Source organism: Prionailurus viverrinus, chromosome D1 (genome assembly GCF_022837055.1).
Source record: "Prionailurus viverrinus isolate Anna chromosome D1, UM_Priviv_1.0, whole genome shotgun sequence".
NCBI lineage: Eukaryota > Metazoa > Chordata > Mammalia > Carnivora > Felidae > Prionailurus > Prionailurus viverrinus.
The window spans coordinates 92644521-92716609 of record NC_062570.1 but is presented as its reverse complement, the minus strand read 5'-3'; the positions used below and the strand labels follow the sequence as shown (position 1 = coordinate 92716609).

At 36.6% G+C, this 72089-nt stretch overlaps 2 pseudogenes; both read right to left on the bottom strand.

Annotated features, from left to right (window-relative positions):
* Positions 1-33708: 33708 nt before the first annotated feature.
* LOC125146536 (developmental pluripotency-associated protein 4-like) lies at positions 33709-59453 on the bottom strand (annotated as a pseudogene).
* Positions 59454-61671: 2218 nt separating this feature from the next.
* On the bottom strand, positions 61672-66606 carry LOC125146535 (profilin-1-like; annotated as a pseudogene).
* Between the last annotated feature and the right edge of the window lie 5483 nt (positions 66607-72089).

Below are 72089 nucleotides of genomic sequence, written 5' to 3'. Positions count from 1 at the left end.
TTTCATATTATAGAATATTTTTTAAAAGATATTTTGGTCTTTTTCAAATATATGCTACAATACATTAATGTTGTATTCAATATATTTGTGCTTAATTTATTTCCTTATTTGGAATTGCTTTCCTTAGGATAAGCAAGTCCTTTAGTGTCTCTGCTTAGTTTAATTCATCTGGAAAAGGTAAAATTTGGACAAGATGACTTCTAAGATCACTTTTTTGCTACTGTATTCAAATTACTGTTTTCTAAGAAGTAGGGGGAGAAGATGGAGGTTGGAAAGTAAAAAATATTTAGAGTAGTTTAGAAATATATATTTAGTCAGGACATGGTTATTTGATCATTATGCATCCTTTTAAGAGATATCTAGGAGAGTAGGTGATGGGCATTGAAGACAGCATCTTTTGGGAGGAACACTGGGTGTTGTATGGAAACCAATTTGACAATAAATTTCATATATTAAAAAAAGAGTTATCTAGGAGAAAACGCTGCTAGGTGATAGAATGCTAGGAGGACATAGTGATTTTGATGATGTCCTAAAGACTTTTTACTCTGAGTTAAATTAGGAATTTCATGTTCATTTTAGCACACTAGATTGTAAAATAAAATTACCATTTATTTCTCAAATATTGCCTGCTGAAGTGTCAGGAAGTCTGAAAATCTGACCTGAGATATGGCCCTCAACTTCAAGTAAAGAATTCTTTTGAGGTCCATAATAGATATATATTTTTTAATTCTCAAAAATAGGAAATTTGGGATTCTTGTCAACTTGAGATTCTTGCCTTGTCTTTGTCTTCTATAAGTCATACACAATTTGACACTCCAGATGTTTCTCCCAAAGGGAAGTAAAATATGGTGGTACAGTCTTCACGGCTCTATGTTTTCTCCCTGGAGCTCTTTGTGTTGGTATTTAATACTGACTTAACAAGTCTTAGCATAGCTTTCATGGGTCCTTTGTCCAAAGTGGCGAGATAGTGGTTACTTTGTCACTGAGTCTTGGAAACAAAGCTTTATACTGATATTTTAAGGTGTGTTACTTCAAAACAACCCAGCATTATCACAAGAATGAATCTAGGCTTGAATCTCGTGAAAGCTCCCTAAACTCCTTAGAGGAAAAATATGGTATGGACATATCATTAGGTAAATAGTAAATGTTGCTGAGGTGAATTGAAATGCTTCATTTGCTTTTAGGCCACTGCAATTATGAATAGACTAGGGATCTATAGTTTGAGGAAAATAAAAGATTATGGATCTATGGCTTGAAAAAAAAGATTAAGAAGTCCCATTCTTGTTTTACACATAGAAAGAATCAGTAAACAGTTCACGGAGGTGACAAATTATTTACCCAACAGAAGGGGAAGCAATGAATGAGTCTCTTCTCCACCTTAAGTGATATGACAAATCCTTTTATTTAGGAATGAACTGCACTTTTAGGGATATAAAACCTCTCTGCTTGTCTCATTTTATAGTTGTAATTTATTTTTAGTAATTACACATGTTAAGCAATGAAACTATAGTGCCCAGAAATCTCTGACACTAAAAGGATTAATTTGAAACTTAGTTTAATGCTGTAATGCTAGCAGGCTTGCAGACCTGTTCCTTGGTCTGGTTCTGTTAGCTTGTTATTTTTCCTGTGGCAGCTCATGGGTCATCTCATTCTTGTGAAGGATGCAGTACAATTTTCAAATGAACTCTTCCATTTCTTCAACTTGTACAAATTTTGTTGGGGTGTGTGTGTGTGTGTGTGTGTGTGTAAGAGAGAGACAGAGAGATAGAGATAGAGACAGAGACAGAGACAGAGAGGAGAGATGGAGGGAAAGCAAACCTCAGGGATCAATATCTAAATGGTTGGCAGTGAGATCCAGCTTCTACTGAGTTTCTCTACAAATGGTGCAATATTCAATATTAGAATTTCACATAGCACTGCCTTCTTCTTAACACAAATAAGTTACAGTTAACTTTACAGATTGGAGCAACTGTAACTTCATTTAAAATTGTTATGAAGTCACACTTTTATTTGGGCTGTTGGGAATTCAAGGCAAGAAATAAATGGCGCAGAAAAAATATATTAATTTCCTGGGGCCGCCATAACAAAGTACTACAAATGAGGTGCCGTAAGTGAGAGAAATTTATTGCCTCCCACTTCTGGAGGCCAGAAGCCTAGGATGAATGCATCTCTAGATTTGCTGCTGATGCTACCAAGGGTTGTGAGGGAGACTGTTCCAGTCCTCTCTCAAGATTCTGGTGGCTTGCTGGCAATGTTGGCAGTCTTTGCCTTATAGATTTCTGATTTCCTCTTTAAAAAACATTCTCCCTGTACATGTGTTTGTCTCCATATTTCCCTCTTTATGAGGACATTTGCCTCATTGGATCAGAAACCCATGTGACTCCAGTATGACCTCGTCTTAACAAAGTACGTCTGCAAACACTCTACTTCCAAAAAAAGGTCAGGTTCTTAAGTACTGGGGGAATACAATTCAGCCTATAATGGAAGTATTCTCCCTGATTTTAGGCATCTTGTTTTTTGAAGCTCCAGTGTGGGTAAACCTCAAAAAGATACAGGAATAGAAAACGTCAATGGTACGATAGGAGATGTCTATGGGAAGTGACCATTAACATTTTTAAAGACTATTTTTAGAGAAAGTTTAGATTTCAAGAAAAATGAAGAGGAAGGTATAGAGACCTCCCCTATGCCCTTTTCCCCCAGACCTACATAATCTTTCCCATTATAAACATCTCCAACAGAGGTATATTTGTTACTGTTAATGAACCTACAAAGAGTCATCGCTATCACCCATTGTCCATGGTTTACTTCACAGTTCATCCTTGACTTCTACATTCTGTGGGTTTGTACATTGTACAATGACATGTATCCACTATTACAATATAATACAGACTATTTTCACTGCTCTAAAAATCCTCTGTGCTCCACTTGTTCATCCCTCTCACACCTCGCTCACTGGCACTTACTAACCTTTTTACTGTTTCCATAGTTTTGCCTTTTCCAGAATGCTGTATAGTTGGAATCATATAGTATGTAGTCTTTTCAGATGGGATTCTTTCACTTAGCAATATGCATTTAGGTTTCCTTCATGTCTTTTCATGTCTTGAGAGCACATTTCTTTTTAGTGCTGAATAACATCCTGTTGTCTGGATGTACCACAGTTTATTGGCCCATTCACCTACTGAAGGACATCTTGATTGATTCCAAGTTTGGGCAACTATGAATAAATATCCACATGCAGGTTTTTATATGGATATAAGTTTTTCAACTCCTTTGAGTAAATCCAACTAGTGTAATTGCTACATCATATCGTAAATGTGTGTTCAGTTTCATAAAAAACTGCCAAACTGTCTTTCAAAGTGGGCGCCGTTTTTATTCTCACCAGCAATGAATGAGTGCTCTTGTTACCAGCATTTGGTGTTGGCAACATTCCAGATTTTGGAACATTGTAATTAGTATGCAGTGCTATTTCATTGTTGTTTTAATTTGCATTTTCCTGATGACATATGATTTGGAGCACCTTTTCATAGGGTTGATTGTCGTCTATATATCTTCATGGTGACATGCCTATTAAGGTCGTTGGCCCATATTTACATCATATTTTTAACTTTCTTATTGAGTTTTAAGGGTTGTTAGCATATTTTTGGGTAACACTCTATAGGGGCCTGGGGAAGGCTGCCCCAACATGGGCCACTTTGGCATAAAGATTATTTTGAGTTAAAAGTGATCAAAACCCAAGAAGATGTAGGAAAAGCTCTCTGCCTCCACCCACAGCTGCCTAAATTTGTATTAGAAAAGAAAGCCTGTATCAAGAAGAGAACTATGAACAGAGGCTACCCTTTATTTACCTAAGGAACTTACCTGGATAATAGGACAACCTTTGTTTTTCCAAATATCTCCTTTCATCTTCTTGCTCCCTTTAGTGTCCTCAGGACCTGACCTCTCCCCTTAGCTCATGTAAGATTCATGTTGCTTCACTGTCTTTGGAATCTCATGTCTATGTGGATTCCCTGTACATAGGCCTATTAAATTTGATTTTCTACTGTTACTCTGTCTCATATCAATTTGATTCTAAACACAGCTAGAAGGACCATAGAGCAGAGGAAGATCCTCCTACCCCAAAACTCCCTTATCAGATATAGCTTTTGCAAATATTTTCTCCAAGTCTGTGGCTTGTCTTCCCAGTCCCTTGACATTGTCTTTTGCAGAGCGGTCTTTAATTTTAATAAGCCCAAGGTCGCCTTAATTTTCTGTTATGTTATCTCGTAGAAACATTTAGTTTGCATTTTACATTTAAATCTATAATTCATTTTGAGTTAATTTTTGTGGAGGTTTAACGGCAGTGTCTAGTTTCCTTTTTCTTTACATGTGAAAATGTTCAGTTTTCGAGCACCATTTGCTGAAAACACAAACGTCTCTCCACTATAATTCCTGTGCTCCTTTATCAAAGATTACTTGACCATATTTATATGAGTATTTTTCTAATATGTTCCATTATCTATTTTTCTTTTTTCTTTCTCCCCCTTTTTTTTTTGACAATGCCACATTGTCTTAATTATTGTAGCTTTATAGCCAGTCTTGCAGTTGAGTAGCGTCAATTTCTGACTACTTCGTCTCCCTCAATATTGTGTTGCCTTGTAGCAGGATTCTTGCATAGAAACATGGGACACCTAGGCTCTTCTTTCCAGGAAGCAGCTTTATTCGTGCCGGCACAGACTGAGTGAGCTAAGACCTCAAAAAGGATGAGCCCCGAGTGCAGTGGGGCATAGCCTTTTACGCAGTTTCTACTTCTGTGTCTCCCATATATGGTGACACATATACAGTCTGATTGGATACAGTCCAAGTCATAGAGTCATGTCAGAGTTATGCATATGTATATAAGAGTTGATTGGGCCACATTGCACATTACCTTCCTTTGTTCTGAGAAGGCCTCCACCACATTATTTAGGAAGGGGCTCTACTACAGCCTATTCTGGGTCTTTTGACTTTCCATATAAATTTTAGAACCAGTTTGTCTATATCCACAAAATAACTTGCTGTTATTTTGATTGAGATTTCACTGAAACTATAGAACAAGTTGGGAAGAATTGGCATCTTGACAATATAGAGTATTCCTATTCATGAAACTCACCATTTATTTATTCTTCTTTGATTTTATTCATCAAAGTTTTGTAGTATTCCTCATATAGGTCTTGTATATATTTTGTTAGATTTATATCTATATTTTTCATGTTATTTGGATGTTATGTAAATTATAATGTGTTTTTAATTTCAAATTCCATTTGTTCATTGCTGGTATATGGTAAAGTGATTGCCTTTTGTAAATTAACCTTGTGTTCTGCAACCTTTTTAGTATCATGGAATGTTGCAGAGTTGGCATATAATCTTCCCTCAGCCCTACAGGTAATATTTGAAATTCAGGACAGGTATGCTATTACAAAGCTCATTTATAAAATCAATTAATATAAACCAATTTAATTCAGGACTGGCATTGGAAACATTCTCCTTACTTTGATGCTATCATTCCTGATCTTTTATGGGTTTATATGTGTGCGCATGTGTGTGTAGTTTTTGATGGCTTAGTTCTTTTTTTTTTTTTCTTTGCATTTACATGGCTTTGATTGTAGCACACTTTCTCAATGTTCAGTCTTTTATTTTTAATCTTCTGAGACCAGTCACCAAATCACACATCTTCTTTCCTCTGAAAACCTAGATTCTTATTTAGTGAAATGCCCCAAAGAAAGGAAAACTTTATTTATTTCTGTACTTTTTTTTTCTCATTTTAACTCTATTTATGAAACTGCTTTCTGGATTTCTCTGGTTCTACTCCTTTAGCCATAGTTTCATGTAACAGTTCTCAGTTTCTTAGACCTTATCATGATTTGAAACCCTTAAATTTTTACGGCATACTTGAGAAGATAATGGCTAAAGAATGATCATAGCATTCATTTGGTGGGTCTTCATCATTGTGTCTTTCTTTGAACTTGACCTCTTTACTTCTCTGCTTATGGCTATAGGATCCAAGTTTTCCCACATTCCATATATATATATATTTATTTATTTTTGTTGTTGTTTTGTTTTGTTTTAGTTTCATCCCTCTTGTTCTAATTTACCTCTAGCTCTGACATGGCCATTTTATCTTAATACTCCACCTGACGAAGATTAGCATAATAATAAATGCTCTTTATTGTAATAAAAAAAAAACTTACCATTAAGTGAAACTTGCATTTACATGAAGGAATTTTCCTAAGCAACCTTCAGATTTTTTTTTCTCTGTGGCATTTTCTGCAATGCATTACCAGAATTTTCCTTTTAGGGTGCTTATTGTAGAATTACAATATATTTCATTTTGCCATGTAACTGAAAACCATACTGCTATAGCCCTTGTCAACATTGCTATAGGATACAATACACCACCATCAATTTCATTAACTGAGTTGTCTGGAGGGCTCAGTTTATAATGTTTCACTAGTGAACAGATAGAAGAAATCCTAAGAAACACAAGTAAATAATCTGAGTTAGACAGTTTGCCCCAAATTACTCTCACTTATTATGTACATGCAACTGTCCTTCTAAAAAACATGAAATTAAATATTTTGAATTGTTACTTTAAAAAATCTCACTTTGCTATTGTAAATACTGATAAAGTTTCTAGCAAAGTAAGATATTTCTTTGTTAGTTTTTATATCCCCTAGATAGATTAAAATCTAATAGCCACATAGCACAACAGACTTGTTTCTTATGCCATCACTTGTATTGTCATCTACGTCTCTCTCTGGGCTTAGAAGAGTTAAAATGTTTGAGTTCTAGAACTGGGAGATTTTTTAGAGGTCACTTCTAGGGATGATTCCCTCAGTATTTGGTAAACTTTAGTTTAGCCTCTTAAAATATGTCTATAAATTCCCCTGGGCCCTACTCTATGACTTTTTCAGACTAAGTAAGGAAGGTGGTAGGTTTGCCTTGAGTATTCATTTTTTTTCTGCATATTTAAAGTTCTATTCTTTCTCTTCTTCTCAAATATAAACTAGCTATTTCAATTGTGTGTCAAATTGTCACTTATCATATCTTCAATTCAATTCCATTTTATATCTCTTCCCTGGTCTGTAAAATTATTGCTTGCAGCACCATTTGTATCTGGAAAGTTACTTCTACAGACATAAAAGTGAGCACAATTTAGTTATTTGATTTGTGGTAGGGAGAAGGTGAGTAGTCAACTTTGAAATTTACACCCCCTAGTATTCCTAGAGTTGTTCACATCTGTTATTTGATTTGTAAAGATATGACCTTTGGTATTAAAAAATACATGAAATAAGAACAATCTGCATAGTTTTAAAGTTTGTTTTCCAAGGTTGAGTTGATCTTACCTATTTTTAAGGAGCCTGAAAAAACTAACTTCCAATTTAATTTAGATGAAAATATTTTATTTCAATGACCATTCATCATCTAAGCATCCAGTTCCCCTTTTCCAAATAAACATTGCATGTATCTTCTATAAAACATTTCATTCATTTCTTCCAGTCTTTCATTGACTTAAATTCCATTTCTGTGTTTTTGTAAATATTATTTTCCATCACCCACTATATGCCTAAACTTTAGGAAACAGCTTTTGTCCCTTTTTTGTTTTCATAATTTAGTTTGTTGGAAACTTTCATGGGTCTTGAGATGTCATGGCTATTTTTGAATTGTAGCCCCAAATATTCATTTAATTTCAACCCATATTCCTTCAACCCAGAAGTGTTGCAGGATTGCTGAGCATAATAATCAAGAAAGAATTTGAAATGTTTTATGGTGTAGCTTAGTAGGTTTATTTAGGTAGCACAGGGACAGGACCTGTGGGCTGAAAAGGCTATACTTTTGCTGTATGAAGCTGGTGGTTATAGCTTAGTGCTCAAGCAGGAGGCACAGGCAGGGAGTATTAAATAATAAATGTTTCTTTGAATTTCTGCTCATAAACCTACTTTCACAAGGATTGTCTGGATTAGCATTCAGTTTGATACTAGATATGGGTGATGGGTGAGATGTGCAGAAAGTCATGAAACCTTTAAGAATATAGCACCCAGAGCATATTTGATCCTATTGAAACTATGCAGGCTATGGGTTAGCCTTCTGGGCTACAGGTGAACAGTTTTCTGCTTCTGTTCCTCATCAGAAGTAGAAGTAGAAGTAGAAAATATTATAGCTATTAGGTACACTATGTGCTTCTTTTTCATCTTTTTCTTACGGTGATGATATCTAGAATGAATATCATGGACAGGAAAAAAAAAGGGAGGGAAGGAGGAATAAAAACAAGTTTGCCCTGAATAAGTACAGTTAGGTGCATTAATTTATTGCTGTATTAAGTACTTTCTTAATTAAATTCTAGAATGCTCTTTTTTTTTGAAGAAAATTATCTAAATCTAAGTGACAAGAACATTAGTCAGAAGCAAATGTGAAACAGTTTCTATTGGCAGGGATTCAGGAAATGGATGCCAATGTTTCTTAACCTTGATTGTAATAAAAAAAAAGATAAACAATCGTTTACACAAAAATTTTAACAGAAGGAGTAGCATATTGTATGTAGCCAATCCTTATGGCATAAGTTAGAATTATTTGCCAAAATCATAAACTTTGAAAGTCAAGCCTTTAGATAACAAGATATTCTTTGTGTGCTCTCTGTCATATAAGGCAGACCGCTTAATATAATATGGCCTACTATGATCACAAAATGAAAAGATACCCTGAAGCTAAGTATAAGAATAAATGATGACTAGAAATGTTAGGTAAAAAATTAAGAGTTTTAGAATTTAAATTTTTTTAAAATTCAATCGTACCCATATAATATCATCAAAGCACAGAAAAGAGGAAAACAGAAGAAAAATACCTTGGTTCCACATTTCACAGATAACCACTGTTATCATTTTGGGAGTTTTTGTTTTGTTTTGCTCGTGTGTGTGTGTGTGTGTGTGTGTGTGTGTGTGTGTGTGTGTGTTTGGTTTTTGTTTTTTTGCTTTTGGAGAGAGAGCGAGCAAAAGTGCACGAGTCAGGGAGAGAGGCAAAGGGGGAGAGAGAATCTTAAACAGGCTCCATGTTTGGCTTGGGGCCCAACAAGGGACTCCATCCCATCACTCTGGGATTACAACCTGAGCTGAAATCCAGTTGGACACTCAAGGAACTGAGTCATCCAGGCACCCCTAGTTTTTTTTTTATTATTGTTTCATTATACTCTGTATAAAATTCTACATCCTATTTTATATTTTAAAACACTAAAGCAAATTTTACTCTTTAAAAATGATGGATTTGGTATAAACTAGGATGGAGTATGCTTCTATATGAGAATGTACCTCACTGTTCTCTTGTTGGATACATAGGAAGTTTCCATTCTTTATTAATTGTAAATTACCTTCCCAAATATTTTTTCTAGATCTAGACTATTCTATCAGAATAGTGTTTATGTAATGAAATTAATAGCTCAAATCTCTAAGTTAAGTAATGTTAAATTGTCTTCCCAAGTAGTTATACTACTTTACCTTCCCACTGTGATGCAAAACATATCAACACTGAATATTTTTGTTTTTATCTTTGATAATTTATAAAACAGAAATTGCATGACTATTTTATTTTGGTATATGTTTTATTGTGGTAAAATTGATCATATTCCACTTTTTTTCTCTTTTTAATCAATGGTTATTGCTTTTTTGACATTCATTGGTCTCAAACTTTTTCTTATAATTTCCCTCATTACTTTTTTTATGTTTTTCCTTTTCTTATTTTTATTATAAAGGATTCTGAACATATAGAAAATATATAGTATGACACCCACCACTTGACATTGTGAAATTTTAATGTTTTATCATATTTACTTTGTGTTTTTTGTTCAACAAAAACATTTCTAAACTAAAGCACACTTCAGAATACATGGTTCTAAAAGATATACATAAAATATTCCATCCAAAAAATACAATACACATTTTTTTCCAAGTACACATAGAAGAATCCCCAGGTTAAATCACATAAAAAGAGACATAACAAATATCACAAATTTAAGAAAACTAAAATCATACCAAGTATATTTTCCAGCCATAATGATGCAAAACCTTGGTGCAAAACCAAGGGTCAACAATAAAGCAAAGCTGAAAAATGTGCAATGTAAATATTAAATATTTAATATGTACATTTAAACAACACATTACTGCACACGCAATGGGCCAGATAAGAAACCAAACTGCAAATCAAAGTATGTGTCAAAAAAAAAAAAAGAGAAAACACAATATTCTAAAATCTACGGGATATAGCAAAAGGAGATGTTAGAGTAAAATTTATGGTATCAATGCTTGTATTAAGAAAACAAATTCAAATAAACAACTTAAAAAACTAGAAAAAGAAAGAACTAGAAAAAAAAGACTTAGCTGAAATTTAATAGAAGATGAATATAGCAAAGAAAAATCAGCAATAAATAAAACAGAAACCAGAATAAGCAATAAAATAACATTGAAAGTAATGACCAGTTTTTCCAAAAACAAAACAAAACAAAATTGGTAATGCTTTAACTACATTAATTAAGAAAAGAGAGAAGACTCAAAACCAAAATGGAAGAGAAAAAAATACAACAGCTAACCACAGAAATACATAGTGTGATAATAGATTACTATAAACTATTATATACTAAAAAAATCAGATAATTTATGGTGAAAAAACACACAAGTAATTCCTAAAAAACACACAAGTTACCATGATTCAACCATTAATCTTGAATACAAGAAACAAGAAATCTTAGACCAATAACAAGAATCAAAGTTGAATGAGGAATCAAAAATCTCCCAGCACAAAAAAGCCCAACACTATATGAACCATAAAATTACAATAGTTTCATTGATGAATTCTACCAAACATTTAAAAATATATATGGGGTGCCTGGGTGGTTCAGTCAGGTAAGGGTCAGACCCTTGATCTCAGCTCAGGTCATGATCTCAAGGTTTGTGAGTTGAAGCCTCACGGCAGGCTGCGGGCTGTTAGCACGGAGTCTGCTTAAGATTCTGTCTCTCCTTCTCTCTGCCCCTTACCTGCTTGCTTGTGCTCTGTCTCTCTCTCTCAAATAAATAAAAAACTCAAAAAAGTTTTTAGGGGTGCCTGGGTGCTCAGTGGCTTGGGTGTCCCACCTCTGCTCAGGTCATGATCTCACAGCATGTGAGTTCTAGCCCCACATTGGGAATTGTGCTGACAGCTCAGAGCCTGGAGCCTGTTTCAGATTCTGTGTCTCCCTCTCTCTCTCTCTCTGCCCCTCCCCTGCTCATGCTCTGTCTCGTCTCAAAAATAAATATTGAAAAAAATTAAAACAGTTTTAAAAATAAATAATGACAATCTTAAAATGTTATAAATAATGGGCTAGAGAGAACATATTCAAAATCATTCCATGAGGCCAGTACCACCATGATACCAGAGCAGGATAAAAACAATACAAGAACAAAGTCAACAACAACAGCAACAAAAACGAAAGTCTACTTTGTCCCCTATAAGTATTGCTACTCCGACTTTCTTTTGACATCAATTTGTGTCATAAATTCTTCTCTTACCACTCATATTCAGTCTGCAGGTGTCTTTAAGTCTAAAATGAGTCTCTCATGGCACCTGAGGTCATGATCTCCCGGCCCGTTTGTTTGAGCCAGGTGTTGGGCTCTGTGCTGACGGCTCAGAGCCTGGAGCCTGCTTTGGCAGAGAGGATTCCCTCTCTCTCTGCTGGCACTCTGTCTCTCTCAAAAAATAAATATGCTTTAATTTTTTTCAATGAGTCTCTCATAGGAAGCGTATAGATGGGCTTTTAGATTTTTTTTTGTCCATTTTGACACCGTATGTCTTTTTATTGGAGTTTTTAGTCCATTTACTATCAGAGTAATTATTGATAGATCTGTATTTAGTGCCATTATATTACTTGTTTTGTTGTTTCTGGATATTTTTTCTGATCCTTTCTTGTGTTTGTCACTTTTGGTCTCTCCTTTGCACTCAAAGAGTCTCCTTAGACTCCTATTTCTTGCAGGGTGGGTTAGTATTCACGAACTCCTTTAGTTTTTGCTTGTGTGGAAAACTCTTTATCTCTCCTATTCTGAATGATAACCTTTCTGGATAGAGTATTCTTGGCTGCAGATTTTCCCCATTCAGTACTTTGAATATATTATGCCATTCTCTTCTGGCTTGCCAAGATTCTGTTGAGAATCTCCATCTAGCTTTATGATCTTCCCTTGTGAGTTAAGGGTTGCTTTTGTCTTACTGCATTTAAGATTTTTTCATTATCACTGTATTTTGCAAATTCAATTAAAATATGTCTTGGTGTTTGCGTGCTTTTCTTGATTTTGATAGGAGTTCTCTGTGCCTCCTGGATCTGGATGTCTGTTTCCTTCTCCAGACTAGGAAAGTTTTCTGCTATTATTTATGGAAATAAATTTTCTGCCCCCTTTTCTTTCTGTTTTTCAAATGTTATTATGTTTGATGGAGTCATTGAGTTTCCTAAGTCTATTCTGCATATTTCTTCTTTCTCTCTTTTGTTCAGCTTCATTATTTTCCATTACTTCATCTTCTCTGTCACTTATCCATTCCTTTGTTTCTTCCAGGCTTGTGTTCACTGTATCAAGCCTGTTTGGAATCTCATTTATTGCACCCTTCATCTCTAATTCTTTTTTAACTCTTTTATCTCTGTGGTAAGGGTCTCTCTGAAGTCTTCTATTCTTTTCTCAAGCCCAGTGAGATTGATTGGTGCTTTAAATTCTCCATCAGGAATGTTACGTATATCTGTTTTGCTTAGATCTCTGGCTTTGGCCTTATCTTGTTCTTTCATGTGGGATAAATTCCTCTGTTTTGGCATTTTGTCTAACTCTCTGTCTTATGTGTTGGAAAAGCCAGTTAATTTTTCTGCTCCTCTCCTTATGAAGAACAGGTCTTGTAGTGCCAAGGGCCTGGTGCTTCAGGGAGTATCTCTGGTATGTGCTGCGTGCATTCTGCTGTTGTGTTTTGGCTGCTCTGTCCTTCAGGCCAGCCATCTGCAGAAGCCCTCTTTGCCTGACGTGGGCAGTGTTTGGTCCCTGGACTGAACGTGGTAAGTTTTAACTAGGTGTGCTCCGGTCTCATTGTGAAATGAGACCTGACACCAACTCTACCAGAACAGAGGCCCTGCAGAATTCTCCGGTTGGGTGATGTGGTGTGGGCAGGGGCCTGTGCTCGTCTTCTGGGAGAGGGGCCCGGCCATGCTGTGACTGAGGCAAACTTGACCAAGAAGGGCAGTCCCACAGGGCACAGGTTGGTGGGTCTTGGTGTAAGCTAGTTAGTCGGCCAGTGTTGATACTGCGCTGCCTCCCGCTGGTAGCACTGTGTTTATGCTGAGGGGTAGAGGAGGGAAATGGAACTGGCCAACTCACCTGCTCCTGGAGAGGCATCTCTATGAATGTTGCCTACCAGGGTCACTCTCCGAGAAGAGCAAATAATCTCCCCGCTGTATGTTACAGACATTTTACAGATCCCTCTTTCCATGCTCTCTGTCCCTGGGTTGTTTGCCTGCCTTCTCTCTAGGAGCAGCACAATATCCTCTGGGCTTTCTTCCAGCCAAGCCCCACTGAATTTTGAAACTACATGCTTTAAGCCCCACTGGTTATAAGAACTCACAAAATTCAGCCCCTCTCATTTTCTAAGCCAATAGTTTTGAGGATGTTTTCCTTGTGTGTTCCCCTGTGAGCTCCTCTCTCTCTTGACCTTTGTGACCACAGCCCCATCCCCTTCATAGTACTCATGATCCATTTCTCCCCTAAGCCATGTCTCTGCACTTCCTACCTCCTTCAACATGGCTTCTTTTTTCCCTTAAGTTGTGAAGTTTATTCTGTCAGTCTTCAGGCTCATTTCTGGGGTATTTAGGATGATTTGATAGTTACCTAGTTCTGTTCATGGGACCAGACACACTTAGGGTCCTCTTACTCTGCCGCCATATTTGATGCCTCCCGTCCCTCATTAATTTTAAATGTAAGCCAGTTTCCTCTAGAAATTTCATAATTACTCAAATATTTCTACATTTCAAAGATTTTTTTTTAGTTTTGTGACTTATCTCAATCTATTTAGAATTGATTTTTAATAGGACACAATGTCACTTTTAAAATAACCATTTATTGAAAAACTGTCTTCCCTATATATATGATATATTTAAAGCATATCACCTTAAATTATTTTATACAGTATGATTTGTTTCAAATATATTCATTTCATTCCTATTATTCTATGTAAGTATTTCTTTTAAATTACCTACTTTTTAAAATTTTGATGTTAGAGCTCCTCTATCTTACATCCCTACCTCTTGTCAAAATTAGATTTCTTTCATTTCCTTTTCTTAGCTATTATGTAATATCCATACTGTTAGTGAATATGGATAAATTTTATTCTTAATTTTTTCGTGTTTCTCCCACAACCATCCCCCAGGTATAAGGACATTTTACATGAAAATCATATTAGAATTTCATAATTAGTTGAAATGTATCCTGGCATTTTGCAGTCTTCTCACTCACGAACATTTATAATTTTTATTTTATTTCTTTTGCATGCTACCAAGAAAATAATAGAGTAATAAAAATAACATTTAATGCCCTATTGTTCTTTTATGGTTGCATAGTTGTCCATATAATTTATTCAACTATATTCCATTTGATTATCATTGATTACATTTTCATTTCTTTTTAAATGTCAAGTTTTACAAAACGTAAGTATAATCTTTATTATAATACACATATATTTCTCATACATCCTTACACTTTTTTAAAATGTCATTATTCTGAAAATATTCTTAGGAAAAAAAGAGGGTTGTTCAGTCAAAGAATATGGATATTTAAACAATTCTAATTTGTACTTTTCCACACGGGAACTTCACCAATCCGTATCTCCGGCAAGATATGAAAGTACCCATTTTCCTACACTTCCAGACATTGGTATTTTCACTTTTTTGCTAAAGTACTCAGTGAAAAGTTACTTTTTGTTGACCTTCTATATTTCCTTTCTTTGTAGTCACTCAATAAATATTTATTGATTGACTGCCACTTGCTACTTATTGATAATTTATACAGGGATGTTGAATAAATGGATGTGATTTTCTTAGAGCTTACATTTAGTTGAGGAAGACAAATAATGTATAATTAAACATGTAAGTAAGATGATTTTAGTTAGGAAAAAAAAAAGCATTGTAAAGAAAATACCCTTGATGAGACTGAGGGAGGGTGAGCCTTAGACAATGGTCAGGGACTGAAGAGGTGACTTTGATCCTACTATTAGAAGAGCCAGACAAGCTGCCCCAAGTCAGAGAAAGAGCATAAACAAAGGCACTGCTAAAAACTAGATTTTCATAACAGACTATTCACTCAAATTCCAATGCAGAGACTTACTAACTAGAGGTTTTTATTAGTGATTGCAAGCTGGGTCTCTGGAATCAGTTGGTTACAGATTTAATCTTAACCTCTATTCTTCAATTTCCTTATTGTCTAAATGGGAGTAATGTTATATATCTGAGTCATTATACAAATTAGACATGAAATATATTAAATGTTTAGTTAACAGTCTGTTTCATTCAGTAACTATTATTATTGTGTTATTGTTGTTGTTGTTATGTAGAGAAAACAGACACAAATGATTTTGATTGAGGACTTATAGATAAAAGTTATGAAATGGATTGACATCACATTCTACATCATAATAACTGCACGACCAACTTAACTTGTTAAGCTCCAGTTTAGTCCATTTACAAAACAGATAAAATAAATTTCATCTTATCTTCCTTTATCCCTGGAGCCTCACTTGGTACCCAGTTCCTTCCTATTCTAAGATTCAGCCTTTCTTGAATGAGCACATCAATTAATTCATAAATTACTCATTCAGTTCTTATGCTTTGCCAGAAGATGCTCTGCTTAGCATCCTTAATCCTTGTTTATACCCTACTGCTAGAATATTCCCCTTCCTTCCTTTTAACAGTGTCCTATCCATAACCAGAATTTCTGCCTGCTGGCAATGTCAGGATAGTCTATGTTGCCAGAAACTTGTCTTCTATTCAAGCTCTATTTCTAGACCTATCCATTTGCCCACCAACCTACCATATTAACCCCTATGAAGACAAAATATAATAGGTAAATATGTTATCCACTGCAACTACTGAGAAAATGACATTGAAATGGATTTTGTTTTTTCTTTGTAGATCTAGAAGTTATACATAATATGAGTTTTATATCACTATTTTTTAAAATATGTACTTTAAAAAATTTTTTATTTATTTTTGAGAGACAGAATGAGCAGGGAAAGGGCAGAGAGAGAGGGAGACAAAGGATCTGAAGCAGGCTCCAGGCTCTGAGCTGACAGCATAGAGCCCAATGCGGAGCTCGAACTCACGAACCATGAGATCATGACCTGAGCCAAAGTCGACGCTTAACCGATGGAGCCACCCAGGTGCCCCTAAAATATGTACTTTTGAAAAAACTTTTTAAAAATAACAAACTACAATGAAATTATGAGAGATTGTATAAAGAAAAGTACTTTAGCTGCCATAAGTCTTATTTGTAAGATTACTCTATGAAATTACATGTCTGCAATTACTATTTCATTTTTTCCTACATGAAAGACTTTCAGGAAAAGCATTAATTATTTGAGGCAATTTAATAACAATAACAGAATGTGATGGTAAAAAGTCACATGTTGATTGCTGAAAGGGATTTTATTCCAGTAAAGGAAGTAGAATAGGATATAAGCCTATCAATTGAAATATCACCCATAGAGCAAATGAGGCTAATTGCCACAGCCACAGCTGGCTTTATTTTCTACTGACAATGCAGTAATCAACAAGTGACAGACAAGAGAAACCTGTGACACTAGAATACTAAACCATCCCAATAAAATATAAAAACAACATTTGACTGACAGTTATTGTTATATTTAACGTAACATTATCTTTTCTCCCAGGGGAAATCAACCACATTGGTATGAACCTTTCTCCCTGTTCAGTTCTCAGCTTAAACTTTAGAATAAGTAGCTTGGGAAAAGGATGTATCCCAGAAGTTAAAACTGGATGAAACTTGATAAAATTCTAATTAATATAAACAGAGAAAGAGAATAAAAGAGATACACACACACGCACACACACACACCACACACGCACATACACTCACACACAGAGAATAGAAGGAAGAGAAAGAAGAGGAGAGATCCCAAAAGGAGAGGAAGAGTAGGAGAGAGGAGGCGGAAGAGGGGAGAAGGCAGGACACTTAGAACCCCTTTTGACTTCGCCGAATTTATCTGTTTTTTCAAAACTCTCAGTGATCTCTGTTCAGTGTAGATCAACTTTTCCCCAATTTCAAAGGCACAATGACCAACCTTCTTGACACCCACAATGTAATTATGACTTCTGATGGATCCTTATTTAAGTCTAGTTTCCATATGAATGGTAGGTAAACATCGGGCCTTTGACATGTCTTAAGTGTTAGCTCCATCATGTTTGAGGCCCCAAGTCTTGCTTACATTTTATCCCAGTTTCTCTGCAAAGCAGTTATGTTCCAAACTCAGAATCTGGTAATAAATTGTTATTATTGATGTTTTTCTTAAAAGATGGAAATGTACTTATTTCCTCATCATATTCTGGAAGTATTAGCCATCTTGAATCCTAGAAGGGCAAGATGTATTAGAATGGCTCTAATTTTTTTTCTTGAAAATATAAAATTCAACCCTATTCTGAAATTAATAGAGTGCTATTAATTGGATCACTTATGTCAATGCAGAAACTCATTGTTTTTTAAGGGAATAAAAAGAGAAATGGGGCAAAATGGGAAATAAGGCAAAAAGATAAATTTTCCAGTTAAATGCTATTTATGCATAGTTTTGAAAACATGTCTTATGAATAGCTGATACAAAAATATTTTTTTAATGTTGATTTATTTATTTTGAGAGAGAGAAACAGAAAGCGTGAGCAGGGGAGGAGCAGAGAGAGAAGGAGGCACCAAATCCCAAGCAGGTTCCAAACTGTCAGTACAGATCCCCACGTAGGGCTCGAACCCATGAACAGTGAGATCATGACTTGAGCCAAAATCAAGAGTCAGATACTTAACTGAGATTGAGCCACCCAGGTGCCCTAAAAAAAAAGATTTTAAAAACACCCCTGAAGTTGCTACAATGAGAGACACCTCTGCCCAAGGCTCTCTAGTGCATCTGGGGGTGTGCCCAAGGACATTTTAAGGGCATGTAGTTCTATGGCCAAGTTTTGTTCTGGGGCCTCAAGTTAAAATGCCCATACCTGAGTTTCAGCTATTTAGAAATCCACTGCTGGGCAATTTCCTAGTAAGGAAGAGATATACAGATTATTCTGAAAGGCAGGAAAGACTGAAAAGACATTAGTAAAACACCAGCTGGCAGACAAGATAGAGGGGCAAAAAAGGGAAAAGATAGGTGATAGAGACAGATGGAGAAACCAAGATGGAAAAATGGCATTAATACAAGAATGTCAGGGGCACAAATCCTATAATTTATGAGCAGATCCTGTAAGTTAGGTCTGGATGGTATTAAAATGATTACAATGCAGTAAAGATTATATTGCTGAGTAACTGACAGTGAAAGAGAAGCAGGCAGATATTAGCAAATATAGGAAATGTAGATATAAACAGAATGGAGGAAAATTGGTTAAAAATAAAAATAGAATGATGCATAAGCTTTATGTTTCCTCACTAGAACAGCCATATCTAAAACAGTATAAATAAAACCCGAGTCATGAAGATTGTCCTCTATGCAACAGCATTTAGATAAAGAAGTCCTTTCCCATTTAGATAGGCCCACATATTTTCTGTTAGTTAGGATTGGTATTAAATCAGTTGTAAACCTATGAAGGGGTAGCTCTGTTCTGCTTAAAACTTACCTGAATGTATAGGACAGGGTCATTATGAAAACCAATTTCTGAGCCCCCACATTTCAGGGCAGTGCTAAAAATATGGTCCATGTCTGCAAGACACTGACCGTTAAAATATTTACTGAGTTATTACGACAGACCTGACATGGGCTTGGCATAGAGGATTGAATTAGAAAAAGCCGTGGTCTGTGTTCTCATGCGGCAATAGTATAGTGAGTGAGAAAGAAACTAGACAATTCCAGAAATAAGTGTACTTTATACAAATTGCGATAAAATCTGCAGGAATAATACAAAGTATAATGTGAATCTATAGCAAGGGAGTGGTAGGGCTAGATTTGGGGGCCGGAAGGAAGGCTGTCCTGAACTATGTACTTTGATTCAAGACCTAAAGGAGAAGTAGAAGTGGGAGGAGAAATGGTAAGATGATAGGGGTTGGGGTAAGACAAAGCAAAGGTCCATGTAAGGCCTAGAGGTGAAGGTCTTGGAGAATCAGAAAGAAACCAGTAGGTTAGGATTGATGGAGTGGACGGATATAGGGTCTAAGACTGGAGGAATAGGCAGAGCTAGATCGTGAAGGCTTTTGTAAGCCATGTTTCAATAATCGAGGCAATGACATGTGTACAAATTATAACGCAAATTAAAAAGCAATGTTCATAAAGGCACTAGCACCGTGCCCTCAGGAGAGATAATTCTTCCTGATAGTTCATTGAAGGCTTTTTGGGGGAGTTCACATCTGTGCAGGGTCTTGACAGAGGAATGGTATCATAATTGGAAGATTGAGATGGGACAGACAGGTGGAAAAGAACAGTTGTTACAAAAGCACATGGGAAGATATAATGTGAATGATGAATAAAGAAAGGGCATTATTGGTGACACAGTTGAAATTATAGGCTGGAACCAGATCGTGGAGAACAATGCTGGTTACATAATTTTTTTTTTAACTTTATTTTATCCTACTCCGTAAGTAGTGAGAAATCTATCATACTACTTAGAACTTTGTGTTTGAGTTCCAGCTTTGTCACTCACCAGCTGGGCAATTTATCTAACATGTCTGTGCCTACTTTTTCAAACACAACATCTTTGGGATGATGTAAGGCTTGAATAAAGATTCATAAGATGATGTATATAAAGTCTTAGTTCAGTGATTTACATATAAAAGCTTCATGAATGGCGAATATTTTTACTATTAATATTAATAAAATAATTCATGTTGGCATGTAGGATACTTAGTAGAGAGATCTTTGGGCTAGGGACTGAGACCATGAAATTAAGATATGCAGCCTTCTGGGTGGCTCAGTTGGTTATCGACCAACTCTTCATTTAGGCTCAGGTCATGATTCCAGGATCCTGGATGTAGCCCTCCGTTGGGCTCCATGCTGGTTGTGGAGTCTGCTTCTCTCTCTCTCTCTGTCTCTTCCTCCCTCCCTCCCTCCCTCTGACCCTCCCCCTGCTCCCCTGCTCATGCACTCTCTCTCTCTAAAAAGAGAAAAAAAAAAGAAATTAAGATATGTGGCAATAAGAGAATTTGAACTAAGAAGGTCATTTGCAATGGAAGGGATGGCAATGAGGTCATATGGACAAGATGCAGGAAAACAGAATATGGCTATGAACCATTTAACAGAATAAGGGCAGAATGCTGTAAGTCAGAAATGACTGAGATTAGGGGGGTGGGTTAGGCACATGGTGTTTGCCATGAATTGAAATCAGAGCATCAAGAGAAAAAATCTTTCCGGGGAATCAGTTTGTGAGTGTGAATATCATTCTCCGACTAGGGAAATGAGACATGTCTGATAAGAGACAATATATATTACCCATGGCTCAAATCTAATTCACTCATGTATCTCTTTAAGAACTGTCCAACATAAAAACATTCTGGTTGAAATTTACCTCGTGATTTCTTGGAACCTGCTCTTGTAATAGCTTGATACACACTGTAGAACACATATGTACACATACATACACGTACACACACGGATGTGTGAAAGTAGAATGTGGTGTTGTGTCCCTATCTTTTCATTTTTTGTGGAGTACAGTGTATGAAAAAATGTATGAAACATAAAGGTACAGCTTAACAGATTATAAAGAGAATTGCTCAGGTAATCACATCCAGGACAGAGAATATTACTAATATTCAGAAACCTCTCTCCATACCCCTCTACTTCCTCCATATTCTTAGTTTATATTAATTACTTCCTTCCTTTTATTTTTACAATTTTGCCACCTAACTATTCATCCTTAGACCCATTCTTTTAGTCTTGCCTATTTTTAAATCTTATGCAAATGATATCAATGATACTATGAATTCTCTTTTGCCTACCTTATTTTCTTCAAACTGTTTTTATAAGATTTATCTTTTGGACTGCTTATTCTTGTAGCTGTATAAGTATTTCCCTGGATGGATAAAACACTATTTATTTGTTAATTATATTATTCAAGGGCATTTGCATTATTTCTTTTCACAGGATATTTATATTTATAATATTATAATATATTAATATCTGGTTTGAATATTTTTATTTAAGCCTGATAGTGCAAAATGCATTCACTTCTGTAGGGTAACCATATTGTAATAGAGTTGGGAGAGTTTGGCATAAATGTGTTTTTGACTAGACACTGGCAAACTATTTCCCTAAATAATTAGGACAGTCACCCTCCCATTACCACTGGATGCCATGGATGAGTGTTCCTGTTTTTAAATATCATAATCTACCTTTGGCATTATTATTTAATAGGTGTGTAGTGGTATATCATTGTGAGTTTGAACTTTATGAAAATGTGTTGCCTATCTTTATTGATTGCTTGTAGTTTTCTTGGTAAGTGCCTAAGTCTGCTGCCAGTTTTCTACTGGGTTTTCCATTTTCTTCCTAACTGATAAACAAAAAATTATTTATATGTTATTGTTATGATTTCTTATTAGCTACATATGCTGTAAATACCTTCTCCCTGTCTGAACATAAATTTTAATAATTCCATGGTGTCATTTGGAGAGGTAATTCTTTTTTTTAATGTTTATTTACTTATTTATTTATTTTTGAGAGAGAGAGAGAGAGAGAGAGAGCAGAGGAGGGACACAGAGAGAGGGAGATACAGAAGCTGAAGCAGGCTCCAGGCTCTGAGCTGTCAGCACAGAGCCCGATGGGGGACTTGAACTCACGAACTGGGAGATCAAGACCTGAGCCGAAGTCGGACACTTAACCGACTGAGCCACTCAGGCACTCCTTTTTTTTTTTTTTTTTTAATTTTGCTTTAGAGAGAGAGTAGAGACGTAATTCTTAATATTTAATCAAATTTATTAAACTTTTATTTATGGATAATACTTTATTCTCCTGCTTAATAAAGACATTTTCTTATAAAAGCTAATATCTCTATATTTCATATTTAGGTTTACTTACACAGGCATATCATCTGAGATTAGTGATAGAAATATGATTTGGGTTTTCTTTAAAGAATAAGATAACTCTATTCTATTTCTAATTGCTTCAAAATTTATTCCCATTTATTATGTATGTTCATAATTTTTTTTCTTCTTTCTGTTAATGTGGTGATTCTATGCATTCCTTCCCTAATATTAAGTAAAAATATGTGTTCCTGTGATAACCCCGACGTGGACATGATGCATTTTCTGTTATGATGGGGTCCTATTTACTTAGTGGTATTTTTGTTAAGAATTTTGCATCTAATTTTATGAGTGACATTACAGTGTAATTTCTGTTTTCTTGTTTTTGTTGGGTTTGGGATCAAGGTTATGCTAGCTCATAAATGATGGAAGAAGATATATGGTTACTCTCTTTTCTGGGAGAATCTATAAAATCAGTATTATTGACATTATTTATTCCTTAAATATTAGATAGAATTCAACAGTGAAGTGGGGTTTTCACTGAGGCAAAATTTTTAATTACATGTAATTATGAAAATAACTATATTATTCATGTCTATAATATCTACAGAACTACTTGAAAAATGTTTAAGTTTATTTATTTTGAGAGAGAGAAAGAGAGAGAGCATGTGCAAGTGGGCAGGGGAAGTGCAGAGAGAGGAGAGAATCCCAAGCAGACCCTGTGCTGTCAGTGTGGAGCCCAACATGGGGCTCGAACTCACGAACTGTGAGATTACCACCTGAGCTGAAACCAAGAGTCAAGACGTTCAACCAACCGAGCCATCCAGGCACTCCTATAGAACTATTTTTAATATGTGGATTTTTATTGTAGTAAAATATTCTAAAATTGCCATAGTAACCATTTCAAGTATACGATTTAGAGGCATTAATCACATTCTCAATGTTGTGCAGCATTAACGCTATTTATTTCCAAAACTTTTTCATCAATCCAAACAGGAACTCTGTAACCATTAAGCAATAACTTTATATTCTCCCCTCCCCACTAATCCTTGGTAACTTCTAATCTATCTTATGTCTCTATGAATCTCCCATTCTAGATATTTCATATAATAAAAATTATACAATATTTTTCCTTTGTATCTGGCTTCATTCCCTCTCCTACCGTCCCTTTTTTGTCAATGACAATGATTTTTTTTCACTTTTATGTATTTATTTGCACAAATTTGTACAAACCTGATCTCATTCACCAACACCAACCATGCAACAAGGACACATACACAAGATCTTGGAGAAGGCTGTCAGGTACTATGAAGGACAGAAAGGGGTGAACACAGTGGAGTGGGCATTTCATTTCAATTGCAGGGGTTTGAGGAAAGCTCTAGTCCCACACCTGAGAAGTAGAGGTATGAGAGGCAATAAATAGAACCCTGGGCCCAGCCTTCTTTGGTACATGGTGGATCCATTCCTGATTACCTGTCCCTGGCCCATGACCAATAGTCATGAGCCAGAAGCAGGGCAGCGGGTGCAGGCAGACCAGACAGGTAGCCAAAGGTCCTCCTCCAACAGCCCCCAAACAAGCCCTGCAAGACATGAAGACTGGACCAGGTTCTGCAGACCCTCGCTGTCAGTGCTGGAGGGCACTGCCTTTCACCTTGTCTGAACCTTCAGGGAACACAAGGTGCCATCTTGCACCAGGGGCTTCCTCTTGACCACATGCGGGCTCTGGCTGCAGCTCAGAGACTTCCTCTGGCCAGGCTGGTGGCTGGTTGCTGGTGGACTGCCTCTGTATCCCACTAACATTCATCCTCTGTGTCACTGTCCTACAGGCTTTCTGCCCAGTACCTGATGGGTGGCCTGATTTGGGTTTTCTCTAGTTTTATTTTGATGGTCTATGTGTAGATTTCTTTACAGTCACCTTACTTGGCATCATAAAATTTCTTGAAATAGCAGACTGTCTGCATTTTGGTAAATTCTCAGATGCTGCCTCCTGTATTACTTCTGTCTCATTCATATGCTTCTCCACTTCAGAGACTCTAATTAAACATATGCCAGAGTTTCTCCTATATCCTTTTGTTTCTTTTTTCCTTTATAAAATTTTCCAAATTTCTGTCTCTAAATGCTGCATCCAGCTTTGTTTGTTTTGGTCAAATTTCCAATTCATCATTTCTTTTTCACTTTCTATAATCTTCTCTTCAGTATATCCATTGATCCCTTATTTTATTATATTATTATTCACTGCACGAAATTCTATAAAAACTTTTCTTCAATATGCTAAGTCTCTATTGTTTCCAGTACTCTGCCGGAGCTTAGCTTTTATCTTCTTTACTGCATAAATACATATTATCTTCAGTCTGAGCCTGATAATGCCACTATTTGCAATTTCTATGTATCTGCGTTTGTAATTTCTATGTATTTATTTTTTCTCATTTCTGAAGTTTCTTCCATATGTCATCTCACCACCTTTTTTTCTTTGCATGGTTCATTTGATCAGGTGTGCTGTATATTGTCATTGAAAAAGATTTTATAGAAGAAACTTGAGGATTAGGATCATGTTACCTATGATACTATTTTACTCCAGAAAAGGATTCTCATTTACTTTTGCTTGTTATCTGTGGATTTTAGCAATCCTTATTTAACTCAATACAATTGCATGGTTTGAGATTTTCTGCTCTATTCATAGTATTCCAAACTGGCCTTCATTATGTATGAGGGCTAATTTTATTCTGCTCAACTTTGGAGTAGAGCTTTTGGAGATATAGGAAGGAAATGGTTTACCAAAATCTATTTCCTTTATTGGCCTTTGCCTCTACTTGTATTGTTTTAGTTCTGTGAGGTTATATGTTTCAGACTGGATGTTTATGTCCTCCCAAAATTTGTATGTTGAAACCCCAACCCTAATGAGATGGTATTTAGGAGGTGGAGCCTTGGGGAGATAATCAGGTCATGGAGGTAGAGCCTTCATGATTGGGATTCATGACCTTAGAAAAGGACCCTAGAGAGCTTACTTTCCCTATTTTCGTTCTCTGTTATGTGGAACATAGTGAGAAGACAGTTTTCTGTGAGCCAGGAAGTGGGCCCACACCAAACACTGTATCTGACATCACCTTGATCTTGGGCTTGCCAGCCTCCAGAATTGTGAGAAATAAATGGTTACTGTTTAAGCCATCTAGTCTGTGGTAATTTGCATGGCAGCCCAAATGGACTAAGACACTGTCAAAAATAGAGTTCCTCTCCACTGCAGTACCCAGGACAAACATAATTTTAATGCTCTGAATCCTTCTTCTCTCCTTATTTGAAGCTGGCAAATGCTTCACTATCTTGTTAACTCTTTGCTTTATTTTATTAAAAAAGATTTAATTATCTGCTAAAAAGTAATTAGAAGTGTAAGTTCTATGATATTTTTTAATTAATAGCCCTTTGATAAATTTCAAACTCTCAATAATTGTCTTCATAGAAATACCTTTCTTTCTTATCCCTCAGTAAGGCTGACTTCAACATTACCCTCATCATTTTATTTCTAATGCAACCTCTCTCTATATATTTTAGTTGAAAGCTCTTTCCTATTAAATATAAACCCATGTATTTCAAATGCATAAAAATATATAGACATTTGTGGATTTTTTTTCCAGAAAGTAAACCAAAAAATGATATTCTAGGCTTAAGCATTATATAAATATGGGATATTTTAAAGCTATACATTATTGTTTTGTTAATTTTTACATAGTATGATATAGCTTATAATATTCACCTGAAAGAGCAATATTTTATCATGATCAAAATCTTTGTAATCATTTATAATCTTTGCTCCTTCTGTGGTAGGTGCTCTGCTAGGGTCTTTTTACACTGTCTAAAACTCATATTACATAACTGGAATTTAGGGGTTGAGAATTTAGTTCCCTTAACCCTTCAGGTTAGGAAAAGTGCGATCTACAAAGGGCAACCAACGTGCCCCAAGGTGCACACTGTGTTAAAATAATAGGGCAGACTTAAAAAATTATTTCTGCTTGACCCCATTAGAAACTCTATAATTAATGAAATCAAGTTATTAAAGAATAGTTTTAGTTGCTATTGGGTGAAAGGGAGAACGCAAAGTTAAATTGTACTTGAATAATTAAATGTGATTTTTAAAAAAAGAATTGCATTTTGTTGTCTTTCTTAACTAGCAACATGGCTATATTTAAGAAACTTCTAGGGGTGTCTGGGTGGCTCAGTCAGTTAAGCCCCAACTTTGGCTCAGGTCATGATCTCAGAGTGCAAGCCCCGCATCTGGCTCTGTGCTGACAGCACAGAGCCTGGAGCCTGCTTCCGATTCTGTGTCTCCCTCTCTCTTTGCTCCTTCCACACTCATGCTCTGTCTCTGTCTCTCAAAAATAAATAAACATTAAAATAATTTAAAAAAATTCTATTCCACACGTTTTTCTCAAAAATTATAATAGGGTGCACTTCCTGGAAATTATGTTATTTTAAGATTTTGTTTTATAATTATTTGTCAATAGCAATGTTCACTGAAGCAGCATGACACAGACATATCAGTAACAGGACATATGTTTAAGACACATAAAAGTCAGATGAACTTTTTCTTCTTCAAGGTTTAAATCTGAATCCCAATTTTATGTGAATTAGAAAATACTATCACTTAAAAAAATAAGAAAATACTATCACTTTAAAGATCTAAATTAAAACATGGAAAAAGACCAATTATTTGCTTATCAGCTCTGTATTATTTTTGCCCTAAGTTTGTTTACATGAATTATTTCAATGAGATCTCACAGTGGATATGTCATTCATTATATAATCGTATTTTTCCTTTTCCCAATGCAGCTCAGAAATGTTAAAAAAAAAATGCCTTACATCACCACGTGGCTATGAGGGCCAATTTTCCCATCCCCCAACTTCTACCATTGCGTCTTTCAAATATAGACCACAAACCTGTTCAAAAAGAAAAAAAAAATAAAGTTTGTTTATCTAATGTAGCAGCAATTTTTGCTTTCTGCATCCCCTTTCCCACCATTGCAAAACTATTGTTTGTAGCCTGTCAGTCATGATTTTTCTTCACCTCCTATTCAGATCCTTAATATAAGATTTATATAAATTATCAAAGAGGTAGGTTTATTTTCTATGTTTTATATGGAAACGGTTTCTCAAAGAGATGATGTTACTTAGTGAAAGCTAGTAAAAGAAGAATAGAACTGAGGTCTCCAAAGCCCGTTACTTTCCTACCTTATACAGATCAGGGTGAATATCAAGATCAGGCCAATTGATTCTTGATCTGATGTTGAGGCACGCATGATGGATATGGATTATTATGCTCCTCTTGCGTAGGAAGTAGATCTCTTTTATTCAAGATATCATTTCTTGTTGCTAAAAATCCCGAACATACTTTATTACAAAGCTGATGAAATCACATAACTCAAGCGATACCTCTTTCACCTCCGGATAAAATTACCCTCCTAGGTTACCGGTAGCAAAGAATATTTAGCATTTATTCTGCTAGTTCACAGAAGGAATATTTTACCTAAATAACTAAGCAAGCCCACCTTCCTTCAGCATGTCAGACTAATTATGCTTACCAGCTACAGTTTATGAGTGCTTTGTGTGTTTGAATTTCATAAGGGGTCAACCAGGCTTAGACAAAAGTGCAGTCCTGCTGACAAATAGTTTTCTTTGTGCCTTGTACTGAGGATAAAATGCAGAGGTGGATGCAGTCTCCATTCTTTAGGATATCTTACTCTGCTACAGAGATTTTCATTATTTAAAAATTCTAATAAGGATGGTAATAATTTTTATCTTAGAATAAGACTTTGCTTTATTAAACAAATATATAACTATGCTAGAGAACAGAATTTTGTTAATTTGTTAGTTTTATTTCCTGCTATGAACATTAACAATAGCATTAACAAAAGCATATACACAGTAGAATTAATTTTTGATGCTAAATCATATCTCAGAGCAATATAACTGAAAGCATTCTGCCTACCATTGGAGAGACCTAAGTTCTTGCTTCAGCTATGTTGGTAACTGGCTGTGTGATTGTGGAAAGTTATTGGATCTCATTCCACATTCATAAACTAAGGAACATAAAATGGATACTACTTAAAAATTTATTAGGAATTCAAAAGTTAATAATAAAAATCTTTTAAATTGTTATTTAAATATTTATCAACATCTAAAGCCTACCTAATTGCAGTATATTCTCATTGCTATTTCCCCACATAAATTATATTTCTTAGAGGGGAGAATTATGTTTTCTATGGGGTTTGTTGTTGTTCACTGTTATAATGTCTAGCACATTGGTGATTGTAGAATATGAGAATAAGACAGAACTATGTCCTCTTTTTGTATAAAGGAGAAAACTCTGATATCTTCAAAGAAAGACGAAAAGATGTTTGACATAATTTTCTCTGAACTTAATGACTTCATTTTTACAATCAGAAAAAGCTCAAATTCAAATAAGCTTTTTCAGTATAATCGGGCTATTTTTCTGACTAAACAGAAACATCTTAATAAAAGTTTGATTGAAAATTTGCAAAAAAAAATATACAAGTGGTTGCAAGTTTTAGGAGTAATGAAGTTGTTAAACTCTTAATCATTCTTAAAAGATACTTTGCCCTGATTAAAAGGATAGTGTTTCATATCTTCCTAAAAAATATCCAGTATCCAGTATTTGTTGACACAGTGAAATGTGTGTTTTTTTTTATGTGAATGTATAAGCATATATATGGGGTATGGCTATATACACATAGTAAGGTACCAGATGTCTATTTCTGGGTAATGGATAAAATCTAAATCGAGCAACTCTGTAAATATATGACAAAAATAAAAAGAAAATATGGTATTTGGAAGAACAAAAACTCTCCGAGAACACAGAACTGACATATTCAGAATGTTCAGGCACATTAATTTCTTCTGGTACTCTCTATGGTGTGTGGAAGATGAATGTAAGTTTGAATGGAAAATAATATGGTTTATTAAACTGAATATGTTCCTAAGGTTTTTTGCAAAATTGAAATAATGATCTTAAATTATTTTCAAATAATAGATCAATATCAAAATACTGATATTTTGTGGACGGGGGAGGAGGCTACGTACACATAAAATGTATAGTGGAATGGGAGAAATAAGAAAATCTTTATGTGGGAAAAAATGACAGATATTTTAAGAAAAATAGAACTTGTAAAGATATTATCATTAGTAAGTAATTTTATTTTCAAAAGAATCTGAAATTAATCTCATGGACCCACATGAAATTAAATATCAACTTGAATAATAATTTGAGTCAGAATATTAGCAGTAATATTTTAATAGTAATTACTAATGACTTAGGACTTCAGGTTTACTGTGAAAAACTTGCCTTCAAAGGATGGAAAAGGGGACTTATAATTCCCAGTTTATGTGAGAACTTTTTGTTTGAAGAACTGTCCTTATTTTCTTTAAAAAATAGTAGTAGTAGTAGAAAAAGAAGAAGAAGAAGAAGAAGAAGAAGAAGAAGAAGAAGAAATAAAACTAAAACTAAATAGGTTTCTGGTAGCAATGAACTAAGTGGGATAGTAGTACAATTAGCATTAACAACATTTTATAATTTGGTTCACTATAGAAGGTTTTACATAATAACCAAGTGCATCTTACATCCTCCAATGTAATAAGTTCAATGTGAGATTGGATGGATAATCTCCCTATAATGCCTGTGATTTTATTATCAAATTCTGAGTGTTTTATTATTTAAAAAAATGATTTTCATTTGAAATGCTGCATCAAAATCTCTTAAGTTTTAATTTTGCTCTGAAATTATTTTCAATAGAAATTCAACTTTATGATCTATTTTTCCACACTATTTGAACATCTATATCAAGTGGTGAACATTGAATTATTCAGAATCCAGTCTTTCCCTTTATTTGAATGACACCATGAAAATCAGAATGAAAAAAAATTCATATCTCCAAAGTTTGATTTTGTTAAGCCTAATTCAACTGAAAAAACTACATTTCTTTATAATTTGAGAATTATGTTTTCAGAGATCTTATAATGTTGACATGCTACTTTTTTAAGACACAGGATTTTTTTTTAATGTTTTAAATATGTATCTCGTGTGTGTGTGTGTGTGTGTGTGTGTGTGTGTGTGTGTGTGTTTGGGGAGGGGATTAACTTAGTCTCAAAAAAGACATGAGGATTAGAAAAAGAGGAGACTAGAAATACCTAAAACATGCATGTCCATTTCCTTCTAGTCACCAAATATCTTCATCAAAGAGAAGTTGACATGACATGTATATATCTACATGTATTGCATATGTAAATGTGTTTATGTACAGTACATGTATGTGTGTGGAATATGGACATGAATTTGAAGTAAACTGAGAGGTGCACTGTAGCACATGATAAACAAGTCTAAATAAAATGCAGTGCACATTTAGGCATCCTCTGATCTATCACATCATCATCTTTGAAACTCCTGGGTCTCCTCACTTTTTATCTTCTTATACAATTTTAAGATTTATTAGGTCATCGTCTAGACTTTATCAATTCTTTTGTGGGGTAACACACGTGTAAGACTCGATAGTTGAAAATAAATAATGCATTTTCTGTATCATTTGGTAATTTCTGTACATGTCTATGTTAATCAAGAAACTATCATCCCTGAATTAAAGACATCCTGTCTTATTCTATGTATTTCTGACTCAATCAAAATATATTGGTTGAACGTAGGGAAACTTCCGCACACTTGAAGATATGTGAAGCAAATCCCCTAACTTTGCATTTAAAAAAAATAAGAAAATTAAACTTAAAAAAGTTGTGCAATGTTGGAGAAAATCATCAAATGGACATAGTTTTTAGTTGACCTGTGAGCTGGACTTAGGTAATCAGAGGCTCCTTGCCCTTCCCCGGTCCTTAGAATGTGTGCTCCACTTGCTTTCTTTGTGCTAGTAGCTGCCTAAGAACATAGTCTTAGGACAATAATGTGGCGTCGAGACCAGGGGCACAGTATACATGACAGAGCCCACTTAAGGCCTCTGTATTAACTCTTGGGATTTTTTTAATGTTTGCTTATTTTTGAGAGAGTGAGCATGGGAGGGAGAGGGGCAGAGAGAGAGGGAGACATAGGATCCACCGTGGGCTCTGTGCTGACAGCGGAGAGCCCGCTGTGGGGTTTGAACTCACAAACTGTGAGATCATGACCTGAGCCCAAGTCAGACACTTAACAGACTGAGCCACCCAAACAATGCCAAACTTTTGAGGTTTAACACCCACTGAGCCACCCAAACAATGCTAAACTTTTGAGGTTTAACACGTGGGTGTGAAGATTTACATGCCTTACCCTGCCCAACACAAACCTCATGTTAAGTTCCCTTGCTTATTAAACCTGCCACCTATCAACTGGGAGTGGACTCTTTCTTTGGTTTCTCCAAATATATATTTCACTCCCCATATATGGGTCAGTTTCAGATTACATTCAGGAAGCTTCCAAAGTTATGAATCAACAATTGGCAGCCTGCCAGGAGAGGAGAGAAATAGGCCTTGGGAAAGGCAGCTGCGAGGCAATCCCAAGCTGGCCATCCACCTGTGTGTGGGGAGGGTGTGTTATTCGATGTTTGTGGATTGCCAGATGCTCCTGGCAAACTGCAGCTGATTAAAAAAAACTTTTTTTTAATGTGTATTCATTTTGAGAGACAGAGGGAGGTAGAGAGCGAGTGGTGGAGGGGCAGAGAGAGAGGGAGACACAGAATCCAAAGCAAATTCCAGGCTCTGAGCTGTCAGCCCAGAGTCCAAAGGGGGCTCAAACCCACGAACTCTGAGATCACTACCTGAGTTGAAGTCAGACACTTAACTGACTGAGCCACTCAGCTGCCCCAAACTACAGCTGATTTAATGCATTTATTTGAGTAACTGCACAGAGTGCACTGTAGCAAAGAAGGGAAACACATGGTTGTTGTGGTGGCTGGCCTCTACTGTAAGCAGTTTGTCTGGACACCAATGCCCAACCAAAGGCTAAAACTTGGGTTAGAATGTTGGAAGAAGAGCTTAGGTTAGAGAAGGACATGTGGGTGTCCACCACTACTCTGCTAACTTGGGAGGAAGCAGGGAGAACAGGATAATAAATTGGAACCCTTGGCATGCCATTTTGCCACGCTAGGAGGGTGCAAGATACTATTAATTAAGGTCCCAGAGCTTGTGACAAAGCCTGATTGGGATGTGAAGAGGTGGAATCCCGGTAAAGGGAAGATGCAATGGTGATTGACAATGAAATGAAAGGAATGCCCCCATGCCATCCATCCCCCACCCCCCAAAAGGAAAAACAAAACACAGCAAAACACAGCAACCACAACCTCAGCCAGTGGGGCAGCCCCCGGTGCAGGAGACATTCATGATGAGAGAATATACTCCCACGGAGTTTATTGGTATAGCTGCCAAGTTCCAGCAAAAGGCTGGGGCAAGAATCCAGGCATGGTTAGTGCAGTTATGTGATACAGGGACATGGATTTCTCTGGGCATGAGGCAGAGAAAATGTGCAACATCAATGGGTTTAAGGTACCCATTCCCTTATAAATTGTATTATTCCAGCATACAGGGAGGCTTGGCTCAATGAGGGAGATCTTGCTAATCATGTGGGACCCTGTAAATCTATGAAGGAAATACAACAAATTCTTAGGGAATTGAGATTGGTACTGACAATCTACACCCATCATTGAAGGCCCTGACTCGGTCACACTCACTGCAGGAATGAAAGTTGGGATTCTGCAGTCCTGCCCCAACACCTGACATGGAACACTGATACCCACACTGAGCCCAGCTGTGGGACAAGATATTTATGATGTTGGATACTCTATGACTGATCCAGGGGAAACTGACAAATCCAAGGAATGGGAAAAGCTATGGGAAGACTGGAGACAGAAAGGAAGCATAGAAAGCCAAAATTCCCCCCCCCCCCAACTGCTATAAAGAGTCTGATGAAAATAACCTGGAAGCAAATGCAGTTTGACGTCACTGCTGCGGGGACCCCACCTGGACAAACAGACTAACAGACCAAACAGTGTTGGTTGGCCTGTGGAAAGCCTTAAAACCTGAACAACAGTGCAGTCCTGCCCCATTTGCCCCTACCATACCTGATTCCCTACCTATTCCAACAGAGGCTTCAAAGATATGGTTCTGTTCAGAGTGAGTGGAGCCTATGGTACACATATAAGATGCAGGCCAAGACTGTGTTCAAATGAGAACTATTGGAGGTGATTGGAGGCCTCGTAATGAGCTCACTATCAACTGGGCCTCCAGAAATGAACAAAAGGTGATGGTTCTGGTGGATATGGAAGCCAAATGCACTTTAATACATGGTAACCCTCAAAAGTTTTCTTGCCCCCTCAGCACCATCAATGGTTACAGAGGAGAAACAGTTATGGTCAGGAAGACCCTCTTGACACTACAGGTTGGGTATTCTCCCCTGCCCAACCCAAGAAAATGAAGTTTTTATCACTCTAACACCAGAAAACATATTGGGCATTGATATCCTACTAGGTCAAATTCTGGAAGTCTCTATAGGTGAAGTCCACCCCAGGGTTAGAGTAATCACACCAGTGCTGAGGGAAAACACCAGCTGGACACTGGGAAGGTTGCTACCCTCATGACGAATGGTAACTGTCAAACAGTATAAATTGTCTGAGGGACAAAAGAAGACAGGAGAAACTACCAAAAACTGCACCAAATGGGTATTGTTTGCCCTGCGCATAGTGCTTTCAATAGCCCAGTATAAACAATAAAATGTCAGGTGACTTATGGTGGCTGACAGTGGATTACAAAGAATTGAACAAGGTTGTGTCTCTCCCTGCAGATCCATGTGGTGGTGCCTAACATTGCTACCATCTTAGATACTTGGCCATGGTCCTAAGAATATACTAGACTATGCTGGACTGAGTAAATTCCTTTTTCAGGCAAGAGATCTTGCCACTGAGTCACAAGATCAATTTGCCTTCATGTAAGAGAGATAACAATTATCCTTTCAAGTACTTTCCAAGGTTACCTGCACAGCCCCACCAGATGTTATGGGATGGTAACCCAAGACCTGTCCCGTTCTTCCTGCATCAGTAAAATAGGCCCAGTACATTGATGATGTAATGTTTACATCCGATGACCGCCCTCTGCTGCAGGCTTTGCAGGAACATCTGTGAAGAAGATGGACGATGATCCCACAGGAAATTCAAGGCCCAGGCACCACCATAAAGTTTTTGCGAGCTGTGTTGTGTGGTCAGGGGAGACGTGTGTTGTCCTAGAAGCTGTGACTGACAAAGTGCAAGCCTGTCCAACTCCTAAGATGGTAAAAGAGGTTCAAACTTTTGTAGGGATTTTGGAGGACTTTTATTCCCCACTTGATACAGTGCCTCCGTTCCCTATATTACCTGTTAAAGAAAGAGCACACGTGGGGTTGGGGGTTGGACCAGCAAATCACCTTTGAGAAGGCAAAATTACTAGGGAAGCAGATTAAAATTCTAGCCATCACACAAGCAGGGTTACTGCAAGTGTTAAAGCATGACTCCAAAACGGATGATTGGGCACTGGGGCAGACACAACAGAAGGAGAGAGCACTATCAGGATTTTGATCTCAATCTTGGAAGGAAGTAGAAGTTCCATATAGACATATTCCCATAGAGCAAGAGTGCTCCCAGCAGTGTACTCAGCTCCAGGTAGAACCTTTTGTGAAGGAACATTTTCATAGTAAGAACTTCTTCCTTTCAAGGGCTGGGTTGAAAATATGATCAATCCGCCCACTTTTGTCAAGACTCACACTCCCACTTTGACTACGTGGCATGTGTACTTGTGGTAAAGGATTGCCTTGTCCCTAGCCCACTGTCTCTAAAACTACAGGTGCTATTAAGCCCTGAGGAGTATGTAGATGTTCCAGATGCCCCCACCCTCATTCTTGCATTCTTGTGGTGGTCCCTGAGACCTGTAAAATGGGAGTAGGGGAAATACCATCCTCTGCCTGGTATATAGATAGATTGATCTAGTGGAGGCAATCTGTCCACAAGGACTGCAATGGCTATTCAGCCCAACACTGACACCATCTGGGCAGAAACAGGAATGAACCTTAGCAGCCAGTGGGCTGAACTCAGCTGTTTGGCTGGTGATCATGCATGAGCCCTAGCCACTAACTCTTTGCACTGACATTTGGGCTGTTCTAAGGAGATTAACCCTATGACTTGGACAATGGGAAACTGAGGGATGGATGATTATGAATAAGCCCTTATAAGGTCAGGATATGTGGGAAGACATTTGGGATTGCCTGCAAGAGCCTGAGGCAGTTCTCACTGACTCATGAGACATCAGCATGCCCTGGCAATCAGGAAGCTAACACCCTAGCTCAGGGACAAGCCTTAGGAACTGACCCTTCAATAGATACAGCAGATTAGTTGCATAGAGAGAGTGGCCATTGCAGTGCCCAGGTGGGATGGCATATTGCCAAGGATGCTGGATGGCTTCTGAAATACAGTTACTTGGTTAATGCAGTAACAGCATGCCTTATGTGTTCTGAACAATGCCCAAAGAGCTGCCAAAGGAGTCTGGAGCCATCCTTTAGATTTCCCAACCAGTGAAGGATTGGCAAATTGTGGTGGACCCTCTCTGCCAAGAGTTCTAAATATGCCTTAGTTTGTGTGGACACTGAACCTGGTCTAACTCAAGCTTTTCCCTATCACCATGCAAACCAGGTTGCCTCCATTAGAGGATTAGAGAAGCTGAGTATGGTTACCCTCATTGAAGTGATTGGTGGTCACATTTCAAAGATCATGGTATACAAGACTAGGCAAAAGAACATGACATTGAATGGAGGTCACATCTCCCCCATAACGCATAAGCAGCATGGTAGGTAGAAAGGGGAAATAGAATATTAAAGTGGTAGATTTAATTAACAAATAATGCCAGATTGGTTGGATTTAACTAAAGTACTGTCCCAGACTCTAATAGATTTGAATGATCAACAAGTAGGGCCTGTTGCCCCTATGCCAGACTGGGAACTTCTGCTGAGACACCCAATACCCAATAGAAGTTGTAGGAGACAACCATTGCCCTGACTCTCATTGTAAATCAATATGATATAGTGCTGAGAATACCAAAACCAATCATATCAGGGAGAGGAAATTTCTCCTGGAATTTGCAATGAGATGTCCCACTGAGCTGGGTGGGTTACTTCTTACTCCTAGGTGAGGTGCAGCTACCCAATCTCCACTGGGATCCTGTTGTCACATTGCAAGCTGAACCTGTTGAAATCCATGATACTTGGAATGGAACATGCACCATGGAAAGAAGGGAGAAGAAGGGGGGTCCTGGTCCAGAATATTCTTCCATAATTATATCTCCTCACTCCTGACAGTGCTGCCTCCTCCGGCTGACATGAATGGTATGCCCAACCAGGTCAAATTCCTAAAGCCACAACCACATTGACATCTAAGGATCAGTCCACAGGAGCAAGAAGGGAAAGACTCCCCATCCATACAAGTTCCTACTAAATATCTGTCTTTTGACCCTAGATTTTAGCTACTCCTGTGGTGACCATTCACAGAATGGACACCTGATAGAAATACCTTTCCACAGTGGGTCCACCCATATGCCCAGCAAAGAAATCAATCCAACTGTTGGGTATGTGGGCAACTGCTCCTCTCTAGCTCATCAGGATTGCCATGGGGCATATCACCACTCCAGGGAGGGGATGAAAAAGCCCTAAAGAAGTACATTAAGGAAGAAAAAGCTAGGACTAGTACTCTTAATTCATCTGATCCGGAAACCTAGATTGTGGTACACACTATCAATAACACTGGACATGGTATTCTTTTTATGACAATCAAACTACATAGGCGGCTCATCAAACTACTGACTGAAGTCCTAGAAATGCCACCATCAAGAGCTATAAATGGCTGTGCTCAGAATTGGGATGGGTTTATCTGACTTACCCTGGGTTAGGAACATTTAAACACCCAGGCATCCCTATGTTGAGAACAAGACAACAAACATCACTCTAAACAAAACCAACCCAATTGTACTAGAAATATGGAATGGATATCATTGGAATTGTGTAGCCATTCTGTCACATTTAAAGGCAGTTGTTGGTTTGGCAATGACTGGTTGTGCTGCCCAGATATTTATTGGATCATTCCAGATGGAACCCAGTGGTTATGTGACACAGATCTTTAGCTGTGGCTTCCATCTGGGTGATTAGGCTGCTACACCTGGGGTTTTCCCAGGGCACAGGGGAGAATCTGCTTCATGGTAACAATTGCCAACCTTACTTTCTCCAAGGCCAGATGGGCATGCTCTGGTTTCCACTGGTATGATCATTTGACCATCATTTTTGTTCCCTCCATTGGCCTGGAAGATGTTATATCACACATAAAAGCCCTTACTATATTTACACAGTAGGCTTTAAATGACAGCTTGTCCTTACTGAATACTGAAATGCCTCTAAGAGAAATGTTGTCATCCAAAATAGGATGGCCTTCAATATTATCATTGCCTAGCAAGGAGGCACCTGTGCCATTATCCAAATGAATGTTATATGTTCATACTTGATGAGTCTGCTAATAAATGATCTCCATTTAATCACATGAGGACACAAGTGAATGCCCTGTGTGATCTGACCCATAGCCTAGGGGACTTAATAAGTCAATGATTTGGATCATAGGGCTCTTGATAGGAAAAGTTGCCACTGATTTGGGGAATCAATTTCTTAATCTGTGTTTCCTCTTGCATGTACCTATATTGTTGCTGTGGCATCTGCTCCACTGCAGCCAGACAGCTGGCCAAAGGAGCCACCTCCATGCTACCAAAACCTCTTGCTGACTGCTCAGGACACATTGCAAAAGAGGGGGGCATATGAGATCATAAGAACTGCTCATAGGGTTGAAATGTCAGAAAAGATCATGGAGTGGACACGACTGCCAATTGGCCTGTGAGCTAGACGCAGGCCTTTATATTACCCTTACCTCTACCCCTGTCTTTGGAATGTACATTCTGCTTGCCTTCCTGTGCTAAAAGCTGCCCAAGACACAGCCTTGAAGTAGTAATGTGATGTTGAGACCAACAGAATGGTATACCTGACTAAGCTCAGTTAAGGCCTCTGTATAAGCTTTTAAGATTTAGTGGGCAGGTGCAGACATCTACTCTTAAGGCCATCCAAGACAAGTCTGGTATGTAAGTTCTCTTGCTTACTAAACCTGCCACCTAACAAATCTATCTGGAGTGGCCTGCCTCTTTCTTCATTTTCTCCTAGCCCTCAACATACAGGGTCTGGTTTCAGATTATTTCCAGGAAGCTCCTAAGGTTTCAAACTAACACAAGAATACTACAATGACCATTTATGTACTATCATCTATATATTTCTCTCTCTTCTTATTGTCAACATTCACTATTGTTGCTTTCTTTCTCCCTCCTTTTCATCCTTCTCCTCTTTCTCCATAAGTGTGTGCTTGTGAGTGTGTGTGTGTGTACAGACACACATTATTTTTCCTAAGAGGGAGAGCATTAGGGTTATTAGTGAGGCATATATTACCAATGAACAAGTATATTCTCCAAAATAAAATAAAACAATAAACACACTCTGTAATAAAATAATAAAATAAACACAGTCTGTAAAATTAGCATATATGTAATACTTCTACTTAATCTATAACCCAGATTCTAATTTCCCCAGTTCTCTCAATAATACACTATAGCTGTTATTTTTTTTTATGACCCAGGATCTGTAAGCTAGAATCATTTACTTTTACTTGTAATGAATTTAATTCTCTCTTAATCTAAGGTAATTTCTCCAAGAATTTTCTGCCTTTCATGACACTGAAGCCTTGCAAAAGTATACAGTTGATGTTTTAATAACGGCTTTTCCCATAGAAGCATGTTTTTGTGTGTTTCATACAAGGGGGAATGTGTATGTAAATTCAGAATATAAATTAGAATGATAAAGGCTAGTTCTTTCTAGTTTGTGCTCAATTCAGTGGATAACTACTTTAAAAATAATAGCACTGTTTATTTTCCTAAGAAATCTCATTTGTGCTTTGTAATACAATTTACTTAAATGTACAAGGTAATATGAACAGTAATATTTAAAAAGAAAACAGAAAAGCTTATTTCACACTCTTTCTTCACCATTAAAACTTTTCCACAAAAATTAAGCCCGTTGATTCCATCTGAAAAGTAATAAAGGTTTTATTATGAAGCAATTTCACTAACATATCTCAATGCTGAAAGTGATTAGTATGATTTATTATATACCTTCCTTAAATGCAACAAAATATAATTATTGGATTTTCTGTATTTTATTGTGCTTTAGTATGTAAAAATTGGCATGCATTTATCTACCCTGTAATTTCATGGTGTTACAATGTTATTACTCAATAATGACTTAGCAATTACTCTATAATTACCCTATCACTGAATAGTAATTATCACATAATTCAAGGATCAATTTCCAAAGATTGGAAAAATATACAGCAATTTGGGCCACATAAAGTGAGTGTAAACTTACATGTATTTATAAGATTATTGTTTGCATATAAAATAAAACCAATAAACATAATTTAGAATCCTATAACAAGATTGCAAGACAAGTTGAGGATTAAGTTCATGAAAAATAAATAGTAGTGTGCTTATATTAATGGAGCAATTATTCACTCCTCATTAAAAACCTATTAGTAAAACATTGTTGTTATTTATAATAAATAATGTGCACACTTGGAAAACAGTTGGTATTAGAAACTAATAAGTGATAGTTTTTATTAGTGGGAAAACAATAAATGAAATGCCACCAGAGAGGATTCCCTTCATATGTCATTATACAAAAATATTATTCACAAGCATTAATTGTGGTAACAATTTGAATAAAAATCAAAATAAGTATATATAAAATGAAATAATTTGAGTTTCATTGTTTTTGTTTTTTGCTTGCGCTGCATGCTACTGCTGGTAAGTCTTTAAATCAAAATTCTAAAGTAAATAAATTTCATTTAAATCTAATAAAAATGCTACAGATCCCCCAGATTATTAATTCTAGAACATTACACTTTTATTTTTGCTTTTTGCATTAGAAATTTCCTCGTCCTCAACCATCTATAAAGTGTTTCCTATGAGGATTGATGAGTCTTTTGTTCCTGCCACAAAGGACTTTAATATTTTCTTCTTTTTTTTTAAGTTTATTTATTTTGAGAGAGATGGAGAGAGAGAACCAGCAGGGGAGGGGAAGAGAGAGAAAGGGGGACAGAGGATCTGAAGTGGGCTCTGTACTGACAGCACAGAGCCCCATGCAGGGCTTGAACTCACAAACCGTGAGATCATGACCTGAGCCAAAGTCAGACGCTTAACCGACTGAGCCACCCAGGTACCCCTTTCTTCTTTTTATCTTGAAATTCACTGGCAGTGTGAACTTTTGAAAGTATATTAATGGAGTTGTAGCATGGGCAGCAGGTACAAAGAACCAAATGGAATCTTACACAACCTGACCTCAGCAGACTCATTGAACTGTCACCTGTGTGTAGAGTATGAACAAGAACATAGTCCTTGCTTTCAAGACCTTTCCAGTCATTATTCCCTCTCTGGAACCTCCTACCCCTCCATGCATTAAAGATGTTTTCTTAAAAGCCAGATCATCTCTTTTGTTTATGGTCTTATTTTCAGCTAATGTGTTATTATTAAAAAAAACCCTGCTCCCTCGATTAAACTCCTTAACACTGATACCAGCTACTTTTGAATGACAGACTTTGAGACAGACTGTGAGAAGCCTAAAAGCAGGTCTTGTTGACAGAAAATTGGTCTTGTTTACTTCTAGAAAATTGCTTTCAATTCACTTATTAACTTTCAATTTACCTATTTGCACTTTAGTTTCTTGGAAATGTGCTATGGATGTTATCATGTAAATGTACCTGATAGATAGGTGAACAGGTATTCAAGAGTCTCTCAATGAAACAGAAAATCAGTAGAGGGCAAAAACCCAGTGGAACTAGTAAAAGTAGATTGAGAATTGATGAATTCTAAGAATGATAGGGTGATGTGGGCAGTGGCACATCTCCCATGGTACCTTGAAGACCAGAGATGCTTAACTCCAACCAGCAGTGCTACAGTATCTGAGGAAAATTTCAGTTTTCATCTGCATGGAACATCTCATTCATGAGACCCATACTGTTGGAAAACAGCGAGGGCTGCAGTGAGTGGCGAGGGAGGAATGGGGAGGGTGGCATTCCCTCCTAGCACCTCTCCTCTGTCTAGGGACTCAAATCATCCTCTCAGAGCCCCTTGATAATCCCAGGGGGACAGGAGAGTGGGATGACAGTCCTCATTTTACAGATGGGGAAATGCCAATTTTAAGATGCCGAGTTTCTCCAAATTGATCTACAGATTCAATGAAGGAGAAATCATTTTACACCAGAACTATTTACCCACATTAAGAGATCTTATATCTTATGGGGTGCCGGGGTGGCTCAGTCTGTTAAGCGTCCAACTTTGGCTTAGGTCATGATCTCGTGGTTTGTGGGTTTGAGCCCCATGTCAGGCTCTGTGCTGACAGCTCAGAGTCTGGAGCATAATTCTTATTCTGCGTTTCCCTCTCTTTCTACCCCTCCCTGCTCGTGCTCCGTGTGTGTGTATGTGTCCCTCTCAAAAATAAATAAACATTAGAAAAAATTTAAAAAAAGATCTTTTATCTTATGATTTTACCTATTGATGTCATTCACTCAATCACATTATCATTCCACTGTGGCAACCACGCAGTCAATATTGGACATTTAATATATGCATCCTTTTATGATTATCATCTTTTAAAATAGGTGTTTTATTAGGGATCTTTAAATGTCTATTTATTTTGAAAGAGAGAGAGAGACAGAGAGACGAGAGAGAGAGAGAGAGAGAGAGAGAGAGAGAACCAGTGGGGGAGGGGCAGAGAGAGATGGAGAGAGAGAATCCCAAGTAGACACAGGGCTTGGTCTCAAGAACCCAGATCAGGACCTGAGCTGAAATCGAGTCAATTGCTTAATGGGCTGAGCTGCTCCGGCGCCCTGGGGTTGAATTTATACAACTCTCTATCTTCAGTGTCTTGCATTGTGATCTGCACAGAGTTGGTGCTTAATAATCAGAGTCTGAGAGTCTCAGTGAGTTAAGTAGATTAAGATCAGAGTTATCTTTTTCTCTAGCTTTATTGAGGTGTAATTGAAGAAAATTGTAGTAATCTAAAGTATACAATGTGATGATTTGATGATTTGATATGTGTGTACTTGTGAAATGCTTCTCACAATAAGTTAATTAATATCCATCAACTCACCTAATTACTTTTTTTTTTTTTTGGTTAAAATGCTTGAGACCTACTCTTAGCAAATTTAATTTATACAATACAGTATTATTAACTATAGTCACCATGATTGTACATTAGATCCCGAGAGCTTATTTTAACTGGAATTTGTATATCCTTTAACCAACTTCCCCATTTCTCCCACTCCTCAGGCCCTGGTAATCACCATTTTACTATCTGTGTCTAAGAGAGCAACTTTTTTGTTGTTGTTGTTTAGAGTTCTTGTATAAGTGATGCCATGCAGTATTTGTCTTTCTCTGTCTTGCTTGTTCTACTTAGCATAATGCCCTCTGACTTCATCCATGTTATTACAAATGGAAAGATTTCTTTATTTTTTATGGCTGAAGAATATCCCATTGTGTCTATAGCTAAATCTAATTTATATATCACATTTTCTTTATTCATTAAATCTTCAATGAACACTTCGTTATTCCCATATTTTGACTACTGTGAATAATGCTGCAATGAACATGTGAATACAGATATCTTTTCTTTTTTCTTTTTTTTAATGCTTATTTACTTATTTTGAGAGAGAGAGGGAGAGAGAGGGGGAGAGAGAGAATCCCAAGGAGGCTCTGAACTGTCAGCACAAAGCCGGATACAGGGCTCAATCCCATGAATGGTGAGATTATGACTTGAGCTGAAATCCAGAGTCAGACGCTTAATTGACGGAGCTACTGAGGCACCCTCAGATATCTTTTCAAGATACTAATTTTATTTCCTTTGGATATTTAACCCAAAGTGGGATTACATGATTGGATCGTATGTTTACTCTCAGAATGATTTTTTTAGTATATAATGGCAAAAGCACTGGCAACAAATGCTAAAATAAACAAGTGGGATTATATCAAACTAAAAAGCTCCTGCACAGAAAGGAAACAATGAAATGAGAAGGCAATCTATGGAATGGGAGAATATATTTGCAAACCATACATGTGATAAAGGGTTAAAATCCAAAATATATATAGAACTCATACAACTCAATAGGCAAACAAAATAAAACCGAAGCCAAAAATAAATAACAAAACTAAATAGCCCCATTAAAAATGAGTAAAGGGTGGAGTGGACATTTTCCCAAGGAAGATATACAGATGGCCAACAGACACATGAAAACCTTCTAAATGTCACTAGTCATTAGGGCCATGCAAATCCAAAACACAATGAGATATCACCTCACACCTATTAGAAGGCTATTTTAAAAAAGACAAGAGATGCAGGTATCTGTTACTTGAGATACTTGTGAGGTGTGAAGTGTGGAAAAAAGGGAACCTTGTGCACTCTTGGTGGGAATGTAAATTGGTGAGGTCACTATGTAAAACACTCTGGAGGTTCCTCAAAAAATTAAAAGTAGACCTACCATATGATCCATCAATCCCATTTCTGAATATAAATCCAAAGAAAACAAAAATCACTATTTCAGGGAAATCTGTGCTCTCGTGTTCATTGCAGCATTATTCATAATAGTCAAGATATAGAAATCACCTCAGAATTAGATTTTAAAGACCCATTTGTAATGTTTTCAAATAATAAAAATTCTGAAGAATAAATTTAACAGATACTTGCACTAAAAATGACCAAATGAGCAAAATTAAAGAATCATGAAATCCACGTAAAGATATATCATATTCATGTACTGAAAAGCACAACATTGTTAAGATGCCAATTTTCTACAAATTGATCTACAGATTTAATACAAGAAAAATCATTTTCTCCAAAAAATATTTAATAGAAGCTCAAAATCTGCTTTTAAATTGTATGTGAAAAGGGAAGAGCTTATTATATACAAAGCAATCTTAGAAAAGAAGAGCAAACTTTGACTTCAAGATGTACTAAAAAGATACAATAATTAAGAAAGTTTGGTACTGGTATTACCAGTATAATACTTATTATGAGTAAGTAGATACATGAAACATAGGAGCAAGCCATGAAATACACCTAAACTAAAATGGCTATTTGATTTTTGATGAGGGCACCATAACCGTCCAGCAGGGAAAGGAAAAGTTGCTATAAATGATCTTGGAAGAACTGGCTACCTATGAACAAAACCCACACCTCTATTCCTACCTCACATCTGAAACAGCAGCTAACTTCTAATAGATTGTGAGCCTAAATTTGAGAGAAAAAGCATAAATATTATAAAGAAAAAGTCGACTAATTTCTTTGTGATTTGGTAATAAGCAATATTTCTTTAAAGAGGTCACTGAATAGGGTAGCTGCATGGCTCAGTCAGTTAAGTGTCCAACTCTTGATCTCAGTTAAGGTCATGAGCTCATGATTTGTGAGTTCAAGCCATCATTGGGCTCTTCACTGATGACATAGAGCCTGCTTGGCATTCTGCCCCTAATCTGATTGTGTTCTCTCTCTCTTTCTTAAAATAAATAAACTTAAAAAAAAAACAAAAATTAAAATAAAATATATAGAGGTCACTGAAAACAATAAACAGAAAAAAAAATACATCAATCTCCTTAAAACTTAGAAATGTCTCCTCATCAAAAGACATCAATAATAAAATAAAATTATTTGGGGTATATTAAAAATTATTATAATTAAATAATAAAATAAGTGAAAATGTAGTAAAACTTAGGCAAATGATTTGAACAATCAGCTCAAGAAAGAAGGTATAAACATGGACAATAAGCACCTGGAAAAGTGTTCAGTATTATTATTTATGATGGAAATTTAAGTAGAACCATAATGAGATATTGCTACACACCTCTCAGGGTACCTGTCAGATGGACGAAATATAAAAATCTAATAACACCAAAGTGGAACAACTGATACTTTTATCCATTGTTGGTGGACATATTTAAAAAAATACAACTACTTTATAAAAAGTTCAGTCACTTTCATACAGAATTAAAGATATACCTAGCCTATGACTAGAAATTCAAATATTAAGTATTTATCCAAGAGAAATGAAAATATGTATTCACAAAAGAAGACATACAAAAATGATCATTGCAGCAAAAAATTTTAAACACCCTAAATTGGAACTAATAAAGGGTGAGAAAATGGTGGTATATTCACAGAATGAAGCATAACTGACATGATGAAGGTACAGACTACTGATTATATGTAACAACATGGATGAATCTAATCTTTGTTTTTAATGTTTATTTTTGAGAGAGAGAGAGGAGAGAGAGAATCCCAAGCAGGCTCCACATTATCAGTGCAGAGTTGGACATGGGGCTCAAACTCACAAACCTGTGAGATCATGACCTGAACCAAAACCAAGAGTCAGATGCTTAACTGACTGAACACCCAGGTGCTCCTGGATGAATCTAATCTAACTTATCAAAGTGGAACAAACCATACACACAAGAGTGCATATTCTCTTTTTTCCTTATTTTTTTCTGAAGCTCTAGGACAGTCAAATGAAATCTATGGTTAAAAAAGAGAGTGATATGGTTACATTGGGCACAAGATGGTGGGAAGTAACTGGGGAGTAACAATAGAGAACTTTCCTGGATGGTAGTAATGCTGTATCTTGACAGGCATTTTGTTTACATGGGTATATGCATTTCAAAAAACTAAGCAAATACACTAAGATCTGTGCATTTCAATGTATATAAATTTTGCATAGAATTGATAAATAAATACTGAACATTAGGTAACAATAAACATACTGAAGTATTTATGGAAAGTATACAGAAGCCTACAACTTATATTAAAACAAACAAACAAACAAACATTGCCTTTGACTTCATACCATACACGTAAAAATAGAGCATCCACAGAATGGAAGAAAATATTTGGAAAGCATATATCTGATAAAGGATGTACATTTAGAACAAATTGGGGAACTTCTAAAAGTCAACAACAGAAAAACAACAACCAATTTAAAAATGAGCCAAGAATTTGAATAGTCATTTTTTTCAAAGAAAATATACAAGTGGCCAATAAATCCAAGAAAAGATGCTCAAAATCACTAATCATTAAGTAAAAGCAAATTAAAAACACAATGAAATAGCATACACACACACACACACATAAAAAAGCTTGTATGCAAACATTCATGCATCATCATTTGTAATAGGAACATTTGAAACAATGTTAATGTTCATCAATAGTGCATTAATATACACATTTTTAACAGACCTAAAATAGAATAATAGCATTCTGCTCTAAAAATGAACTATTGATTCAAAAAACTACATGGATGAATTTCAAAAGCATTATGTGCAGTGAATGCAACCAAGCAAAAATACGTACATACTATGATTCCATTTATATAAAGTTTCAGGAAATTCAAGCTAATGTATAATGGCAGAAATCAAATAATTGCTTGCCTGTTGACATGAGTGGATGTAGACATAAGTTACAATAGAGCAAAAGAAAAATTGGGGGATGACAGAGTGTTTATTTATTTGATTATTTTCATGGTTTCAAATTTTGTGTGCATTTGTGTGTGTGTGTGTACACATATATAAGTAAAGATTGATAAAATAGCACACTTTTAATATGTATAGCTTATTGTGCTTCAATTATACATAGAAGAGATTTTTTTTAAATTTTTTCAACGTTTATTTATTTTTGGGACAGAGAGAGACAGAGCATGAACGGGGGAGGGGCAGAGAGAGAGGGAGACACAGAATCGGAAACAGGCTCCAGGCTCTGAGCCATCAGCCCAGAGCCCGACGCGGGGCTCGAACTCACGGACCGCGAGTCGGACGCTTAACCGACTGCGCCACCCAGGCGCCCCACAAGAGATATTTTAAAAGACATTGTTAATAAATTAAAAAGGCAAGTCAGATACTGGATGAAATTATTTGTAAAGCATGTATCTCAACTACAAATCATTTCTGGAATATATATATAAACTCTTAAAATGCAATAACAACAACCAAAGAAGACAAACATTCAATAAAAAAATAGGTAAACATTTGAACAGACACTTCTGCAAAAGAGTTGCAAAGCTGAGAAACTAGTCCAGAAAAAGATGCACACCTTAGTTACCGAGGAAATGCAAATGAATTCTCCAATGAGATATCCCAGCACGTATTAAAAAGACTAAACGTAAAAGGACTGACAATGCCAAGGATTAGTGTGGATGTGGAACAAGTAGAACCATCATCTATAACTGATTGAAAATCAGTTTAGCATTTTACTAGAAAGTTAAAAATATGCTTCCCGTCGGACCCATCTATTCTACTCCTTTGTATTTTTCCAAGATGACACATGTCTACGCAAAGGCTTGTATGCAAATATTCATAGCAGCTTTATTCTTAGTAGTAAAAAATGGGAAAAACATCAATCCTCTGGGAACAATAGTAAACATATTTTGGTATAACCATCAATTTATAACTTGGTAAAGAAATTGTGTTTTACTCAGACAATGGAGTAATACTCAACAATAAAAAAGGCTGCAACAATGTGAATGAATCTCAAAAGCTTTATATTAAGTGAAAGAAGCCAGACACAATAGGTTACATATTATATTATCCCATTTATATGAAATCTGAGGAAAGCCTGTACTAATAGAAACCAGATTAGTGGCTTCCTGAAGCTGGGATGTGGGAATGTGGTTGAATTTAAAGGGGAATAATGAAATTTTTTGTAGTTACAGAAATGTTACATATCTTTTGTGGTAGTGGTGATTACTTGACTGTATGTATTTGTAAAATCTATTTAATTATACACTTAAACTGGGGCATCTGGATGACTCAGTCAATTGAGTGTCCGACTTTTGATTTTGGCTTAGGTCATGATCCAGGGTTGTGGGATTGAGCCCCACATCAGGCTCCATGCTGAGAGTGTAGTTTGCTTAAGATTCTCTCTCTCCCTCTGCCCCTCTCCCCAACTCGTGTGCTCTATCTTTCTAAAATAAAAAAATAAATAAACTAAATTTAAAAAAGAAAATAAATTGTACACTTAAAATGTAAAAAAAAAACTTATATAAAGTATAACTCAATATAACTGATCAAAATGAAAACAAAATATTACAAAATAATGAAGTTGAATTGGCACAGCATTGTCATCAGTACATATTTAGAGTTTGCTCCAGGTCTAGCTACATCTTCTTGTCATACTATTCAGAAGAGATTTGGACATCACATTGAATTATTAAATCAATGACCTGTGATGATGGGGCAGAACCAGCAGGAAGTGGCTAGCATGAGGGAGGCCTTCGGAAAACACATAGAACCCAGAAGGTTGAATGTAAGCTCCATGATTATTTAGGAGCCTGCAACATAAGTAAAGTTGTTAGAAGTCCAGGTGTTAAGAGCATACTGGCACATCTCTTATAAATTGGGAAGATTTCCTGAATCGTTCATCCCATGCCACAACGAGGGAAGCAAAAATCCATGGTAGGCACACATAAATTCCCAAGGCATATATATGCCACATGTAGGAATTATGTTCCAGCCCCTATATTAATTGACACTGAAAGAATTTTGCATCGGGGCCAGGCAGAAGTGAAAAGAGTCTTGTCATCCAACCCAGGCGGTCCAATAAGGCTCCCATATGTCTAATCTAACTTGGCACCTGCTTCTCAGAAACACCTAGACTAATAGGGCATGACTCCTCCCTCTCACAGGAAATCTTTGTGCCGGCACTTACTATTGGGTTGGATGAAACGTTGTCGGGTCTATATTTGAGTTGGAGACTCTCCCTGCCCAACTTTGCTTTATTTCCTTTTTCCTTTGCAAGCTCCAGATCTGCACTATAGTCCTCTGCAATCCTCTGACCCACCCAACCCTTTGTATTCCATGGGTTTTACCTCCAAGCAGAGGTTTTGCACTCCTAACTCTGTCTCAGCATCTGCTTACTGGAATATCAGAGCTGCAAAACATGTCCATACCAGATTTATGCATGACTGCTCATAGCAGTTTCTGCCATAATAACTCCAAAATGGAAACAGTCCCATCTCTTTTATTGTTGAAAAGGTAAACAAAAGTAGAATATTGGCATGGTGGAATACCACTCAGTGATGAATTTCATATACACAGTAACGTGGATAAATTTCAAGCATATTATGTTGATTGAAAGAAGCTGACCAAAATGCATACTGTATGATTCCATTTATATGACTTTCGATAAAAGAAAAAAATATAATCTGGGGCACCTGGGTGACTCAGTAGGTTAAGCATAAACCTCTTGGTTTTGGCTCAGGTCATGATCTCACTGTTGGTGAATTTGAGCCCAGTATCAGTCTCTGTGCTGACAGCAGGACCCTGCTTGGGATTCTCTCTATCTCTCCCTCTCTCTGCCCCTACCTGCTCTCACCTTCTCTCACTGTCTCTCTCCCTTTCTCGAAATAAATAAGTTAAAAAAAAATATATATATATAATCCATTGGGCAGATGCTCTGTGGCTGCATGAAACCAGGCATAGAGTAGGGATTAACTGGGAACTTTCTGAAGTAACGGAAATATTTTATCAATTATGGTGATGGATACATGAGTGCTTGTATATTTTAAAAATTCATTAAAACATTCATTTAGAACATTTTATGATATGTAAATCATACTTAAATAACTTCTTTTTTTTTTTTTTTGGTAAAGAGTGTATGTCAAGGCAGTTTGTAGTTCACAATGGCAAATAAAACCATGCATGTATGCATACATATGGTTGACCCTTGAGCAACACAGTCTGGAACTGCATGTATCCACTTTTACGTGGATTTTTATTTTATAAATACAGTACAGTACTATAAATGTTTTTTTATTCCTTATGATTTTAACATTTTCTTTTTTATTGTGAGAATTCAATATACACAAAATATGTGTTAATTGATTGCTTGTGTTATGGGTAAATCTTCTAGTCCACAGTAGGCTCTTATTGGTTAAGGTTTTGGTGGGCTCAAAAGCTGTATGCGGATTTTTGGCTGCGTGGAGGGTGGGTGCTTCTTACGTTGATACGCAAAAGAGAGAAAGTCTTTATCCTCAGAACCTATACTTTCATGACAAATAGAGTTCTAGAGGTGTCATTTAAAGTGGGATGTTTATGGAAAGACACTCTGAGAAGCAAATATTGGAAAAAATACATGACTTTGGCTCAGGTCACGATCTCATCACAGTTTGTGAGTTCGAGTCCCGTATCTGGCTCTCTGCTGTCAGTGCAGAGATCCTCTTTCCCCCTCTCTCTCGGCCCCACCCCCACTAACATTCTCTCTCAAAAATAAACAGTTAAAAATATATATTTTAAAAGGGGGCCCCATCTCTTATTAAAATAGTATTAAATAATATAATTAAATAATATATAAATAAATATAATTAATATATAAAATAAATACAATTAAATAATTAAAATTATTAAATAATTAAACATTATTAAACATATTAAATAAATATGTTATAAAATAAAATATACAAAAATAAAAAAATTTCAAATTCTTGTTCAAAAGATATGAGATTCAAGAAGTCTCTGTTACTGGAAATTATTAGGATTTTTATGGCTTTGGTGATCTAGAATATTAGCTATCAGCAAGCATTTCTAATTACCTCTATATAGGATTAAATGAATACAAATCTCACTATAAAGCTCTACTAATTACTACATAAGCTTCCTTGTTGTATTTGCCACTCAGTTTCTCAAGAACCATTAGCTATCAAATCCAGTGATTAAACAAGAAACATCTAAATAGCCAATATCTCTAACAGGTATTACAGCAGCCTTAAAAACCTGAGGTTTATTGATTTTGCTCAAATATGATGGATATCGGAAGCTTCATTAATTCTCGAAAGGCCAGGGGAAAAAAATGTATTATTGCTTTAGGTACACAAGAGCTGAAAGTGTTCAAATACCAGTGAGCTTCAGAATATATATCAAGATAAAAATCAATGTCTTTCAGGTTAATCTTCATTATACATTTACAGTGGTGAGTGGTTTTCTAAGTGTGCCCCAAACCTTCCAATTCAGACTAAAAAGCGTTACTTTCGGTCTGGTCAACTCTCTCATAAGAGTTAAATTACACAGTGTATTGAATTTAGCTCTGAAATGAGAACACCAAAATTGATTAGAGGGTTGCCTTATCAGGAAAGATTAAAGGGAATACATATTTATAGCTCAGCTGAAGGGGGAATAGGTTAATTTGTACACATATTTGAATAGAGCAAATGTCAAAGTAAAAGAGGAATTATTTATTTTGGTATGAGGTATTAGCTGAGAGTGTTGAGATGAAATATAGAAAAGGGGATATTTGGTGAAATTTGAACTGTAAGATATACACAGTCTTTGTAGGAAAGTAGTAAAACTAGAATGGACTGACTTAGTTCTAAGACATGTGTTAAACTTTACTCGATGAGTGGTGGAAACTGGATGTTTTATGCTTTCATTGCTACTGTTTTTACAACAATTTTGTGTGTATATATGCGTGGAGAGGTGGAGGTCTTTGAATAATCTCTGAGGATCTGTTCATTTTAGACTTTAAGTAAGATGCATCCACCAAAAAAAATAACAAGTAATATATGGATGGTCTATGATATGTCATTTGAATTGTAATAAAACCCCATTAATTAAGCTGTATTAAATACTTCAGTGTAAAGAATTCCAATATTTGGATTCAAATGAATTTCACTCCGCATTCCTTAAAAGAGAAAAAAACAGACAGAAAATAATGACACAACAGCAAACAACAGGAATAATGGCAACAATAGAAAAAATTATTTTAATTCCCTTATGCACAGGAGAGAACTAAGAGTGTAAAGTATGAATTAATTGCACCCTCATTAGACTCAGTTCATGGCCCTACCACAGAATAAGCCACGCTGCACTCTGTGTAAGTCTTGTGTTAAAAACAACTTTTGGGATGGGGTGCCTGGGTGGTGCAGTCAGTTCGGTCTGCCTCTTGATTTTGGCTCAGGTCATGATCTCAGGATCATGAAATCAAGCCCTGCCCTGGGTGTGGAGCATGCTTAAGTTTCTCTGCCTCTCTCTCTCCTCTCCCACTCATGCTCTCTAGAGTGTTCTCTGTAAAAAAATTTTAAAAAATAATAAAAATAGCAAAAATAACTTTTTATATAATGCAGTCTAAATACAACCTAAGGGTTGTATCTGGTACTTGACTGAAGAAAGAGAGATCTCTTTCTATGATGGAAGAATGGAGGATATATTGGTCATTCAGACATGCGTAAGGAATTCGCTAGGGTGATTTTGGTCTATAGAGAATAATACCCTAAGTATTGACTTCACGACTTAAATCCTGTATGAGATGCAACTCCATTCTATTCAAATTAGTTCCTTTGATTATCACACCATTATGCAGACACTTTCATTGACTCTTAGGAAAAGGAAATGAATAAATACAGAACTAATGTAACTTGCCCAAGACCAAATTAGTAATCCAGGAAGTGGCAGAGACCTACCTTATCCAACAAACTGAAACATATCTGATGTTCAAGTCTGTGCTTTCCCCCGCCGCCCCACCCTATGCTCTTATCCACTTTCCTGCAGTTCAACACTGTGATTTTCAAACTATAGTGTGCATCAATATCATCTACAGGCAGTGGTATAAATCACTTCCCAACTCTGGACCCAGCGATGTTACATTTGCATCTTGAAATTGACTGTGGTGGGAGAATTTATACCAGAGAAATAGACAAATACTATAAATCAGGGTCTTTCTTCTTTTCTTAAAGAAAGATTTCTGGGGCCCACCACAAAGTTTCTGACTCAATAGGTCTTAAATTGGTTCCAATAATTTGGATTTCTCAGAATTTTTCAGGTGATGTTGTTGCTGATGATCTGGGACCAAATTTTGAGAACCGCTAATACAATTAATTTTTTAATCCATATATTGGTAGGTTTATTAAAAAGGCCAAATAATATATTAAGGCACTATGAATTCATAAAATAATATTTATCTTGGTTTTTAATTGAATACTGAATGATGTTAATTTAATTTTTCACCACATTTTAGGAGACTACAGACAACGTTAAAAAGTAAAAGGGAAAAATATAAACTTTCATTAATGGTATGGGGAAAAATAAACTATAGCTTTATTAGGTGATTAGGTTGAAATATATATTTTTTATTTTATTAGTTAGGTGATATATACAGTCTCTTTTTTAATGTAATGATTTTTATGAATTTAAATTGGACTAAGCATTTACTTAATACTAGAACAAATTAACCTATATCTTTCTGTAGGCTGGAAAAAAAAAAAAAAGAGCAAGTTAGTACCTGAACTTACACACTATTTGTTAAGAGTTATAAGAGAAATAAAGTTAACATGTAATCTCAGAAGTTTTAATTACATTCTTGAGTTTATCCATAAGCTTATTTGTTTCAATTTTTATTTTCCCAAATTTCAGTGATTCATTCTCATACAATACTCTCTTTAAAAATTTTTTTTAATGTTTATTATTTATCTTAGAGAGAGATACAGAGAGTGACAGGGGGAGGGGCAGAGAGAGAGGGAGACACAGAATCTGAAGCAGGCTCCAGGCTCTGAGCTGTCAACACAGAGCCCATCTCAGGGCTAGAACCCACAAACCGTGAAATCATAACCTGAGCCAAAGTCAGACGCTCAACCAACCGAGCCACGCAGGCTCCCTCCCATACAATATTCTTAAGTATGTCCTTAAAATTATTTATCTCTGAATTATTTATCTCAAAATTTTTTATCTACACCAAAAGTCAAAAGAGGGGAAATCTAGTGGCGTGAAAAATAAAAAAAATAATAATAAAATATAAAATAATTGAGTAAATTTATGAATATATTTAAAGAATTGTAATAATTTATAATGGTCATTAAAATTCTGGGTCAATTAGCGGTGTCTGTGTGGCTCAGTCAGCTAAGCATCTGACTTCGGCTCAGGTCATGACCTCATGGTTTATGGGTTTAAGCCCTGCGTCAGGCTCTGTGCTGACAGCTCAGAGTCTGGGGCCTGCTTTGGATTCTGTCTCTTGCTCTCTTTCTGCCCCTCCCCACTCATGTTCTGTCTCTCAAAAATGAATAAATTCTACAAAACATTTTGAAAAAAAATTCTGTGTCAATTTTTTTGTTTTTACTATCACTCAATCCTTTATGAAATAACAATGTATCGAACACAATTTGGAAGCACCTTAATTTAAGTAACTTTTTTTAAAAAGATTTTTTTATTTTTAATCTCTGCATGCAATGTGAGGCTCAAACGTACAACCCCAAGATCAAGAGTCGCATGCTCCATTGACTGAGCCAGCCAAGAGCTCCTAAATGAGTGACTTTTTAAGAAAACATTTGCAAATTATAAAATTTATAAAATGAAACTTACATTAAATTAAAAATTATACATAGAAACTCTATTGGGCATTGTCAGCTAGGTTAAGATGTACACAGGATGCTTGGTTCTCTAGATAGATAGATCAATAGATAATAGATAATAGATAGACAGGAAGGTAGATGAGAGATGATGATTGATAGATGATAGGTAGGTAGGTAAATGATAGAGATAGATAGATAGATGATAGATAGATAGATAGATGATAGATAGATGATAGATGATAGATAGATAAAAATAGATAAATAGATGACAGATGATAGAGTGATATAAAGATAAAGATAGAGGGGCCTGGGTGGCTCAGTCCTTTGAGTGTCCAACTTCAGATCATGATCTCAGGGTTTGTGAGTTTGAGTTCCACATCAGGCTTGTTACGGTCAGCATGGAGCCTGCTTTGGATCCTCTGTCTCCCTCTCTCTCTGCCCCTCCTCTGCTCACATTCTCTGTCTCAAAAATGAATAAACATTTATTTTTTTAAAAAAAGAGATATAGATGTATAAGTATAGGTATAAACAAAGATATAGATGAAGGCATAAATACAAGTACAGATATAGATACATCTATACCTATATCTATATACTTATACCTACACACACATCACATATATAATATGAGGGGGGGGGTAGGGAGTGTGTGTGTGTGAGAGACAGAGTGTGTATATCTTTAACATCCAAAATATTTAGGAAAAACTTTATTGATCCTGTCTTCTGTGCATTAGGGCTACCACATTGCCAAACTCCAGGGTGGGGACATTGTACTCACAAGCAGTACCCAGGGTACTGGCAAACATGGTGGCCTTGCCATGTATTTTTGAATGAGATGCAATTATTGGAACTGCTCCTAGAAGATCGTTTGTAATTGTTAAAACTGCATGTGTGTCAAATACATTTTCAGTGTTAAATTTAGCTCTGTCATTCTCAGAAGCATAAAATGCTGCACACCATACCCTTGTCACAGATACACGCTTATTGTTACATAATGGATAGACCATATATATCCCTGTGACTACAAGGATTAGATCATCAGGATGTTGGAACTATGGTCTAGGCTCGATTTGCACAGCCATACTGCCTACTTGTTTTCTTCTTGATTAGTAAGTTTTACAGAATTTGTTTTTTAGGGGTTGCTAAGTGAATTGTTCCTTTTAAAAATAGTGCATCTTCAGGGAACTTGATGAAATGTTTCAAGAATTCATGGTAAAATCATATATAATACTTATTTGAGGTTCACCAATAACCTGCACTGAAAGGCATTATAAAACAGTTAAGCTTCTTTTGGTGATAAGAGATAAATAAAATATCTTAGCTCTTGGTTCCAAATGCACAACATGATATGAGCTGGAAAGGAAGGCAGACTCATTGCTTTCTTGCTCCAAATCTCTTCATTACTGGCTGCTGTGAAAGAAGTATGTTTTGAGCAGGCAGAAATTGACAGGAATACATAAGCTGTTTTGGCAAACATATTTGCATTTGGCCTTTTCCAGCTAATGCACCAAGATGATGAAAGCCCCAAATAAATTAACAATCTTTTTTTTTATTTCCCACCTTAAAGTCAATGAAAATATAGGGCAAATTGAAAAAAGATTCAAAAATGAAAAGAAACAATGAGAAAAAGGGATAGCTAGGAGAATGAAAAAAAAAACATTAAAGCAAATTAATTTCCACCTGATATGCTGGAAAAATAATTTAACCCTTGTTTATTCAATGCTTACTATATGTTGGGCATTGAGCTGACAATTCAAATACACAGTTCTTGTTCTAATGAAGCATCTAAGTCACATTAACAAGCACTTATAATGTTATGAATCCTGTATTAATTGTATGAACAAAAACCTAGAGCACATAGAACCCAGTTAGTCCCTACTCTCCTGCTTTGCTGTGTATCTTTCATTGAGCAAGACATTTCTTTCTTTTTTTTTCCTAGTTTTTAATGTTTATTGAGGATTCTTGTCCAAATTTGTCTATATCATGATGATTACAAACTTTCAACTCTACGGCTCCTTCTAGTGCATTTTGGAAGGGGGAAAAAGTCTCATAATCTCAAAATCGATAATAAAACAATGTTGGAAACTGCCATGAAACACAAGACAAGTGAAAAACACTTCTTTTCTTTTTAATCTTTTTTTAAAAATGTTTATTTTTGTGGGAAATAGAGTGTGAGTAGGGGAAGGGCAGAGAGAGAGAGAGAGAGAGAGAGAGAGAATCTGAAGCAGGCTCCAGCCTCTGAGCTGTCAGCACAGAGCCCGAGGCGGTCTTGAAGCCACAAGTCGCGAGATCATGACCTGAGCCGAAGTTGGATGCTGAAGCGACTAAGCCACCCAGGTGCCTCAAAACACATCTTTTCTAAGAGTCACAGAACTATGAATTCAGGAAGTACACAAAAAAGTAAAAATGAAGCCAACTTATCAAATTCTATGCTTTAAATGTATAGCTTTTTGTGTTGATCACATCTCATTTGAGTGGTTTAAAAAAACAAAAGAATCATGCCAAAGAAAATCATTGTTCTGGCTTAATTCTGAGTTAAGAATATTAACAATAATCTGCCCACAAGGCATGTGGTCTGCTATAAACAATAGATGATTTTATATATACATTTAAAAATCAAATACATAATATATTTCTGATTCAGAAGTAATCTTAAACATTTTTAAGTAGCAGAAACATACATAACAGTTACAAGTGGAAATAATACGGGCAAAGTGCCCTGTGTTTTTATCCCAGAGACACAGCACAGCAGTCTCAGGTTCTTAAGAAAACATCAAAAAATGTTGTTTTTTATATTAACAGTATGTTTTTGGGAGTGGGAAAAGAATAACCGCTTTCCCTTTGGTTTAAAATACTCAACAGTTTAAGGGTGTCTGGATGGCTCAATTGGTTAAGCATCTGACTCCTGATTTTGGCTCAGGTTATGGTCTCATGATTCGTCGGATCAAGCCCCACATAGGAGTCCACACTGACAGCTGGGAGCCTGCTTGGGATTTTCTCTCTCCTCTCCCTCTCTCTCTCTCTCTCTCAATAAATGAAGTAAAACATTAACAAAATATTCAACAGCTTGAAGTCAGGAAACTGAGAAGGTAGCCACCTCCCAAGAGAATCCCAAGAGAAGGGAGGTCCAGCATGGAAACACAGCTGTTTTCTACTTCACCCCTGCTATGATGGTGGCAGCTCAGGCTCCCACTTCAATTTCAGAAGGGTAAACATTTGGTAGTATGAATGACCTTTTATTTTTATTAACCGGAATGAATGGTAATTGCTGTAATGCTTTTCCAATTTCAAACATAAGAACCCCTGTATCCCAACCCACGAAGCCTCAGGCCTTGTTGAGGGTCTGAGGATAACACCTGTAACCCAGCAGCCTGTGTGTTCTGTAAGCAGGAAGCATGGGAGGTGTGGAGCAGCCTTCCATCCAGCTGTCAGTGTACTATGGAGTTGATCATGGTTCCCTTCCCACCGTTAATTATAATCACAGCATGGGGCACCTGGGTGGCTCAATCGGTTGAGCACCCAACTCTTGATTTCGGCTCATGTCGTGATCTCATGAACAGTGAGATCAAGCCCTACATTGGGCTCTGTGCTGACAGCAGAGAGCCTGCTTAGGACTCTCTCTTTCCCTCTCTCTCTACTCCTCCCTTACGCCTGCATGCTCACTCTCAAAAATAAATAAAAATAAAAAATTATAATCACAGATGTACCTCTTTTCCTGGTATTATAATCTCATTGAGACTTTTCATTAATACTTTATTCTTCTGAACACATTTGGGGTACAGCATATTGTCCTCCAGGCGGGGGGGGGGGGGGTAGAAAATGGCAGGCCAGAAGCCAGAAGAGAACACATACTCTCCCGTTTTTCAGGCACTCAGGCTTGTCCTGTATGAAATTGCAGGTGAACCCAACCCTCTGTGTCTTCAGGCAGACTTCTCCCAGTGAAACTATCTGACACCATAGGCCTCCTGTGGCTATTCCATTGTCTCCATCTTCCCAGTCCTGGTTGTAGTTCTGGACCAGGAGGTAATCACAGCATCTGGGCCCAACATTGTCACAACAATGGTATGGATTCCCTTCAGGAGGCAGGCACCCCTGACCCTTAGGGGGAGCAGCCACTTCAGGGGTGTGCATTCCATCAGAAGATACCTTTTTTCCAGAACTTTCCAGGGACATTTCCCTCTTGTCTGTCTTTGATCTTCTTTCTGACTGTGAGATTCATGGCCTCCTTTGTGGTGATAGGAACGTTCTTATTTTGATCAGGGTAAGCATATTCACAGAGTTGCTTACGTGCATCTAATTTCCGGCCTTTGGTGCTCAGCTTTTGCTGTTGGCACCAGGCCCACAGGATGTCTCCACGAAGCAGGTTGGCTGGTGGAACTTCAGAAAGTACTGAAGGAATCAGTACTTTCTTCCAAAGTCTTACTCCTCCATTGTCTTGTGCTGTATTTTCTGAACACGAAGCTTTATCTTCCATAGATCTTTTTTGTTTGGTCCTATTCACTGAGATTCTTTGTAACTTTAGTTTACTAGAAGCCTGCTATTTTTCTTTGGCTTCTCCTGACACAGGTTGGGATTTGCAAGTCAGATATCCTTCCCCTGACTTCTTCATGGAGTTCTTTTATGCCCTTTGCTCTCTCCATATCCAAAGAGAAGTCAAGGGCGACAAAAAGAAAATTCTTACTTCTGAAATGTGAGCAACACATTTCTTATCCCTGTCCAACTGAATGATGACTAGAAGACAATGTAAAGCTTCCTCCATCTCTCAGTTTAGTGGAGTGAGAAACTTATCTCTGTTCTGTACTCTAAGGAAGATATACAGAATAGAATCATCAAATTAAGCACCCACAGTGGTCAGCAAGAAAATAAATAGAATGGGTATACATCTGTGGGATATTCTAGGAACTCTGTTCAAATGGAGAATATATGTTTCTTCGGAATGCATTCAAACTAAACAACAATAACAACAAAAAGAACTCCTACAGTCAAGAAGTGAGAGATAAACATGTACCAAAACAAAGAAGCAAAAAAGGACAGTTATTAACTAAGTCTCACATGAATCTTACAGAATAATGTAGGAAGAGACACGACTGACTGAATAGTCAAAAAAGGTGTCACAGAGGAGATGGATCTTTGTTCAGCTTTGACAGATTAGTATTTAGAAGGTTCTAGAGGAACAGGGGATATTTTGATGTGAAAACCAACCTGATAATGTGCACTAACTCAGAGATTGGAATATTCAGGGTTTTTTTCAGACGAGTTTGAGTAGATTGGACAAGAAGGCCCAGAAAAAGCAGCTTGCAATGAGTTAAAAATATAGATTACGTTGAGATTTTATCGAAACTATCAATATAAACTTTAAATTATTAGGAAATGTTGAGGATGTAGGAGCTGGAAGTAATGTAGTTTTGTAAAAGTGACAGCTTGGATATAAAAATGTATTATTTGTCCAGACATTCTCTTTATATTAAATTAAATATTGAATTAACCATATTTAAAAAAATCAAAGCCAGTTAAAGAGATTTAGCGTTCTATTATTCTGTACATGGCTATTACAGGCACAAGAGGGCTTGAGCTACAGTAGGAAATTATTTAGCATGGCTTGAAGAAAGTTCTGCCTCAAAGAAAGGAGCTGGAGTAGAAATAGTTGGAGCTGATTTTAGATCTCCAAATATATGACTTTTGTCCTTTAACATGAAAATATATATTATATATGCATAGGCTATATTTCTTCCATGTATAATGGGGATTTCCAACTTCTAAAATTAAAAGTTAGAAATGGGCCATAGATGTGCATTTAAAAAGGTAGAATTATGTACAGTAATACTGACATATAAAATTTGTTCCACTAAAATGATCTCTTGTTAAAGGCTTTGTGATAGAGATTATAACGGTGCATTTAGAAATCTTTGTTAAAGGAAAAACTAAAAATTCACAAATAACTTTCTTGGTCATATTTCAAATCTTAGTTTGTCAAAAGAACTTATTCGCAAATTGGCCTCCAACCCTGAAAGAGCTGCCAAACTCACCATATATAATCTATATGAAAGAAAATTATATTTTTAAAAATTACATTCCTCCTTTTCTATTCCAGGCTCAGAAGTGAAAGTATAGTCTCACATACACTGATTTATTAAGATCCAGATGTGGTATTCTTTCCAACCTGGTCGACGCTGTCCACGATTAAATGAAAAACAAACAAATTATATTAATTAGGAATGAAAACTAATTGAAGGGATACACGAGAATCTAAAAATGTAATATCAAGAGCAAATACTTGCAGAGGTTCAATTTAATTGACGACTTAAAAGCCAAGCAGTGAATCTATTCTGAGTGTTGGCTGCTCTGCTCGATCTCTACCATTACCACCTGGTCCACGCATCAGTGTTAGCATCCTCACCTGGACTATGCAGATAGCTCCCTAATGGTCTGAAGGCTGTCTTCCTTGTTCTTCTATGATCCATCTCCTACACAGCTGCCTCTCAGTGCTCCCGCCACAGGAACTTCTTTCTGTTACTGAAACATGTAAATCTCCTTTGGGTGAAGTGCCTGCTGTTCCTCTGCTGGGGGGCTCTGCTACCTGCTCATAGGCTCAGTTGCTTTTTGTCATCTGGTCTCTGCTCATAGATCACCACCTCTGCAAGTCATATTTGCATACTTAAATTGCTCCTCACCCAACTCACACTCACATTGTTCATAATCTTCATAAGACTTAATTTTTTTCTTCGTAGACTCATTTTTATTCAGGGAAAAAAAAAAAACCCAAACAAAAAAGTTTTCCAACCACACACAGGAGGGGTGAGGGGAGGGGGAGTTGTCTGTGCATCCAGCCCCAGCCCCAGCCCCTAGCCCACGCGGTTTTGGCAGCAATAACGGATGTGGGGTAATGCCTCCTGCCAAATAAAAATGATGTATGTTCTGCATGGGAAGGAGACGGGTGGAAAACCAGTGGGGAGTAGTTGGGGAAAGGGACAGAGAGGTCAGCACTGGGAACATGGCAGGTGGGAGGCCATTTCATAACGTTTCTTGTTGATCACACCACAGGGGACACCTTCTTTGCCCATCGGCACGACTGGCGTCTTGGCAGTCGTGGTGATAGTGGCTCTGAAAGAGTTCCACCAGCCCTTCCGGTAGGAAGATCCGCGGTAAATTCCCTGTTCTGCAGCAGCGAGTCCTGGATAACATTTTTGGCCCCCAAGTGTCAGCTCATTCACGAAGAAAACTTGACCTGTCTTTTCCAACTAGGACACCAACCTCAGCTGGCATGATGCTGATCACGGTTTTCCCTGGGACTGCGGGCAGATAGAAGGCGAGTCCTTATAGCACACAATGGCCGCATCCTGGCAGGTGCCGGCTGCCCTGAGGTTGTGGGGGGAAGATGTTCCACCCGGTGGGGGCGCTGCTGCTGGGGCCGCGGGCTACAGGCAGCGGAGGCGGACCGCTTGGGGCACGCATCTCGGCTCTGCCAGCAGATGTAATTTTTTATGTCTATTTTCCCTTGAGTGAATTATAAGCTCCATGAGGGCAGGGTTTTCTCTGTATTATTTACTACTATGGTTCCAGGGTCTACAAAGGTATTGGCATGTAATAGACTCTCAACACTTTCCAAATAAAGGAACAAGTTTTTTCAGGACCATCTTAGAAAAGTGAGTATTTTTGTAAGATTTAAATAGTTCACTGATTCTGAATATTGTTAATCAAATTTTTAAATTTGGAAGATACAAAGCACAACTGGGGCTGTCTTTCATCACTTCTTTTGACCTTAGAATGTGCAGAAGCATAAAAAATATTAAAAATGGTGATTATCATTAACACATTAAATGACTTAAACATAATTGCAGTGTTATGAATAGGTTTAAATAAGAATTAAATCATTTTTTCATGTTTTAAATATCTCTGTTAATAAAATCCTGGTAACTATGAAAAAAGTAAAATGCTTTCTTTCATTCTTTTTTTCTAATTTCTGTTTGTATAATTAAATGTCACTTTCCTATTTGCATGCTTAGTTTTATTTGGGTGTAAAATATAGTGACCCTGCTTCATTTGATTACATATTTCCTACTTAACCTATTTTAGAAAATCCATTCTAAATGACTTAAGAATATCTAATACAATGAATGTAATTAATATTTATTTAGTAAGTCAAAGGAATCTTTTTCAGGCACTTCTGAGAGAAAATCTCTATTTTTTTTTTATTATTAATGGTCTGTATTGGACAATTTGTTAAAAAACAGAAAGTGAATAGATACTTTTAGGAAGATACAGAAGACATGTATTAAGGCTACAGGGGATATAAAATATGTTTCTTTGAGTGAGACCTGGCAGTTTTAAATATTTGTATCCCCCAAACCCCAAACATTTATAGTCAAATGGATTATCTATGTGATGCTTGTAACTCTCTTCATTTTTCAAGTAGTTCACAATTTTTTTTTAATTTTTTTTCAACGTTTTTTATTTATTTTTGGGACAGAGAGAGACAGAGCATGAACGGGGGAGGGGCAGAGAGAGAGGGAGACACAGAATCGGAAACAGGCTCCAGGCTCCGAGCCATCAGCCCAGAGCCTGACGCGGGGCTCGAACTCACGGACCGCGAGATTGTGACCTGGCTGAAGTCGGACACTTAACCGACTGCGCCACCCAGGCGCCCCAAGTAGTTCACAATTTTAAACACTGTGATGAAATATTTCAAACACTAGCATTTTTAGAGCATAAAATGTAGAAATACAAATTATTTGTTGTGTCAGTGACTTTTTAATTTTCAAGACTGCAAATTCTCTCAAAGTTGGGGATGCTGGAACCTTGAGGATACTGTCACTACTCAATATCAGCATCTATTCCATGTGTGTTCAATAGAACTCCCTCTGCTTGTTTTTAATAAAACCTTTAGACAATCTCTCAAATGTCTACTTTGCATTTCATATGCTTCCTCAACATTAGCTCATTAATCTAGACTTTCTGACAAGTTATAGACATGTGTCCCTTTGATTATCATATCCACTTAACTTGTTCTTAGCTTTCTATCTTGGATTTTCCAGTTACATGCTTTTAACTTTTTCTTCATAGATTGTCATTCTCTGCCAAAATTCTCCTTCTCATTGTCTGTTTTATTGAACATTTTAGTCACACTTGTTTTAATATTCCCACTTAATAACTCCAAACTGCTGGGCTAATTGTCATTAAGTACTGGAAAATTTTAATAAAATTTTATAAAGATTATTAGAAGTTCTATATCATGTTATCTTTCTCTAGAAGGGAAAAACTTCTAGTTTTTGAACTCCTCTAGGCCTGGCTTGTTTTATGAGGCCTTTCTACTTTAGCAGGTGTGATGCCCAATTTCTGTCTCTGCAGTCTAGTGGAACCACTAGAAAAGATTCATCTTTTCAGTCCCCTCTCCACATTTGGAACGAACAGATGCATCTAGAGGGAAAAGGGAGTTAAGTGCCATGTTCCTCTCTCTGTGTTTCCCTCCTACCTACCCTCTCAGATTTTGATTGTATGGAGAACCCTCAGACTCCTTAGAATAGTTGTTTAAGTTGTTAGTATTGGTCTGATACAATCTCACTCAGCACATTCAGAAACATAAGTGATTTCTAAAAAAAGTTGGTAAACTTCATATATTTTTAAATTTTATTTTTTTTAATTTACATCCAAATTAGTTAGCATATAGTGCAACAATGATTTCAGGAGTATATTCCTTAATGACCCTTACCTATTTAGCTCTTCCCCCCCTCCCATAACCCCTCCAGTAACCCTCTGTTCTCCATATTTATGAGTCTCTTATGCTTTGTCCCCCTCCCTGTTTTTGTATTATTTTTGTTTCCCTTCCCTTATGTTTGAACATCTGTTTTGTCTCTTAAACTCCTAGTATTAGTGAATTCATATGATTTTTGTCTTTCTCTGACTAATTTCACTGAGCATAATACCCTCTAGTTCCATCCACGTAGTTGCAAATGGCAAGATTTCTGAGTAATACTCCACCGTATATATATACCCACACCTTCTTTACCCATTCATCCATCGATGGACATTTGGGCTCTTTCCATACTTTGGTTATTGCTGATAGTGCTGCTATAAACATTGGGGTGCATGTGTCCTTTTGAAACAGCACACCTGTATCCTTTGGATAAATCCCTAATAATTCAATTGCTGGGTCATAGGGTAATTCTATTTTTAGTTTTTTTTGAGGACCCTACATACTGTTTTCCAGAGTGGCTGCACAAGTTTACATTTCCAGGGAAACTTCATATTTTTAAGAATGATAAAATTAAAATAGTAAAATTATTTCCACTAAAAGTGTCTGAGAATTCCTTACGTAAGAGTGAAACTTACATTTACACAAAAATTGCCTTTATTATCAAAGATGGAGTGTATGAATTCAAATGAGTAAAGTATTTGAGACAGCTTATGACCAAGCCTATAATTATCCTCTTGGGGGAAATCAACTTTTTCAGTCTTAATTTCTCTATGAATTACGATTATTTGATAAATGAGAAAAACACTATGCTCCCCAGAAGGAGGGTGCAATATAAAACAAAGCATCTATCTAAAGGATTGCTATATTGGGTGATACGAACACTTATTGTGATACAAATGTAAAATGATTCTATATTATTGGTCTGTGCCACCAATTGTGATATGTAAAATCTCTGTGCCCTCAGTATTCAATCGCGTTTTTCAGATCTAATGACTTTCTGTGCAATTTTAATTATTTAGGAGTCCTAATTAACTCAGTTATCCCTCCATTTCATATCTGTTTTAATTATATTTCTTTTCTTCTTTCATGGTTTGGAAAGGTAGTGGTCTTGTTCACTCCTTTCATCCTTCTTTTGGTTCTAGGTTCTCAGATACTGGTGCCATAAAGCATAATTTTTGGCAAAGTGTCATTGTCGATATCCTTTGTGTAGCAGGCATTCAAAAGCTACTTCTGTCAGTGGGTACATGCACTGCTAAAACCCACTACATGATTCTCTGGAGACATCTAGCTCAATATGAACCTCTTCGCCAGCCTCTTACTTTGAGTCTCATCATTTGATGCATATTCCACGCTTCTTACTCTGTCAGTTCACATCAAATGGATCAAGTGGGTTGAGCCAACAGCAAGGCGTATCGATTACAGCTATATTCTGCAATTGCACTTCACCCATACAAAATTTCACCCTTGTCACCTCCTGTTGGGAGAGGAGTATATGTGCAGGTTGTTCGCTGACATCCCTTCTTTACATCTGGCCATCTCTAAATCTTTTTGCTGCTAAATAAGCACAGGAAACAGGTTAGCACGTCTGCATTAGTGAATGTTCAAATTAAAGACACCAGTTTCCCCTTTTTGCAAATACTTCCAATTCCTATCAGTGGCTCTTGGAAGCCTTCTCACTTTGGCTTTAGGGTAAGGCATCTCCTGTGGGGATCAGGAAGGAAAACACACAGCTCTCCATTTGTTACAAGTCCCACAGTTCTCCTTTTTTTTCCTTCTCCCCTGTCATTTGCTTATTCAGGTGGCCAAAAAGGGTGTGGGAAAATTAAGTTGATATCTAAGTATACCAAAGCCTGTGCAATCATTTTTTAGTAAGTTCTTAAAAAGTTATGATCCCAATTCTTTGCAGCTTTATTTAAAATACAGGTTGCAGGGCACCTGGGTGACTCAGTGGTTAAGTGTCCGACTCTTGATTTCGGCTCAGATCATGAGCTCATGGTCATGAGATTGAGCCCTGCATCAGGCATAGAGCCTGCTTAAAATTCTCTCTCTTCCCTCCCTCTGTACCTCCCCTGCTCACTCGCATGTGCTCTCTCCTTCTCTAAAACAAACAAATAAAATAAAATAAAATAAAATAAAATAAAATAAAATAAATAAAATACAGGTTGTATTTACATACTCCTCAGCTTCTCAATTTTGTGTCTCATACATATTGGGCTGCCATCTTAGCCGTGGCATCAGCGAGAATGGGGGTGTGTAGATTATATAGAAATTTATAGGCTAGTCTATGTACTTTGCCATTTAGAGTGAGACAGGAAGCCACCTGAGGTTGTGAGTAAAGATGCATCATGATTTGACTTCCTTTAAAGGTTTTCCTTTTTAAATGGCTGCCATATTAGGAATAGACTACAGAGAAGCAAGAACAGAGCCATAAGGGGCAGTAGGAGCTAATACAATAATCTTTACTCATCACTCTCATTTTGTCAAGGAGGATAATGTTTGTGAGAAGCTCTGTAATAGGTCATGTCTCAGGTTCGGTTGGCCAAGATTGAGTTATTTGCTGACTCTCGAGCTGCAAGCACATCTAGGAAAGGAAGTATCATTTTCAGTGAGTATTGTAGGGGATAGGCTCCTCTGGCCAGAAAAATGGGAGGAATGGCTGTTGGTTGGGTAATCGATAATGTTTTTCATGGTGGACTAAGAGCATCAAAATGTTTTGAAGCTTTTAATGAGAATATTACATTGATAAAGTTTTATTTTAGAATAGCCTTTCTAAATACCCAGAAAATAAACCAAAGAAGAGGAAGACTAGAAGCATGGAATCTAATTAGATTTCCATAATCAAGATAAGACATGGTAGTATATGATAGTGACCTGGGAATGATGGTGAGAAGCGAGGGTAATGGAGAGGAGGCATCAATGGTGTGCTCAGACTAGACAGTGCTGCCATTCTTTGAAATCTATACTTTTTAAAAAAGGGGATTACATTTAGGAAAAAAAATTAGTTTATTTTTGGATATGCTGTGTTTAAGAAGTGTTTGAAAAAATCTAAACAATTATGTACAGTGGACAGAGTCTGATAGGAAATATATCAAATCTCAAACTATATATTTTAAGACTACACACACATGATTATGTTCAAAGTATAAACAAAAAATTAATTCAGAAAAAAATGGGATTAGAGCAAGATGATGTTCTGAACATATACTTTTATTCTCTCCTGCTCTGCATACAGTGAGATGAGAGAGTGAGAGAGAGAAAGAGAGAGATATATATAAATAGCAGATAGAAATTTAAAATAACATTTGAAGGAGAAATATTAACAATGGGCTTGAAATGTTTAGTCTCAGAATATAAAGAATATATACAATATAATCTTCAGAAGTGAGAAGAAACTACAATGTCAAAACACGTGAGAGAAAATATTGTTGCAGAATTAGAATTCCAGGAGTCAATCTGAGAATTTCTCCTTGAGAAGAGAAAGTATAAAATTATTGTCTCTAAAACTAGAAAAGGGAATTGCCAATGAAAGCAAGTATTATTGACAGGCTCCTGTGATCATGCATGCCAAATTTGTAGTTATAAATTTAAAGGGAGGCAAATCAGTTTCAGTCCTTATTTCTGGAAGTTAGGTGAAGTTTTGCATGTAATCACAGTTGGGATTTTGCCAAGTGAGAAACCCAGAGGAACAGTGGGTTATGTGTCTTGATTATATTGAGCAAGAAATTATGGTGATGGATAAAGGAATATAAGTTGTGTACAAGAGTACATATCAGACCACAGATTGCGTATGCTGGCAAACACTTAAAAAAGTGATAAATTTAATGGATTGTACAATTCAGGGAAAGAAAAGAATTGTTGAAATATATGCAAAGTCAGTGAGTTGAAATGTTAGAAGATTAGGGGCTCCTGGGTGGCTTAGTTGGTTAAGTGTCGGACTTTGGCTCAAGTCATGATCTCACGGTTTGTGAGTTCCAGACCCACGTCAGGCTCTGTGCTGACAGCTAGCTCAGAGCCCGGAGCCTGTCTTTGGATTCTGTGTCTCCTCCTCTCTCTGTCCCTCCCCTGCTCTCTCTCAAAAAAAAAAATAAAACATAAAAAATTTTTTTTCAATGTTAGAAGGTTGTAGTAAGAGAGGATATTTTATTTATTAAAATTTTTTTTTAAGTTTATTCATTTTTGAGAGACCAGAGAGACAGAGCATGAATGGGGGAAGGGCAGAGAGAGAGGGAGACACAGAACCCAAGGCAGGATCCAGGCTCTGAGCTGTCAGCACAGAGCCCAATGTGGGCTCAAACTCCCAAACCGTGAGATCATGACCTGAGCCGAAGCCGGATGCTTAACCTACTGAGCCACCCAGGCACCCCAAGAGAGGATACTTTAAATCAAGATTTGAGATGTCATATATTTATTGGAATTAAAAAAAAATCTAGAAATTACTATGAGATGAAGTGGATAGACAGGCAAGAGGAAAAATTTATATCAAATAAATTTTAAATAAGGATGACAAGATCTGAAAGCCCCAGTGACATGAACCTTCAATCTACTAAATGCTGAAGACCATATAATAAAGCAACAATTACAGGTAAAGAGGAGAATGACTCAGATGTTAATACTTAAGTGAATGATTTCTATTGACTACAAAATTTTGAAATGTTATGTAGTATAGTCAGATAACGTGAATTTCAAAATAGTTGGGATTTAAGGGAGTGTTATGAATTACATGACTGTGTGTCCCCTTCAATTCTTCTGTCGAAGCCCTAACTCCGAATGTGAAGGTATGTGGAGGCTGGGTCTTTAGAAGTTAATTAGGGTTAGATGAGGTCATGTGCAGGGTGCCCTCATGATGAGTTTAGTGCCCTATAAGAAGAGACATGAGAGTTCTCTCTCTCCTGTGCACAAAAAACAAAAACAGAAACAAAAACAAAAACAAAAAACGTCGTGTGAGCACACAGTGAGATAGCAGCTACCTGAAATCAAAGAAGAGAGCCCTCACCAGGAAATGGCACCTTCATCTTTGACTTCCAAGCCTTAAGAACTGTGAGAAATACATGTCAGTTGTTTAGGTCGCCTAGTCTGTGATGTTAAGCCATAGCAGCCCAAGCTTATTAAGATGGGGAGTGATGAGAAATCATTCGGAGCCAGGAATGAGAGCAAGTAGAATACTCCTCCACCTTCAGCCCCAGCCCCATGGAAAGTATGTAGTGTGAGAGAAAGAAGTAGTCGCCCTTAAGAGAGCTTCGGGGCCTTGTCACTCCAATTCACAGAGAGGTGTTGTGGGAAAGAATGTTTGGAGTGGAGGCTTACAGTGTAGAAGATCTGTTTTAGACCACATGTATTAGAGGGCATGGGAGAAGGGCTCTAGGAGTTGGGGAAGTCTGAGATTAGATGTACACAGGGGACAGAAATCCAGCTGACAGCTTAGAGAGTTGGGTCAGAACTGAGGTAAAGAAGTGTGACAAGAATATCTTCATTGTCTTTTAATTAAGCATGGATAATTGATTCTAATGACAACCTCCTGCAGACTGGCTTCAGTGGTGAGTCTTCTGGGGTTACAGGTGGCTCAAGTGCTGGTCATCTTGGAGGACATGCAGTTCTGTCAGCATCCCTCACACGCCACTGAGTGTGACGGCAGACTTGGGAAATGGGTGGTTGCACCACAGCACGAGACCTCACTGGTGTCACATCACCCCTAGAACATCTGGATCTTTGTAGGCTGTCTCTAAATATATATTCAGGCTGATACTTTCACACTAGCATTCTGTATGTTTAGTGCTAATGACTGTCTTAAATATGTGTCCAGCTTTGGGGTTTTTTCCTAACATGCCTATTAGTAAAGTGGTATTTGCTTTTGATAAAATTTTATATAAACCTAATTTTTCTCACAACAGTTGTTTGAAACTCCTTTCAAATTTAAAATTATATATATATATATTTTTTTTTTTTGGGGGGGTGCTATGTATAAATACTTCATGAGGACATTTGTATAAACATTTTGGTGACAAAAATGAACACAAATAGATGTACTAAAGATGTTGTTTCATAAAAATCATGTGAAATATATGTAATAAACAAAATAAGATGAATTTGTGACATGTAATAATAAAAGCTAACATTTATTGAGCTCAAGGTATAAGCTAGATGCAATCCTCAGACTCTTACCTGTGTTATCTGATGTCCATAATGACACTATAAAGTAAGTACCTTTATCAACTGGATTTTTACATGAGGACATTGAGGCACAAAGAGGTTAGAGAATTTACACAAGAACACTCACACATTATGGGGAGAAGTCAAGATTTAAACCTTGACTCCAGACCGAACGCTGAAACATACACATATATGCACACTTATATTCCCGTATACTTATATCATATATACGTGCATATATATTTATATATCACATATATAAATAAATTATACATTTACATATCATATATAAAAATAAATTATATATTTATCTTCTGCATATATAAATTAAGTAGGTCCCATGCCATTTGAAAGAATTGAAGCACCAGGACAGTTCAGGAAAGAAGGTGATTACTTCCGAAAGAAAGGACGAGAAACAAGAGCAATTAACAAGCTAGAGCTGAGGTGAACTATGAATATAGAGTATGAAGATTTCAAGTAGAAGTGCCAACATGCACACACACAGAAAGTGCATATTTACAGAATGGCAAGTAGCTTCACTTTATTGAAGAGCTTGTGTGTATGCAAAACAGGTTAACAGTCAATAGGAATGGAATGATAAATTGGGACAGCATTACTGAAGATTTGCATTATATGCTCTTTTCCTGGCCTAACGTATAGTGGAGAAATGGAGATATCTGACCAGAGAAGTTTTGTTTTGATAATGGCCGTATTTTGGAAAGACTAATCTGGAAGAGGTTAATGATATCAATCAGCACAAGAATTGCTCAGTTCTAAAATCACCGCAGGCATTTCTATAATAAATAATGAAAAAAGGAGGAAGGATCTTTTCATACTTTGCTATAACTTAAAAAGTAACTTCTGTAGCTTTAATTTTACAGCTATATGACCTTAGTTGGAAATGATTAACCTAACATTTCAAACCCTTAAAACTTCTGGCAAGAAGTTAAAGACAAAAATTAAACCTGAACTAACATTAAATTTTAAAGTACTAAATAAATAAAATATTCTTAGAATGAATTCCTCAGTTCAATTTTTCCCATAATTTTCATTCTCTCTCTTTCTCTGTACTTCCATGAGGCTTATAATATGTGATAAATGTCACTTTGCTTGTATTCTAAAAGGAAAGAGGCAGAGATTAGAAAAATAACATGAAACTCAATATACCTGTTTCTTTCATCATTTGTTTAAATAACTGTTTAATAGACCCAACGTAATAAGACTAACAGCCACGTTCTGCAAGGTGTTCTGCAAGGACACCTAAAGATCTTTCCAACCAATATTGGTCATCGGTGGTTACAGTTACCCCTATATCCACCCACCATCTTTGAAAGTTTTTACTAAAACTTTTACGTTTTCTCATTTAAATGATTAACACATAAGAAATGAGGTATTTCTACATTATTGACAAATCCCAAATAGAACAATAACTTTGTGATGCAAAGATTCATGACATTAATACTTTTATATAATTTGTTCTATTATATTTTAGGTAACTCAACATCTTCTGAGAATATACTGACCTCAGAAAATGTATAATAATTTTCAAAATCTTTC